General features: G+C 42.5%; 2 protein-coding genes and 1 pseudogene across 8 annotated transcripts; all 3 read left to right on the top strand.

Annotated features, from left to right (window-relative positions):
• The first annotated feature begins 11387 nt into the window (after positions 1-11387).
• Positions 11388-18479, top strand: LOC311015263 (peptide-N(4)-(N-acetyl-beta-glucosaminyl)asparagine amidase-like; annotated as a pseudogene). The gene is made up of 10 exons (XR_014599459.1): positions 11388-11498; positions 12251-12382; positions 12575-12600; positions 13503-13624; positions 14456-14596; positions 14920-15030; positions 15122-15307; positions 16812-16997; positions 18116-18146; positions 18237-18479. The product of XR_014599459.1 is annotated as a peptide-N(4)-(N-acetyl-beta-glucosaminyl)asparagine amidase-like (transcript).
• Positions 18480-33960: 15481 nt separating this feature from the next.
• evi5b (ecotropic viral integration site 5b) lies at positions 33961-66143 on the top strand. Of its 6 annotated transcripts, XM_084011622.1 has the most exons (21): positions 35014-35246; positions 39263-39331; positions 39915-40147; positions 47865-48054; positions 51055-51279; positions 51451-51525; positions 51643-51768; positions 52128-52271; positions 52866-52955; positions 53198-53295; positions 53810-53870; positions 53963-54016; positions 55025-55057; positions 55447-55590; positions 56393-56524; positions 56627-56767; positions 56926-57084; positions 57461-57607; positions 58245-58340; positions 62461-62556; positions 64315-66143. In XM_084011622.1, the coding sequence occupies exons 3-21, from the start codon at positions 39996-39998 to the stop codon at positions 64594-64596; spliced, it is 2445 nt and encodes an 814-aa protein (XP_083867748.1). In that variant the 5' UTR covers positions 35014-35246; positions 39263-39331; positions 39915-39995; the 3' UTR covers positions 64597-66143. The 6 variants fall into 6 exon arrangements, with proteins under 6 accessions (XP_083867747.1, XP_083867748.1, XP_083867746.1 ...); XM_084011621.1 differs by lacking the exons at positions 35014-35246; positions 39263-39331 and adding an exon at positions 33961-34140; XM_084011620.1 differs by lacking the exon at positions 39263-39331 and having other exon boundaries at positions 35015-35246.
• Positions 66144-67642: 1499 nt separating this feature from the next.
• Positions 67643-71699, top strand: gfi1ab (growth factor independent 1A transcription repressor b). Its single transcript, XM_084011626.1, has 6 exons — positions 67643-68640; positions 69184-69399; positions 69784-70157; positions 70295-70432; positions 70577-70742; positions 70894-71699. The coding sequence occupies exons 1-6, from the start codon at positions 68529-68531 to the stop codon at positions 71070-71072; spliced, it is 1185 nt and encodes a 394-aa protein (XP_083867752.1). The 5' UTR covers positions 67643-68528; the 3' UTR covers positions 71073-71699.
• Positions 71700-71914: the final 215 nt, after the last annotated feature.

The raw sequence follows: 71914 nt of genomic DNA, 5'->3' as shown, positions 1-71914 counted from the left end.
ACACAAAGTTTGTTTTGTGTTGCCATGAGCCAATCATATAATTTACCTCATGGTTCTTGGAAGCACAGCAAAGGTCTACTGGTTCCAATGGACTCTGCCCTTTTTATATATGGAAAACAGACAAACAAGACACACCTTTTTCCCTGGAGCAAGACACCCTTTACTGTATTTCTGTGTTCATTCTTATCTTATTGTATTATCTTTATTATGTAATTAATCGTCATGTATAGCACTTTGGTTGACTGTTTGGTTTTTAACATGCTTTATAAATAAGGTTTGAGTTGAGTTGAGTTAATCCCTTATAGTTTTCTATAATCCTTTGTCTTCAGTGATTGAAAAGAAGTTAGAATTTAAATGTTACTAGATTTAGCTAATCAACAGACAAAGATCATCTGGAAATCCACCACATTCGATCAAACACTATAACTGCTTAACACCGCACTGGTAATACTAATAGTAATATTTACACTAGTGGGGATTGTACTACTGATTCTATGGTCCACTGGAAAAAAATCACAGACACACACACACACACACACACACACACACACATTAGTTCAAAGAAAACTGAATGCAAAACACCCGCTACCTCCACTACCCTTCTGAACACGCCAGTCTTTGCCCCAAGTCTCTACGACTCACCGTTCCGGAGATAAAGCCAACCCCAACAGTAACAATTTTCACATTTTTGCTTCTATCTCGGGAACGGAGGGTCGTAGAGACTAGGGAGTGGGTGGAGTCTAACCTAATTCAACCCTTCTGAACACGCAAGTCTCTACGACTTCCCGTTCCTGAGATACGTCCAACCCCGACCATAACCCCAATTTTCACATTTTTGCTTATGTAGCCCTGTACAAAAATCATATGTAACGGAACATAAAAATGTATTAACAGTATATTAACATTCTTTGTTAAAGAAAAAAGTAAAATTGGTTAAAATATGTGCTGGTTAGAAGCATGAATATCATATTTACAGTGTAATAAATAAGACTATTTACAGTTGAAATATCGTTTCATATAAAGGTCTTTAAGTTCATTTAGTCTATAAACTATCTATGATCTGAGAGGAAAGGAGAGAGGAGGAAGCCGTGTTTAACCTAACTTGTTACCAGTTCAAATAGTCAGGTGCATGACTTGACCCCGAAAAAATTCTAACAAAAGGTTTGTCAGTGGATTTATTTATTTATTTATTTGTTTATTTCGGGCATGTCCGTTAAGTCATCATCACACATCTTGCTCACACAGTAAAAATGAATACACATGGCCGAAAGGGAAAGCGGGAGAAGCCGAGGCTTATCTAGTCCCGCCCCCATTATTTTTTTTTAATTTATTAATCATCACTGTCCTTAACTTCGCCATTTCCTCCCGGTTATTGGCCACTTCAGCTCGCTTCCGTAACGGGAACTCGCGAGCTGCGGAGAGGTCAGAGCGCATCCCGACCATGGCTGACCGATAGGTCACTATTTCTTCCCGGTTAGTGGCCACTTCAACTCGCACCAGTGCTGTGGACTCGCAAACTGCAGAGATGTCAGAGCGCATCCCGACCACAGCAGACCGAGTGGTGGCGTTGTCCGCCCTCACACTGGTCAGCTCAGTGGCGATCTTTCTCATTTTCCGATATAGCATGAAGATTCCACATCCCAAGGCGATCGTTCCAGTTGTCATGAACGCGAACACGTACATGTACACGTCCTCGACGTCTTCCACATCCAGAGTGGCAAGGCAGATGACTCTCCACTTTCCCCAACCATCCATGATGTAGCCGGACATGAAGGTCCAGAACCAGCACGCCGTGTTGAGAACACTCTGTCGACAGCATTCAGTGACCAGTTCAGCAACTCCATCGTGAATTGTAGGAGTAACAGTTGCGCTTGGTATTCATACCTAATTTATCTCCACATTGTTGATACTCCCTACCACGTACAACTGACATCATACCATACAAGTTTCTCAGGTCCAACTTATTGTTTGGGTACAGAATGTTCATTTGTTATGCTCCCATCCCGTCACAACACCATGCCTGCTGATTCGTGCCCCAGACCCTTATCAACTCACATGCAATAATCTGTACCGGTCAAGTGTTGAATATACATACTTCTTCTTAAAGCCACTCAGTGTTGGTGTTTTTTTTACTTCTTCTTCTAACACATTCCATTGTCTAACACCTGTGACCGATAAGGAAAAGGATTTTAACGTAGTTCGTACCTTCCTTTGCCTGAAAATGTCCCCTCTGAGTAGTATCAGATATACTTATTTCATACTACAAGTTTACCAAAGTGTGATACTCAGAAAGCCCCCACTGTCAAAATGGCCACCGCCAGGTCCTTAAAATGACCATTACTCCTTTGTATTCCTCCTAGACCAGGAATACTGGTATCTGATGCATGTTTTAGCCATTTAATATTCTAATTAGCATATGTGCATGATAAATAAGTGATTACAAGTACAATTATATATTAAAGTGAATGTTTACAAGCATATTTATGTGAAAAATAAGTACAATTTCCCTGAACTAACTGCATATTTCGTCTTTCTCGTATAGTTTTGCCTTGTATTGGTGGTTTCTGTGGTTCATAACCATTCTTTTGATTCCAACAAAGAATAAATTAATTAGAACTGTGGTACTGTAAAATTAGTCAAAACAGGGCTGCCACGTGAAAGCTCAGTACCGCTAACCACTTTCATTTGTTTGTTTTCCATCCATCCATCCATTTTCTACCGCTTATCCTGTATTCAAGGTCGCGGCGGGGCTGGAGCCGATCCCAGCTGTCATTGGGCGAAAGCAGGGTACACCCTGGACAGGTCACCAGTCTATCACAGGGCCGACATGTAGAGACAAACAACCATTCACACTCACATTCACACCTACGGCCAATTAGGAGTCATCAATGAACCTATCCCTATCCTGCATGTCTTTGGACTGTGGGAGGAAGCCGGAGAACCCGGAGAAAAGCCACGCTGATAATAATGTAACGTTACGAGACGGAGCTGTTTTAGAGGTAAATTCATGCAAAACCGCTTATACATGTTCTCTTCAGGGCCAGTTTTTCAGCAAGCAGTCTCTGTATTTGCCTCTAAAACAACCCTGTCTCGTTTGTAATCTCTGAAGATCTCATCACAATGCACACACTCCGGCAGTAGCTTCCATGGCCCTTTAAAAATTTCCCCAGAGGGAATTTTGTAGTTATTATTAATGTGCATATTTGTTTTTAGATTTAGTGGGGTGCCTGACCCCCAGGAAAAAAACCCCATGCAGACACAGTGAGAATATACAAACTCCACACAGAGGGACAGGTGGAGGCGTCTCTGGGAGGCTGCAGCGCTAATCACTGAGGCACTGTGCTGCCCTGAATGAGGGGGAGGGTGGGGCAGGAGTGTAAGGAAGGAGTGGTGAGGTAGATGGATGAAGGGTGTTTTTTTAAATATAAACATAATATATATGTATATAAACATAATATATATGTATATATTGTGGGCGAAACCTGAGCACTAGGAGAAAACCCTTTTATGTTGGAGGTGAGGAAGGACAGAGTGGAGGGAGATGGAGGTGAGGTAGATGGATGAAGGGTGTTTTTTAAAATATAAACATAATATATATGTATATATTGTGGGCGAAACCTGAGCACTAGGAGAAAACCCTTTTATGTTGGAGGTGAGGAAGGACAGAGTGGAGGGAGATGGAGGTGAGGTAGATGGATGAAGGGTGTTTTTTTTATATATACATAATAGATATGTATATATTGTGGGCGAAACGTGAGCACCAGGAGAAAACCCTTCTATGTTGGAGTTGAGGAAGGACAGAGGTGAGGTAGATGGATGAAGGTTTTTTTTTTATATATACATATCATATATGCATATATTTTGGGAGAAACCTGAGCACCAGGAGAAAACCTCTTTCAAAGGGGGAGCTAGTGTCCAACCTAAGCTGAACAATTAGCCTCCTCAACACTTTTGTGGCTGTCACGCCTGTTTGTTCGGTGCATGAAGAAACTCAAGAAACCGTTTTTCTTTGGCTTCTCCTCACGTTCTTTCTCCTCTTCTCCCGCTTGGCTTCCTTCTTCTTCTCCTTCTCATACATCTTGTCCTTCATCTTCTGCAACTCTGCCTGCTCGTCCTGGATCTTTGTTCCAGAGAAGAAGCTTCATGTTCAGACGGAGCTTCTCCAGGACCCTGTTGTCCTCTTGGACCTCTCGGATTCTTGTCTCACAGGTCTGTTTTTCATTGGCCAGGGCCTTTGTGAGCTTGTCATCCAGGTCCTTTTTTTCATCCTCTATCTGTTGGACTTTTGTCTCCAGCAGGTGGATGCTTGTCTCCGAACTCTGCTGGGACACAACCAGGTCCTTTTGGAACTTGTCCTCCAGTTCCTTTTTCTTGTCCTCCAGCTGTTGGAGTTTTGTCTCTAGCAGGCGGATGCTGGTCTGCGAGCTCTGCTGGGACACGGACAGGTCATTTTGGAACTTGTCCTGGGTCTGAAAATGTTTAATCAGTTTGTCGACATTCGCCCCCTGCTCCTGCATGGTTTGGGTGCTCTTGTCTGTCTTCTCCTCCTGGGTCTGAAAATGTTTCCTCAGTTTGTCGACATTCGCCCCCTGCTCCTGCATGGTTTGGGTGCTCTTGTCCTTATTCTCCTCCTGGGTCTGAAAATGTTTACTCAGTTTGTCGACATTCGCCCCCTGCTCCTGCATGGTTTGGGTGCTCTTGTCTGTCTTCTCCTCCTGGGTCTGAAAATGTTTACTCAGTTTGTCGACATTCGCCCCCTGCTCCTGCATGGTTTGGGTGCTCTTGTCTGTCTTCTCCTCCTGGGTCTGAAAATGTTTCCTCAGCTGGTCGACATTCGTCCCCTGCTTCTGCATGGTTTCGTAGTTCTTGTCTGTCTTCTCCTCCTGGATTTGAAGATGTTCCTCTGGCTGGTCGAGCTTCGACTCCTGCTTCTGCATGGTTTGGGCGCTCTCCTCCTGGGTCTGAAAATGTTTCCTCAGCTGGTCGACATTCACCCCCTGCTTCTGCATGGTTTCGTAGTTCTTGTCTGTCTTCTCCTCCTGGGTTTGAAGATGTTTCTCTGGCTGGTCGAGATTCGACTCCTGCTTCTGCATGGTTTGGGCGCTCTCCTCCTGGGTCTGAAAATGTTTGCTCAGCTGGTCGACATTCACCCCCTGCTTCTGCATGGTTTTGTAGTTCTTGTCTGTCTTCTCATCCTGGGTCTGAAAATGTTTCCTCAGCTGGTCGACATTCGTCCCCTGCTTCTGCATGGTTTTGTAGTTCTTGTCTGTCTTCTCCTCCTGGGTTTGAAGATGTTTCTCTGGCTGGTCGAGCTTCGACTCCTGCTTCTGCATGGTTTGGGCGCTCTCCTCCTGGGTCTGAAAATGTTGTCTCAGCTGGTCGACATTCCCCCCCTGCTTCTGCATGGTTTCGTAGTTCTTGTCTGTCTTCTCATCCTGGGTTTGAAGATGTTTCTCTGGCTGGTCGAGCTTCGACTCCTGCTTCTGCATGGTTTGGGCGCTCTCCTCCTGGGTCTGAAAATGTTGTCTCAGCTGGTCGACATTCCCCCCCTGCTTCTGCATGGTTTCGTAGTTCTTGTCTGTCTTCTCCTCCTGGGTTTGAAGATGTTTCTCTGGCTGGTTGAGCTTCAACTCCTGCTTCTGCATGGTTTGGGCGCTCTCCTCCTGGGTCTGAAAATGTTTCCTCAGCTGGTCGACATTCACCCCCTGCTTCTGCATGGTTTCGTAGTTCTTGTCTGTCTTCTCCTCCTGGGTTTGAAGGTGTTTCTCTGGCTGGTCGAGCTTCGACTCCTGCTTCTGCATGGTTTGGGCGCTCTCCTCCTGGGTCTGAAAATGTTTCCTCAGCTGGTCGACATTTGTCCCCTGCTTCTGCATGGTTTCGTAGTTCTTGTCTGTCATCTCATCCTGGGTCTGAAAAAGTTTCCTCAGTTTGTCGACATTCGCCCCCTGCTCCTGCATGGTTTGGGTGCTCTTGTCTGTCTTCTCCTCCTGGGTCTGAAAATGTTTCCTCAGCTGGTTGACCTTGGAGTCCTCCTTCTGTATGGTTTTGTAGTTGATCGTTTCTGTATTAGATCCTATCTCTAGATTAGACTTTCCTGCAACACCTCGTATAAAGGTTGTTTGTCCAGTACCTGCACTATATTTATAGACTCTGCAGTGCTTTGAACATATGACATCAAAGCAGTGGCTTTGATGTCTCTGTGATGTCATCAGAATGGAATGGAATCTCAGAAGGAAAAAAAACAGTGATGTCATCAGAATGAAATGGAATCAATGCAATAGAATGCTCTCCCTAAACATCAAAGACACCACAGACTGTGGATTATTTTGTGTGCACTGTAGCACTTTGAGGTCATTGAGTTGATTGCATTATAAATAAATAAATAATAATAATTATTATTATTATTATTATTATTATTATTATTATTATTATTATTGTGATTATTATTATTATTGTTACTATCAATGAATGTTTGTTTGTTTGTGTGACTCCAGCCTCATTGATATAAATGTGTTGGACAAAATATATAACAAATATTTAAATATTAGGGACCACAATGGAAATAAGCCTCAGGGCTTTACTGTGTCATCCCTGACTATTGTTATTTATATAATGTATGGCACAGGTTGCTGTTTCATATATTTATATCAAGAATGGAATAAAATCAATCACTCAATTAAAAAACATAAAGCAAGTCCAGTTTCCTATGATATAGCTTTCAAGATAATAGTATCATCATCTTCAATTTTTAAACCATGTGGTGTGCAGGTGGAGGAGTGGTTAGAGTGCATGCCATGTACCCATGTGAGCATACGCAGCCGACGCAGGTTCGAGTCCCAGCCGGAGGTCCTTTGCTGCATGTCACATCCCCTCTATCTCCTGTCCTCCTATCTGTCCACTGCTAATAAAAAAGGTGTCTATGCCTGAAAATATCTTTAAAAAAACATTAAATCATATTGGATACATATTGAAGGAGACATTGGGGGCATTCGACTGTAAGAACTTTCTGTGGTGTGCAATGTAGTGAGCGGCTTCGGCTGCAGGGCAACAATCAATCCACTCTCTCCTCTCACACTTTCTTTTCACTTTATTTATATCCCACTCTCCACCCAACCTCCACCTGCTGCTACCTTTTATTAATGTATCCATCCTAGTTCTCTCTCCCCCATTTGTTGTTATGCTTGAGACATTTATCTTACTGTAAAAGATGATGAATGGTGGATTTGAGTGTTTCTGTTTGCTGTTTTAATTACAGTGGAAGCACGATTCATACTACAAATCAACTGAAATTTAGTCACAATTATCTGCTGAGGTGATCATTTGAGTAGTGTGTTCATAAATCTGGATACAAGATAAAGGTTGTCGTTATACTGTAACAATACTGCAAACCTCTATTGTGTTTCACACTTTCCTTTCATCATCTTCAGTTTTGCTATTTATTTCTTATTCTACTCCGATGTCATTTACCTTGTCTTCCACATGCTTTCTCTTTGGCTTCTTCTTCCTTTCTTTTACCAGTATCTGTAATGAGGAGGAATGCATGTTTAGACACGGAATTAGAGTATCACATATTTCACATAAACTCAAAAGCATCCTCCTGTCTTAAAACTACTGGCTGGACTGAGGCTCGGTTGGTGGTAACAGTATTGAATCCCTCAACTCTCACTCGTCTCCAAAATCAATCGTCTTGTCAAAATCTGGATAAAAATGGATCTTCAATTCATGTTGACTTCAGCTGGGACCTTAATAAATCTTTGACAAACCCCAATTCACCAGAGCCTGTCAGAATAATTTAATAGTAAAACTATCCGCCTCAGATTTCCAGCCCCCTTCTTTCAGCATCTCTACATGTAAGCAGTGTAAAACAAGACTGTAAGCAACATCAGCAATGTTTCAACTACTGAAACCTGACTGGAATCAAATAAAGTATATAAAATGTGTGAATGTGTGTGCGTATACGTGTGTGTGTGTCTTTGTATTGTGTTGCATTGTTGGAACTCAAGGTTTCCATCTGGTGGCACACATTTTGTGTTATTTAAATGAATGCCCTTTGGCATCACCTAGTGGTGGTTTGTCATAAGAAGCTGATCATAAGTGTTTTCTTAGTGGTCGGTTCAGATCGAATAGAAGCCAATCAGGAGGAGACTGCACCGTGGAAGTTTCTTCTTCTTGCGATCAGGGGCCTGTACTACGAAGCAGGATTTGTGCTTAGCGAGGTAATAAGCGTTAACTCTGGGTTTTCCGTCCTACGACGCTGGTTCACTTCTTATCGGGGTAGATCGCCATGGTAACTTACGCTGTGGAGCTAACCTGCTCCGGAGCAGGTTATGTTCCTGATAAGAGATCAACGTGGAGAAACATACCACCGACTGACCAATCAGCTGTCTTGGTGCGCGGATAAAAAAAAAGAAAAGAAGCTCGGTGGATCGTGAGAGGGTCTCATAGGAGAATGTGTACAGAGACAAAACCCTTTTTCTGTCCCTGACGATGTTTTATATGAGAGATACAGATTCTCATCGGGGGAAAGACTTTTCTTTGTCAGCGTACAGCCTACTTACCACTATGAATTATGTTTTTATATTTATTTGATTTGCTCCCAAGTCCGTTTTACACCGCCGGGATTGCAGCTGAAAGAATGAGGCTGATATTGTCATAAACCACGTTATAAGAATACATCCAAGCAACACATTCATTATTTTAAAGTTATGTATTCGGCCTTTTATTTCTGAAGGACATCATAAGAGTTAAAGGGACTAAAGAAAGAGTGACGACATGATTTAAAAGAGGACCACAGGGCGGATTGGAACCCACGGCCGCTGCAGGAAGCCTCGGTACATGGGGCGTCAACACTACCACTAAGCTACCAGCGAAGTTACTGTTGTCATCAAATCAACATAACGACATCTACTAGTGTCCTTATGATGGGGCAGTCATATTATAATACTACTAATACTATTAATACGACTTCCGCATTCACACAGTCGGCGAGTTTTTGCCAGATGAAACTGTTGCCTTTTTCGTATTTCTGTATGATTATGGTTCGCTCCTCGTACGTGAAATACGCCGCTCCGCTGCCGTAGACTGATCCATGTATGTGATTGGTCAAATGCTGCAAACGCCGCCTCTTTCATGTGCACGCGCTCATAGCTGGACAGGTAAACCCTGGGTTGAGTTGACGAGTTGATAACCAGCTTCGTGTGACCGCTTATCTCCGATTGCCTTTGTTAGGGTAACTTAAGCTGGATCTCTGAAAGATACCCTGGGTATGTTGAACTCGCTTCGTAGTACAGGCCCCAGATCTCAGAAGCTCTGCTCCTTTTTTCCTTTGCGTTTGTGCCTTGGAGAGTCTTTGCTTTAAGTTTATGACTTTTTGTGTGTTGATTGCACATATGAATAATAGAAATTCATACATTTGTCACATTTGTGATAATCTCATTTTCTAGGGGTAAAAAAATAGGCAATTTTAAAATGTAACTTTTTGTCATAGCATTTATATGAATCTAATAGTGTGACTTTGTTTATATTTCAGTTTCACATAAAGAAAAAGAATAGAACAATTACAATAATAATTAAACATCATCTTAGCCCTTCTTCTGAATCCTGTTAACTATCTTTCAGTTGATGGTACACGATTCAGGGACAGAATAGGCCTTGTAAAAAAGCTAAAAAGTTGATTATCCAGCCATAATTTACATACATTGAATCATTAGTTAGCTCTATAAATATGAATTTGTTGCCAAGTCGTTTACTGTGTATATTTCTTATGAGCAAAAAAAGATCAATGCATTGAGGGTTTACGATTCAGATTATAAGATTTGTATTGGCCGATTGATTTAATTCTATTATTTGAGGTGCTGATGGGCGGGGATAAAGGGGACTGTGGGCGCAGCCAGGTGAAGCGCAGGTGAAAAGTGTGATTACTGATTTCAGTCTTTGTTCAGATCAGCGGGAGCGTCACGCTACATCTTTCGATCTTGAGTAATATTTTTTTAAGCTGTAAAGAACTATAAGAAATAAAATAAAATTGGAATCCATCGGGTCAAACATGCCATAAGAGTGAAAGCCGTGATTTATGCCTCCAAAACGAATGAAATAAATGATTTGGCTGTGAAACATGACGAGTGGAAACACCGGTGATAGCCTACTGAGCTTGCGGAAAGAGGCGAGGATGATGAGTTGTATCATGACATCCGTGCAAGGAGAACAAAGTTAAGGCAGCTCACCTTAAAGTCAAACCAGATCGCGGATCTTTTGGGCAAGGAAGCGGACTATCGAGACATAAAGATGAAGATGAAAGATTTCAACGCTGTGTTCGAGACGTTCAAAGAGCTTAACCAATCCGTTCAACGGCGTTTAAATGCGGAGGAGCTGCGCACTGACCAGGAGCAATGGTTTCAGCCAAAGTTGAGGAGATTTGAGATATTCATTCAAAAGGTATTTTTGTGGGGCAAAGAGGCCAAGGCAAAACCCCACAGCGACGGGGCTGCTGATGAGGAGGATGCATTATCTCCGCTGGACAGTGTGTCAAAACAAAGATCATTAACTTCACACAGTGCGCGCTCTAAAGAGGAAACGAGGAGGGCAGCCTTGGCAGCAAAGGCAGCCGCATTGGGACAAAAAGCAAGCACTGGCATTAAAGGAGGCACAGCTTGCTGCTGAAAAGGAGGAGCTAAGGATTCAAACTGCCCTGGCGGTGTCTAATGCAAAGATTAAAGTGTATGAAGAATATGATTCTGGACCAATTGATGGGATGAATGAATATATTGATGAAGCAGTTGTTTCACATGTTCAAAAGGGTGTTGATGTGCAAAGGGTGACAATTCCCCCCACATATCCCACGCAGCCTCCAGTCTCATCGATGGGAGCAAAACCCAAGAATAAAGGGCCACGTGAGACGGTCACAATGCATAAGCCCAACACTGGTCGTCAACAAATAATAAAGCATGACAATGAATTATGATGTTATAAAAAGGCAGACGGATATAACAGAATTGCTTGTCAAATGACAACGGTCAACTCGTTTACCTCATGGTGATGTGCCTGTGTTTTGTGGCAACCCACTTGATTTCAGGTCTTTTTTGAAGGCATTTGAACATGTTATAGACTCAAAAACTGACAACAATGCAGATAAACTCTTCTTCTTGGAGCAGTTTACAAAGGGTGAGCCACATGACCTGGTGAAAAGCTGCCATATGCCCTCTGGCCGGGGCTATAGAGAAGCAGTGCGCCTACTGGAGGACCGCTATGGAAACCCCCTTAAGATTGCAACAGTACTCATTGATAAATTGTTAAATTGGCCGCAGATTAAATATGAAGATGCCAAATCCCTCCACAGTTTTTCCCTTTTTCTTGTGACCTGCATAAATGCTTTGGGAGATGTTGAATATATGGAGGAACTGGATAACCCGGCCAACATGAGAGTGGTGGTTGCAAAACTCCCCTATAAAATGAGAGAAAAATGGAGAGCTGTGGCCTTTGACATCACAGAGCAAAGCCGGGTAAGATTTGTGGATCTGGCAACCTTTGTGGACAAAGAGGCAAGACTAGCAAATTACCCCCTCTTTGGCGACCTGCATGGAATGGCAGGTGAAGGAAAAGAGAGAAAAATACCTGTTGCTGTAAAAATGTCAAAGAAAGAAAATCCAAGAGGAAGTAGTTTTGCCACCAGCAGTGCAGTGAAGCTGTCAATACAAGCAACAGGCCCACCGCATCATGTAACAATGCTGCCCTCACCAGGCCATGTCTGTATTGCAGGAAAAATCCTGCAATGGCTGAGTGTCACCAAATCCTAGAAAAATCACACAAAGAGAAGGTGGACTTTTTATGAAAGAATGGCATATGTTTCGGCTGTCTATTGAGGGGGCATCTTAGCAAAAATTGCAGCAGAAGAATGATATGTCAGGTGTGCTCACAAAAACACCCAAGCTTGTCGTACATTCATAAAGATGGAAATGTTACAAAGCTAACTAACACAGGCTGTCAAACTGAATACACTGAAAATCAGCAAACAATTTCAAGTGCTCTCGTTGGTCTGGATGAGGAAGCGTCTCTCGCTACTGGGGCCGGAGACAGCTGCACCCTGGCAATTCTTGCGTGCATTTATTACATTTTTTTTTAATCCAGTGGGTTATAGTAACCTACTAATTACAAAAAAATGCCATGTGATGTGTATTCAATAACAGACATTTCTAAGTTATCTCCAACCCAATCCTGTCTAACATATCTCAACAAATGTGTTCTCTACCTGTAGGATAATGCATGGGAGAAACAGTCTGGGAGAACGTCTGGAAAAGATCCAGAGACCCAGAAGGCAGGGACCCCAGAGAACTGCCATCCTGACATTCCTGAAGGTTTTCATGGTTTTCAGTCTCAGATGCACAATGTACCAAGTCAATTCTGTGTATCATGTTGAGGCGTTGATGCTCATAGAACAGGGGTTTTCAAATTGTAGGCCTCCCCTTGGACAAACCCTGACTATTTTGTGAATATTTGACTTTGTTTCAAAATTAACTAATTCATTAAATGTGTTTATAAATATGGAGCCTGTCTGATTTTTCCTGTTCTGCTGTTGCAGATGGTTCATCTTTTGGAGAGGCATAAGTTAGAGCAGTTAGCATCTGTTAGCATTACATTAGATATCGCAAGCAGTCCAGATAGTTTTAGCCGATGGCCTGCTAAGTTGGCATCACTGATGTCAGATAGATTGAATGAATGACATCTTTATTATGGTGTCCTGCATATTAATATGCCCAGTCCCCATGGGCTTACAAAACACCATAAGTCAGGATTTATAAACCAAAAAGGAAACTGATATCTCATCAAATCTGATTTTCACCAGTAATGGTAGTGAAAACAACACCCATGATCATGATCTGTACTTCACAGAAAAATCTAGTACTTTCTGTAAAATATATATATATTTTTTTTTACAGTAGTTTTCAGTGAATTACTTTGATGTATGATGCATGTATGTTTTATTTATACCATTATTTACCCTTTTAAAAAACACTTTGAACACATGATTAATTACCTGCAATTTTAAGGAAAACATGTTGAATGACTGGTGATTTCTGTAATTTTGTATGTCTTTGTTATCATGGACAGCAATCTGTAAATTAATACCTCACATTTAATGTAAAATGACATTCAAATCTTTACAAATATAATAAATTGCTATTGAAAACATAATTTTAACATTATCTTAAATCATGGTAAATTACCTGGAATTTTAATGGCAAAAATTTAAATTACTCCCAATATGATGGCAATAATGCCTCAAAACTGCTCCTTCAACTTTACTAGGATTAAGTTGCTGAAAGAGGTAGGCAAGTTTTTACTGTTTGTACATTTCAATGTTAAAAACTGAGTTTTATTTCGCTGTTTAAAGTAGTATGGAGTAAAAAAAATCCGGAAAACAGTCAGAGTATGAATGAACTTGACCACAAAGTACATGGAGAATAATGAATGATTTACATGCTTGTTTTCTGTGATGTTAATACCAGGTACAACAATCCTGAGAAGCTTCTTGAAACCAGGAGGGGGCGCTGCGGGGGGTGGGCTAACCGTTTCACACTGTGCTGCAGAGCCGTCGGCCTTGAGGCCAGATATATCTGGGACAGCACGGGTATGTACATGACTGACAAATTTGGCTCTTGGATAGATAGTTAGATGCCTTATTTATCCTGAGGGAAATGTATGCATTACTGATTACATTTTCTGCTCTGCTTCGCAAGAAAGCCTGAGACATATTAGTAGGGAAAGTTGTTGACAAGGCGTCCTGAATAATAGTCAGTTATTTAGAAGGAGAAAAAACATCAACTCAAGGTCCCGTTAAAAGTTTTTTTCTGGAGCAGTCACCCACATCTTATGCTCTTCATCATCTTAGAGCTTAGAGCTGCAATGTGTAGTTGATTAATTTAATCATTGAACAGTTATCTGGAACTAAATTGATAATTGATCAATCATTTTGAGTCATTTTTTTAAGAAAATCAATCTCTGCTTCTGGCATCTCAAAGGTGAATATTTTTCCTTTAGTTTCCTTTGTCTTTGACAATAGCAAACTGGATATCTTTGAGTTTTGGATATTTGTCACACAAATCAAGATGAAGATGTCACCTTGGGCTCTGAGAAAATGCAATGAGCATGTTTTATTTCCTGATATCTGACAGACAAAACAATACTTGCAAACTCTCTTCACAAGGTCAAGAATGAACTTACACCGTCTCCAAGAATAGAATTCTGTGAAACACCGAACCAGTTACTTTGAATATTCTACAATGAGAATTAGTACCAATCTAAGATATTGATATTGGCAAGCTTTATATATTTGGAATCATTTTTACGACATCACAAAATGCTGTACTGTCATAGTTGCTCTGATGTCAGAGCGATTCATGCAGTGTGTAAAGTGTGTGAAAGGCTCAGTGACGATCAGTTGGGCTCTCTGATGTTTCAGACCACGTGTGGACAGAGATTTACTCGGCCTCTCAGCGTTGCTGGCTGCACTGTGACTCATGTGAGAATGGCTGTGATAAGCCTCTCCTGTATGAGGTTGGCTGGGGGAAGAAACTACGTTCTGGCTTTCTCTAAAGACCAGGTCAGACAAATGGATACAACATACTACTACTGTGGCTTATAATAAGTTTGTAGATAGACACTGATATAGATCCAGTTTTATTTTTACTTTGGATTTTTGCCGATTCCCACATGTCCTTTGTACTTTGCCTCAAATGCATTCGATTATTTATCATCATGCAAGTGCACACAAAATGTTAATCAATGCGATAGTTATGATTTTCAGTACACTTTCATCTGTACTCTTAGTACCCTCCTTTGGGCCCACCAGCAAAGAACTGTGTATGGTTTTGCTGTGGTTTAGAAATTAATTCTCAAGTGACGTCCAATGTTTTTGTGATGCAGGTAGTTGATGTGACGTGGAGGTATTCCTGCAAACATCTGGAGGTTTTGTCGAGAAGGACCAAGGTTCAGGAGGCCTGGCTGCTGCACACCATTAATGGACTCAATGCCTCGGTAAATCTTAACCCTTTAAACCCTTGCATTTAAGACTGATTTCCATGGCGAGTCCGACGTAAAGCACTTTCCTTCTGCTCTGATATTGAAGAGGCAGCAGTCGCTGAGTCCAGACAGGAAGAAGGAGCTGACAGAGAGGTTGCTCGTCGAGCTGGTGGAGTTTATTTCCCCAAAGACACCCAAACCAGGAGAGCTGGGCGGACGTGACTCTGGCTCTCTGGCCTGGAGGATAGCACGGGGGGAGACCAGAAATGCTAAATCAGGGACCTCCTTACAAGAACAGTTTGTCATATACAATAAATGAACCCGTTATAATTGATTACTGCCCTCAGCATTGTGTATCTACTGATATTGGCAGTTGTAGTTGCCTGATGTGACCACAGGAGGGTGCTTTGTGTATGCTGGGAAACAGACAGATTAGAATTTCTCCGACACGGATGCTGCCGTGAAAAATTGCAGAGCAAGATTGTGGATGTGTTGTGAAAGAGTACGGTTTTATTTTCACAGTACGACTGTACGTTTTTTATGTTTTCCCGAGGGAGTGCCCGCACGACTGTAGCCGGACCAGATGCTTTGTTTTGTATTCTAACAGAGGACTCCGGTGAGTTGTTGTACTATGTTATGGCGATACGCTACTATGCTAAGTTGCTAACGGCTAATGAGACGTGAATTTTCCGTTGTTATTAATGCGGGAAGTTAAACACTTATGTCATAAAACCAATCGAAGTTGATTGTAAATGTTCTTAAGATGTTGTAATGAGTCAATATGCTAAGTTTTGAGTTGGGAAAAGTGCATTTATTTTACGAGTGCCAGGGTAATTTTCGCTGCGTCATTCCGACGCCATGTTCAATGTTAGTAAGTGAAAAGGGGCTCAGTGTGTGCTAAAGCGACATATGTGCTCACACACAGGTTTTCGCTGATTTTTGCAATATGGTGTGTTCAAATTCATTTTTGAATTGATGTGAGATGTATTTTGTGAATGTAAATAAGAAACATGAAGATTAGAATTGATTTGTATAACATGATTCTTCATACAGTACTGTTACATAGACACATTAATGGTGACTCGAGGTTTTAATATCTCATCCTACCTATTATTTTGTGGGCAGTATTGTTGGTTACATTCAGATAGATATAATTCGGTACAGAAATGCATGACTGCTGGTGACTTTGTGTCTATGCAGATTGTTTTTTTTGTTGGTTGCCAGTGCTGGATCTGCGTCGTTATCAACGGTGATTTCAACCAGGTTTTTCAACCGAGGCCTGCCGGGGTCGAAGGGGAAACCACATCCTTCACCTTCATCGCTGCATGAAGAGTCGCATGTACTTGGAGCCTGAGCAGCGCAGCAACCATCCATTACACACATACTACCCGGGTAGAACACATACACTGAAAAGACTTGGAGTGACACGAATACGGATTCGCCTTAACTTTTGACTGGACACATTGAACTTTACCATCAGAACAGCTACAAGCTGAGAGGACAATTTATTTTATTTTTGTTTATTATTTTTTATTTATGATTCCATTGGGGATTTTGAATCTCAACTGTTCTCAACTTGATTTTGATGTTTTGAGAATAAATATACATGTGTTTACTACATACTTACCTTCCCTCGCTCCTTGAGACGAATTAGAACACAGTGTTCATCTTAAGTGATCTTAGTAAATCACAGAGGGTTACAGAAGCTTTATGTATCATAGCTTGATAACCTAATAGCTGGATGCCTAATACTCATCTGTATTTGACTAAAAGAGTTTGTGTTTCGTTTCTGTCAGGCTGTGGGTTATGTGTTCACTCCCACTGAGAAAGAGAAGAGTGACGGGTTGCTGCATGTGCGCTACAGTGCCTCCAAAGACCAGTACTGTCGGCTGTCCAACAACTCTGAGGTCATTCAGAGATGGGATCAGTGTGTGTGGCAGAAGTAGTCGGTCTTCAGAAAGGTGGAGGATGACTGGCAGATGGTACGTTTTTTTATTGTTTGATTAATTTGAACTATATTTTTTTCAGTGTGGCTCATGATAGGAAATATATTCTTAATGCTATTGGGGAGGTGAGAACTTAAAATGTAATAACTCAAAATAAGTGAGAATACTCTATAAAAATAACTCGTCATCCATCTTGAATTATAAATGTCATCATACTCCCATTTAGTTCTAAACAGCACAGAAAACTTCACTCATCAAGGAGAAGCTATTAAATGCTAATTCAGCATTGTTTATTATTATGCACACATAAAGTTTTGGTACTTGTGTTGAATAGATGCTAAGCCTAGCAGCCTTTAAATCTCAGCCTAGAGATTCTGTCCTGTACCTCCTGCCAGATGGCATACATGTGGGAAACCCTGTGTTGGGAGTGGGTGGAGTCTTTGATAATACTGTAGGCTCTGCTATGGTATCTGTGGTGGTAGATGCCCTGCAGAGATGATAGAGGCACCCTGATGATCTTCTCAGCAGTCTTTACCACTCTCTGCAGGCTTTGCGGTCCATAATGGTGCACTAAACACAAAAATCAGCTGAGGCTGATGGGAATGCTAATAGTCTTGCATGTACTGTATTTAGTCATATGCCAAAGTATTGGGGGGGGGGGGGGGGGGGGAATACAATCTTGACCAGAAGATGGTGGTAGATTAAAGTTCACCCAGGTCAATTAGGATTCATCCTTTGGAGACCATGAATATCTGGACGTTTTTGTGGAAGAGGCAAAGAAACATCAAGCATAATATACCTTATTTTTACAAGCTAACTAGTATTCACCTTAATGAGTGACTGATTTGTTAAACTGGTGGAGTGCGCTTTAAAAAACACACAAGAACACTTTAGAACCATTAGAATATGTTAAATAGGCCTCATTTGCATTTTTAAATAAGTTGTAGTCATTGTTTGATTAAATCAGACTGTGTAGAACCACGCCGAGACACAAGAGTGGGTGTTAATGGTCTGAGAAGGCACCTTCTGTTTTTTCACAGAAGAGTCAACGCACCGAAACAAGCACTTAGATGCTGCAGTTCGTTTGATGTTATTGTGAACATGACTGAGATGAGGAAATAAGACCTACACTGGTTTAAAATAATAAGGGGCAGGCAGGCCAGATTACTACAGAGTTCTCTGGAGGTATGGCTATGTAATAGATATTCTGATTAAAATACAACGTGTGACATGATCCCTTCCTTATAATTTCCTGTCCTGCGTTTGAACCATCAGATGGGAAGATGCAGTCGTTTCAGAGTCTGTCCGGATCCTTGGAGTTCAGGGTGGTAGCGTCACTCAGTGGTGGAGAAGAAGAGACGTCCTGGCAGCACTCCCAGCTCTTCAGGCAAAGCTTTAAGGAGACGGAGGAGCCCTCATTTGAACTCCTCATCCATTTAGAAGATGCTTAACAATTGTGAAAATGATGTCGCCCAATTATTTTTCAGTGTTGTCCACTTTGACAAGTTCAGAGCTTAATTATGTGGATGATAGTTTTGTATGATAACAAATCGGTGCAAAATATAAAATTTTTGCAGGCTGGTAGCTTAGCAGGGTATCGTTTGAATAAAGCACCTTGTTTACATAATCCATAGTTCAGGGAGCAATAGGAGTTCCCTCGCACGTATTTCTTCCCTGCATTATTGCTCAGAATCCCTCTGCGTGTCACCAGGTACGATGAGGAGAGCGTGACCTGCGGAGCCGCTCAGGTCAGTCCCTAGGGTCAAAGGGCACCAAGGGGAGTGCCGGCGTTCGCCCGGCTGCCGCCAGCTGGAAGTGAGGTGTAGTGCTGACTCTTAATGACTTCCAGTTCATTATAACAGGGTCTAACAGTGGGGCACAAGGGGATGAAAAAGAACCAGATTTTTTTTTTTTTTTTTATCCCAGCTATTCGACGGAGGACTGCTCCCTGTCTCCACATTTCACTGAGAGTTCACAGGGGGCGACAAGGGGGAGGAAGGAGGGGAGGGGAATCAACAATGTGGTCGTGTGTGGAGAGTTTAAAGACTGGCGTTTGGCGTCGCTTGTATGAATGACTAACTAAAAATGTAGATGTTATGTTGATGGTGGGGTCAATGTCTCAGCAGCAGTGACGACAGTTCCCACCCAAGCTCAAGCTCCCGATTACGTTAAGGAGAACCTTCCCAAAATACTAAATGATAGAATGGGAGAAACATGGACGATAACTTGATAGAGAATATTCAAAAAGAAGATCCCTCTCCTTGGATGACTGTGGATGGTAAAATGGTCTGGGCGTGCGGCCTGTGGTATTTGCATATCATGAATATTCAGTGTCTCAGAATTCCTCCATGAGGAGAGAGCAGTGGATGTCCTTAGAGCCCAATTTCAGAGTTTTTTTTTTGCTTTTTATTTGGGGAAACAATGTTAAACAAAATATTAGGCATTGCAGATTATTTTTATATACTTAAAAACATGCCTGGAGGGGGTCTTTAAACTAGACCCACCACACAGGTGCTAAAAAAGAAGGAGCTCTGTGAGATTAATAAGTGACCTGGAAAAGGCAAGATAGAGGGATCTAACTAATAAAAAGAGTATAAAGATACAATACTGATAATAAGCAGTACTAAATGTGTATAGACAGCAAAAATAATTTCATGTTTTTTTATGTTTATTATTGGTATGCAAGGGGAGTTCATTAAGATTGATTGTATTCAGTGCTGAACCCCATTGCACTTTTTACTTACTTTTTGCTTGAATATTAAATAGATAAGTTGCATTTTGAGTTATTGTCAGATCTGCTGCATCTTAATCTTAAATATTAATGTGTTGGGAATGTATGCATTCTTAGCTGCCAGCTGTTTATTTCCTGTAACTACTGACATAGTTACAAAGCTTTGTCATTTGTAAAGAATGTATCGTTTAAATAATGATTAAGGTGAATTTAAAGTTAAAAGGGCTCAGTATGCTCACCCATCAATCAAGGCTAAAGTCCATGATCAAGAGTTTATTTACTCTAAAACAAGGGGTGTCTGTCAATGGATGAAGAAAAGGTAGTGAAAGCAGAAGCATTCATGTAACCCCCCCCCCCCCCCCCCCCATCCCTAGTCCTCCTCAGTGTGGATTTCTGGAGCCAGGCATGAGCTTTTTGAACCAAGACTACTACTTCTTCTTGGGGCTTTGGTTCTGAAGGTGGTCCAGCTGGGACCTCAAGGAGCTCTCGGTGGTCTCCCACTGCTCCTCCTTCTCCCGGAGAGTCTGCTTGACGCTCTCCGTGGCCTGAAGGAGGGAGGATCTCTCTTGCTGAAAGATCATGTGCTTGTTGGTGAGCTGATCATTAAAACCGTCCTTGAGGTAGTCCAGCTGGGACCTCAATGAGCTCTCGGTGGTCTCCCACTGCTCCTCCTTCTCCTGGAGAGTCTGCTTGACGCTCTCCATGGCCTGAAGGAGGGAGGATTTCTCCTGCTGGAAGATGCCGCTGTTCGCTCTCGAGCTGATCTTGGAATCCCTTTTTGAGATCAGCCACGAAGTTCTTCCAGTCTTTGAGCTCATCTCCCACCTGGGCTACACGGTGTCTCTGCATCATTTTGCATCGTTGGTCAAGCGCTGACTTCTCCTGAAAGCGGAGGCGCTCAGTCTGCAGCAGCTCTTCTGATGCTTTCAGAGCTGCTGCCATCGTGCTGGTCTCCGCTTTCTGCTGCTCTATCTTGGCCGCATACGATCTGTTCCGGGTGCGCCTCTGCTCGGCCTCCTTCTTTTGGTTGGTCCCCATGACCCTCAGCTGGGAATGGTAATACATGCAGGCTTGTGTCAGCTCCGCTTTGAGCTCCTGCTGCTGCTGCTCAGCTTTCTGCAGAGCAGCCGTGAGCTCCCTGATGCTCTCCTGTTCCTTCCTGGTACAGGAGAACATCTCCAGGTCAGATGCAGGGGGAGCATGCACCCTGATGTCTTGACATGCGGGGGGGGGGCACACACCCTGACAGATGCAGGGGGGGGGCACTCGCCTTGATGTCCTGAGATGCAGGGGGGCCACACACCCTGAAAGATGCAAGGGGGACACTCACCCTGATGTCCCGAGATGCAGGGCGGCCACACACCCTGAAAGATGCAGGGGGGGCACGCACCCAGATAGATGCAGGGGGGGCTGGTCTAGCCAGAGCTGTACTGTAGCTGGGCTTTCAGGCTATTTATCTCCCTCTGCATCTGCTCCTTCTCGGAGCTCCACTGGTCATTGTCGTGGAGCTCATCGAGGAAATCCTGGAGCCGGTCTTTGCGGACTTCGAGGAGGACTCTCCCTTCGTTCTTGCTGGAGATGAGTCTCGCCTCGTCGTCCTTGAACTCGCATCTCGCTTGTGCCTCCAGTGAACTAAGGTAGAAGTTCACTGGGGTTTCTAGCTGCAGACGGTCCATGTTTTGCTGGTCTACGCTTTGGTTCTTCTGCACTCTAAAAAAGGATTCAGGAGATTAGTTAGTATTACTTAAAAACATGAGCTTTTTCAGCATAAAAAATACAATTTGTTACATGTCCATTGTTTTATTGAGTTGATAACTTACTTAATGAAGTTCATCAAAGGATTTCTTAACATTTTACTTAACAGAAAAACTGTAACTGCCATGTCTAATTTATTGTGTCTGTTTTATTTAAGTGAAATAAGTAGGGCTGCAACAACGAATTGATAAAATTGATTACTAAAAGCGTTGGCAATGGATTTAGTCATCGATTCGTTGAGTCGCGCGATTATTAATACGTCACTCGTAGACGCGGAAGTGTTTACAGAAGCCGGTGCCAACAGGTCGATGCTTCATGCGCGCCCACACTGAGCCTTCCGCGCGCTATAGTGTGCCACAACTTTTATTATTGGACATGAAACATGGCGGAGGCGGAGAAAACGGTTAGACCGAAATCCTCCAAAGTGTGGACTATAAGGGTAAAAACGTGCCCTCCACCTCCTCTGTTCTCCTCTCGTCTCCTTTCCTCCCCTCCTCCTCCTGCTCTCCTCTCTCTGAAAGACAAATATGAGTAAAAGGGAGTTAAAGTCTAGAAAATCTCATAATCAGGAATAAAATGATACTCACCTTTTTATATAAGGGTACAAACGTGCCCTCCACCTCCTCTGTTCTCCTCTCCTTTCCTCCCCTCCTCTCCTCTCTCTGAAAGACAAATATAAGAAAAAGGGATTTAAAGTCTAGAAGATCTCATATCCAGAAATAAAATTATACTCACCTTTTAAACGAGGGTAAAAACGTGCCCTGTGTGATGGGAATTTCTTATTTAGTAGTTCATTATAGTATAATTAGTAGTTTGAGTAGTTTTAACTCATACTTTTCCAAGTGTCATGAGGTAACCTGTATTCTGCACTTATGTCATGTCATGTGTTACATGAGTTGTAAAATGCATCTTGTGACACCAGCACAGCTGGCAAGTCAATATGGATCTATGGACACTGATGAGTGGTTCAAACACCACATTCTGGACAAAGTTCTCCGTCTACACAAACAACGGAACAATGCTTCTCTGATGACACATCACAAACATCTGTATAAAAAGCCCTTCTCAAGACTGAAGACTTGGTCAGACTCTTAAGGAGTCTGCCCCTATCTGGCCAGATAGTTTGCTCTGAAGCTGTATGTCGGTGATGCGGTCCGCTTGGACACCCTGTTTGCGAGGGCTTTGACTTATTAGACTTTGTCTGTTTACAGTCTGTCTGTAGCGACTGCTAGCCTGTTTTTGGACTCTTTATAGAATAAATTACTAAAAGCGCTGTTAGGAGTTGTATTCTTATTTCTCATCAGGTGATCATAAACTGATTTCCACCACACCCTGCACCTCCTGTTTTTCTCCTCCTCCTCCTCTCATTTCCTCCCCTCCTTTCCTCCTCCTCCTACTCTTCTCTCTCTGAAAGACAAATATGAGAAAAAGGGAGTTAAAGTCTAGAAAATCTCATAATCAGAAATAAAATGATACTCACCTTTTTTATGAGGGTAAAAACGTGCCCTCCACCTCCTGTTTTTCTCCTCCTCTCCTTTCCTCCCCTCCTCTCCTCCTCCTCTGTAAAAAGGGATTTAAAGTCCAGAAAATCTCATAACCAGAAATTAAATGATACTCACCTTTATAATATGAGGGTAAAAACGTGCCCTCCACCTCCTCTGTTCTCTTCTCTCCTTTCCTCTCCTCCTGCTCTCCTCTCTCTGAAAGACAAATACAAGAAAAAGGGAGTTAAAGTCGAGAAAATCTCATAATCAGAAATAAAATGATACTCACCTTTTTATATAAGGGTACAAACGTGCCCTCCACCTCCTCTGTTCTCCTCTCCTTTCCTCCCCTCCTCTCCTCCTCCTCCTCTCCTCTCTCTCTGAAAGACAAATATAAGAAAAAGGGATTTAAAGTCTAGAAGATCTCATAACCAGAAATAAAATGATACTCACCTTTTTTATGAGGGTAAAAACGTGCCCTCCACCTCCTGTTTTTCTCCTCCTCTCCTTTCCTCCCCTCCTCTCCTCCTCCTCTGTAAAAAGGGATTTAAAGTCCAGAAAATCTCATAACCAGAAATTAAATGATACTCACCTTTTTATATAAGGGTACAAACGTGCCCTCCACCTCCTCTGTTCTCCTCTCCTTTCCTCCCCTCCTCTCCTCCTCCTCCTCTCCTCTCTCTGAAAGACAGATATAAGAACAAGGGATTTAAAGTCTAGAAGATCTCATAACCAGAAATAAAATGATACTCACCTTTTTATATAAGGGTACAAACGTGCCCTCAACCTCCTCTGTTCTCCTCTCCTTTCCTCCCCTCCTCTCCTCCTCCTCTCCCCCTCCTCCTCTCCTCTCTCTGAAAGACATATATAAGAAAAAGGGATTTAAAGTCTAGAAGATCTCATAACCAGAAATAAAATGATACTCACCTTTTTATATAAGGGTACAAACGTGCCCTCAACCTCCTCTGTTCTCCTCTCCTTTCCTCCTCTCCTCCTCCTCCTCTCCTCCTGCTCTCCTCTCTCTGAAAGACAGATACAAAGAAAAAGGGAGTTAAAGTCGAGAAAATCTCATAACCAGAAATAAAATGATACTCACCTTTTTATATAAGGGTACAAACGTGCCCTCCACCTCCTCTGTTCACCTTTCCTCCCCACCTCCTCTCCTCTCCTCTCCTCCTCCTCTCCTCTCTCTGAAAGACAAATATAAGAAAAAGGGAGTTAAAGTCTAGAAAATCTCATAATCAGAAATAAAATGATACTCGCCTTTTATATAAGGGTAAAAACGTGCCCTGCACCTCCTGTTTTTCTCCTCTCCTTTCCTCCCCTCCTCCTCCTCCCCTCTCCTCCTACTCTTCTCTCTCTGAAAGACAAATATGAGTAAAAGGGAGTTAAAGTCTAGAAAATCTCATAATCAGAAATAAAATGATACTCACCTTTTTATATAAGGGTACAAACGTGCCCTCCACCTCCTCTGTTCTCCTCTCCTTTCCTCCCCTCCTCTCCTCCTCCTCCTCTCCTCTCTCTGAAAGACAAATATAAGAACAAGGGATTTAAAGTCTAGAAGATCTCATAACCAGAAATAAAATGATACTCACCTTTTTATATAAGGGTACAAACGTGCCCTCAACCTCCTCTGTTCTCCTCTCCTTTCCTCATCTCCTCCTCCTCCTCTCCTCCTGCTCCTCTCCTCCTGCTCTCCTCTCTCTGAAAGACAAATACAAAGAAAAAGGGAGTTAAAGTCTAGAAAATCTCATAATCAGAAATAAAATGATACTCGCCTTTTTATATAAGGGTAAAAACGTGCCCTCCACCTCCTCCTCTCTTTCTCTCCTCCTGCTCTCCCCTCCTCTCCTCCCCTCTTTAATGCACCTCCCTCTAAGACTAACTAAACACTATAACTCCTCCCGTTTTGGACCCCTGTGATGGGTGTAGTGCTGCAATGCCAGCTTGACCACTAATTAGTCCCTTTTCTAGTCAGTGTGGAGGTCCTGAGGTCACTCCAGACTCTTCTTGGTCTCGGGTGGGCGTTGACAGACATGTGGACCTCATCAACATGGTGTCGCCATCCTTTTCCTTCTCTGCAAAGAGGAGCTTCACTTGGAGGACGTAACACGTTGGAGGTTCACGATTTCCCCCAAGATCCCACTCCCTCTGTGCAGACACCCGGACTGAGTCTGAGCAGAGACAAGGACACAGTTCTCCACACAGCAGGCCTTTCATCCAATCCACCTGAAGTCCACAACAGTTTCTCATTCAAGAGATATTGGATTCAAAGCAATCAATTCAACGTGATTCAAATAAAGGGAATCAAATATCAGTCACTTACCTTGGCAAACCGGTGGGCCAAGGCCAAGTGCGCCCTGTCCAGGCCAAAGTCCAGGCCATCCTGGATTATCCCGTCCCAAAAACCAGACGTGAGCTCCGCCGAATAAAAAAACATTTGTTTGGACCAATGCTTGTGATGTCGCTTCTCGTTCCTGTAAAGCTCTCCTCTGCAGCACACCTGTCCTGGCAGCCCCAAACTTCACCCGCCTGTTTAAGTTGGAGGTGGATGCCAGCGCCAGTGGGGCTGGAGCTGTGTTGCTGCAGGAGGATGAGAGAGGTATCGTTCATCCCCTTTGTTATTTCTCAAAAAAGTTCAGTGTTCCCAAACTTAACTATAGCACTGTAGAGAAGGAGGCTCTCTCCCTACTGTTGGCGTTACAGTATTTTGAGGTGTATCTTGGTTCCAGTGCTTTACCTATTTCAGTGTTCACCGACCACAACCCCTGCTGTTTTGAGCTTGTTAACTTGTGTCCCAACTTAGAATCCCAATTGTTGTTATCTTGTGTACTTAATATATCTTGTGATACGGAAGCAGTAAGGGTGCAACTGCCGTTTATTTTGATTCCCCTTTTTCTCCTGTTTTTTGTTAGTTTAGTGAGTTAGGTTTGGTATTGTACATTTTGTTTGTTTCTTTTCCTCCCTGTTTCTTTTCCTCCCAGGGCAAAGTCAGTCTGGTCGAGTAGATAGTTTATTTTGTTTGTACAGTGCTATAGTTAAGTTGGGGAACACTGAACTTTTTTGAGAAATAACAAAGGGGATGAACGATACCTCTCTCATCCTCCTGCAGCAACACAGCTCCAGCCCCACTGGCGCTGGCATCCACCTCCAACTTAAACGGGCGGGTGAAGTTTGGGGCTGCCAGGACAGGTGTGCTGCAGAGGAGAGCTTTACAGGAACGAAAAGCGACATCGCAAGCATTGGTCCAAACAAATGTTTTTTTAACACTGGTCAGACTTGTGAGAGGGGCGGCTACATCAGCAAAGTTTCGGCAGAAACTCCGGTAATACCCTGCCATACCCAGAAAGCGGCGGAGCTCACGTCTGGTTTTTGGGACGGGATAATCCAGGATGGCCTGGACTTTGGCCTGGACAGGGCGCACTTGGCCTTGGCCCACCGATTTGCCAAGGTAAGTGACTGTGGCTTTACCAAACTGACATTTTGCCAGGTTAAGGGTAAGGTTGGCGTCTCTCAACCTTTCAAAAATCACTTCAAGAGTGTTTATGTGCTCTGACCACGACTCAGAATATGCCACAACATCATCTAAATACACTTCACAATTTTTCACATCCGATAAGACAAGGTGCATCAAACGCTGGAATGTGGCAGGTGCGTTTCGGAGACCAAACGGCATGACAGTGTACTGTAAGAAACTGTCAGGCGTGACAAAAGCTGAGATCTCGGAAGCACGTGGTAACAGTTTACATCAATCAATACAGATTCATTCAAATAAAGCGACTCAAACATATTCAAATTAATACATTAAAATAAAGTCATTAAAATCAATCAGTTAACATTCAAATCAATCAATGAAGCAATTCAAATAAAGTAATTCAAATATGTTTACATCAATCAATACACATTAATTCAAATAAAGCGATTCAAACATATTCAAATTAATCAATTAAAATATGAATTACAAATATATACAAAAATCCATTCAAATAAATTCAACTCAATTCCATCAGGGAAAAAACTGAATTGTTGACAAAGAGCACTTACCTGGGGGCTTACTTGCAGGCTCAGCAGCTCTCTTGCGCCACCTGCTGCCAACCCGGTTCCTCCCCTTAATCAAACTCCTCATGCTCTTAAACCACTTCGGCTCAGGGCCGCTGCATAAAGGCCGACGCGCGCGGAACGCCTTGGGAATTTTAGCGGTGCTGCGTTCTAAAACGTTATCAGACACCTTGCGTGTTTTAGGGGCACTACGTTTTAAAACCCCACTGGATCCCTCAGGTGGTTTAGGGGAGCTATGTTCTAAAACCCCACTGGATCCCTCAGGTGATTTAGGGGAACTATGTTCTAAAACCCCACTGGATCCCTCAGGTGGTTTAGGGGAGCTATGTTCTAAAATCCCACTGGAGGACTGAGGTTGGTTTTGAGGTACTCACCCTCCACAGCTTGATCTTGGTGGGATGAGCTTTCGGCACACGGGTCCACTGCTTCTCCTTCATCTGGCCCATGGGGGAGCAACTAGAGGAGGAGTTAGAAGAGCTAGAGTTAGAACTTGAGGGAGAGGAGGAGCTGGAAGAAGAGCCAGGGGTGACGGGGTGCGAGCCAAAACTGATCCTCCGGTTGACGAGCCGAGGGCGGCCGGGACAGCTGGGGTCGGCAACGAAGACGCTGGTCCACAGGAAGCGCTGGTCCATCTGAGGGTAAAAACAAACAGGACACTCAGACCACTGATCCTCAACATATTCACACACCACACACTGTTAACGACATCCATCACGTCACAGGATGCATTCAGGGGGTCAGGAGACTGGACTTCTAGTGGAACAGACTAGAGAGCACTCTACTGCAGCTCCAGCTAAGGGAGCGGAGGCTGGAAGAAGCATCCCGGCTGCAAGGCGTCTCTTTTCATGTTTGACCGAGTACTAATCTGAAAATGAATTCCATCCATCCATCCATGGTCCTATCCTGTATTCAGGGTCGCAGGGGGGCTGGAGTCGATCCCAGCTGTCATTGGGTGAAGGCAGGGTACACCTGGACAGGTCGCCAGTAGAGAACAGATCAGATTCAGAACATTATACATGTATTAACAGGAGGGACCTATCCATCCCACGTTATTAGTGATTTAGCTGATGAGCTGCTAAGTGATTTCTTTTCTCAAAAGTGTCAGAGATGAAAGGATTATAGAGATGCTGTATGTTTCAGACAGACTTCCAGTTGGACTTGGTTATTGTGCGTCCAGGTGATTAAGTGCATTGAGTCTCATCTTATTGTCAAACTCTGGAAATTCAGTCAGAATCCATGTGAAAACTAATAAAACAGCTGACCCTGACTGAGTATGATTTCTAATCATAAAAAGTGAGCATATCAAGGATGAGGCTGTACATAGTTCATGATCTGTCATCATATCAAACAGATGGAGTGAAATTATTCGAGGAAACATGTAATATCAAATGTGTTTAAAAGCTGTGAATTATGAGCATATTTAAATAATAAAGATTACATCCTACTGTGACTGCTTGCATAACGTATGTTCTACGTCACTAAGAAGTTAAATATTGTGTGGAAATATTTGTAGATGTAGGCTTATTCGTCAGGATGCTGATTTATTTAAACAGCGGTAAAAACGACAAACAAACCAAGAGAGCAGCGTTTGGTTCACGTGTTCAAACGTGACCACAAAGTCAAACGTCAGTCATATTGATCATCTCCACTGAGACTGATAGAAAGTCAATATGGGCCGCTGCTGGAAACGTCTCAACGGGGGATACATATAAACAACATGGTCTTAAACAGTCTAGTCAGCTCACGGTTTTCCTGGAGAAAGTCCTCTAATAAGTCGGGCAAGGTGTTTATTGGTCGTCCGGACGAAACAAGTCGTGAGTTGGTGGTTTACTCGCAGAGAAGTCGTCGACTGAAGGGTAACTGTTGATCTTCTGGTGAGTGTCGGACTTGACAACAGTTGTTATGGTTTAAATAAAGTTCATGTCGGGATGACGCACCTGGAGACCAGACCCTAGCAACCATGGAATCCTCAGGTCCGACACCGGGTCCACCAGTCCTGCACTGCAGTAGCAAAGCCATTTGTTGGTTTGTGGCTTTTTAAATCATTAAGACGTCATCAGGAAGAACCAGCATGGCAGCAGACAAAACAATAAAGCTTAACCCTCTGAGACCCATTGTAGCGTATACGCTACAAAGATCATGTTGTCTTTAGAGCGTCATAACTCCGTAATGGTTTGCGCTAGAAACGGGGCTAAACAACGGTACCCTGCTTGTTCATGTGAGCGATTTATTTCTGACAACAAATGCGTAAAGTAGTAACATATGTGACTAGATGTCTCCTCGTCTCCGTGGCGCATTTCTCCTTTATGTATATCGATCCACTTCTCATCCGCCATCTTGCTAGTGACGTATGGAGTCACGTTGACGCATCGGACATTCGTATTGGCTCCCGTAGCGGCTTTTACAGCCAATCGGAAAGCCTGATTTACGCTTGGCCGTGAGTTGTTGTGTTTGCTCAAACGGGAGGAGTTCAAATCAGAGAAAAGGACGGTCAAAGAGTTATTGCAGTGATAGAGAAAGTTAAAAACATAAACGGCACAGAAGAAGTACACTATATACACCGTATTTAGGGCAGGGAGAGGAAAGGATCATTCCTGGCAAAAAAAAAAAAAAACGCCCATAGACACTACCCAAAAGAATATCCATATTTTATAGACAAAAGCAGCTAGAAGCTTCAAATAACTTCTTGCATAATCCAAACAAGTGTGTGCAACTTTCTATGTTGAGCTTTTCTTTCGTTATAATGGTTTGCAGTGCTTTTTTAATAAAATATGTAAAAATGGTAAAGGTGCGTTTTTTATTAATTTTTAATTTATGGGCTAAAATCCACTATTATAGTGTATATAAGAATTTATTGAGTGATACACACAGTAAGCAGAGGTTGTGCTGATTCTGGGGATGTGTACAACTTGGTGATACTGTAAAAAATGACAATTTTATAGGGCAATACACAAAAGTATGACAAGACGGAAAGTTCTATGTGGGTCTCAGAAACGTGGTTTTGGCTCACAGTCTCAATGATGTTATGTTATTAGCAAGTTATTTTAAAGACGTGCACGTGATGTGCAAGTTGATCAAGTCCAAGCGTGGCCAGCAGTGACGGATTATCAACTACTGTCCCCCTGGGCACAGATGCATGAAGACCCCACCCAACCCTATTTATGCAAAAGTTGGTGCAAATGGGGGTTCTCCCCCAGAAAAGTCTGAATTTGATAGATGTGATTTCCTGTGTTCTGGTGCATTTGGGGATGGCCTAGAGAATGACAATACCTAAATGTGTTCAGATTCATAGCCTACGTCCTGACTTGCAGGACCTGCACTATCAAAGATACAGATATAGCACTGGGTTTAGCTGCCCCCAAACTATCAATCCACTTTAAGGGCCTATGTTTTGGATTCAAAGTTAAGTCCATAATTGATTACATACATCCAGGGCTCCACACAGACATTGTAACATAAGCCGAGTTTCATGAAGGAAGGGTACACCAGTCTATCAAAGGGCCAACATGTAGAGACAGACAACCATTAACACTCACATTCACACCGACGGGACATTTAGAATGATGTAGAATATAAAAATAATAATAATAAACCAGAAGTGTAATAGAATATAATAATAATAATAATAAACAAGGTGTATAATATAATATTAATAATAAACCAAGTGTGTAATACAATAATAATAAACCAGGTGTATATAATAATAATAAACCAAGTGTGTAATATAATAATAATTAACCTGGTGTATAATATAATAATAATAAACCAGATGTGTAACATAATAATAATAAACCAGGCATGTAATATAATAATAATTAAGAAAGCGAAATAAAACCTGAGTAACCTGGACAAGGAATGTAAAAGTGTTTCTAAATAAATGGACCACCAGAGCAAGCTATGGTGGTCGTGGTTAGAGTGACAATGATAAGTGACAAACAATGAAGTTCTCTATGGACATTTTTCTTTTCTTTTCTTTGTTTTTTTTCTTTACTGAATATTTGTTTTCCTTTATGGATTGGTTGAATTGACACGACATTATTTATTTATTATTTCTGATAAATGATTGATTTACTAATCAAGTCTTTTTTCAAGATCTGAATTCACAGAACATAGAAGTTATGATTTTGAAGGTGATGTGGATCCGCAGAATCACGTTTTTAATCATATCAATGATTCTTGTCGATACTATACTGATGAACAACTTAATGATAGTGTTGAACTAGATAAGACATTTTCGTTAATAGATTTCAACTGTAGAAGCTTACCTAAAACAAAAGTCAAAAACATAAATGAATTAAAAGTAAATTTAAGTTGATAGCTTTAACTGAGACATGGATTAATAAAGAAAAAGATATTGCTTTGCATATTAAGGGCTATGTTTTATATGTTACCAGTGGAGCTAACAGGAGTGGAGGAGGCGTGGTCATCTGTGTGGATAGTAACTTAAAATGCAGACCAGTGGAATGCATGACATCTGTAATTGATGATTTAATGGAGTGTATTGCTGTGGAAATTGAATTTGAAAGAATAAGGAACATTATTGTTGTATGTGTTTACAGGAATCCAGGATCAAATGTAGAGACTTTTAAGGACAGTTTAGAAGAATTAATGAATGGTTTAAATGATAATAAAACACTTATAATCTGTGGCAATTTCAATATCGACCTCTTAATGATATCTACACAGAAACAAACTTCTGATTTTTTAGATGCATTATATAGTAGAGGGTTGTACCCACTGATCACAAAGCCCAGTAGAGTAACCACATCTAGTGCTACATTAATTGATAATATTTTTACAAATGTCTCGGAGAATAATATTAACTGTGGGTTAGTAATGAATGATATAAGTGACCATTTACCAGTATTTGCAACATTCAATTATCAATTACAGAAAAAGAGAGCAGAAAATTGCCACAGATACATATAGAGCTTTGAGGTAAAATACTACTACTACTAATAATAATAATAATAATAATAATAATAATAATAATAGTAATAATAATAATAATAGTGCAGATAGATATGTACCCTATAGAGCTTTGAGCTAAAATAATAATAATTATTATTATAATATTAATAATAGTAATAATAATAATAATAATAGTGCAGATAGATATGTACCCTATAGAGCTTTGAGCTAAAATAATAATAATAATAATTATAATATTAATAATAGTAATAATAATAACAATAGTGCAGATAGATATGACTCATGAGTGTGAGTGGTCAGTACAGTGGTCCGAAACTTTCAGCCAAATTTCAGCACTTTTTATCAAGGCGTTCTATGGGCTGCCATAGACTTTAATGGCAGAGGAATAATAATAAGAAAACATAGAATCACTAGGGTGTCTCGCAGCTTCGCTGCTTGACCCCCAAAAATGACATTTTAAGCCACTAAACCATAGTACATACTATAAACCATGACATTTTCCCAACATCCTACACCATGACTTTATGACATATTTACTTTTCAATGGTTCTGGATCTTATACAATTACTTATTTCTATTATACTATGACCTTTTATATGACATACTACCCTATGAGTTTTTACGTCATTCTATAGTGTTACTTTTTATGTAAAACTATAATATGACTTTTTATGACATAGCCTTCTACACTATATAAAAAGCAGAAATAATATATTGTTTTTTTTACACTATACTATGACTTTAATGTCCCGTATTATGGAAAACAGGTTTTGTCTGGTCTCAACACCTCTAAACTGGTCCTCCCTGAGCCTGCCAACTCCCAGGGTGAGGAAAACAAGTGACTCCTGCATGGTCTCTGAAGCCCACCAACTGTTCAGATTCATCTCCTGTCATTACGTAACGGAGGGAGTCATTTGTATAGGCCGAACTCCTCTGCGCGATGATAGGAGATATCCGAGAGAGGGCATTAATCACTGAGGTGAAGTTCGGTGTTTGTTTTGTGGTGAGATTTGCATGTCTAGGTCTGAGCGACGACATTGGGAAACACCGCTGTTACATTCTGACCCAGTACTGCCATATTATGCAAAATGATTTTGGAGACGGTTTATGGTAGACAAATAAACCTCCAATTCACAGGTAGTGGCCCTGGTGGCCATACCTGCAGTCAGCGTGCCAATTGCACGCTCCATCAAAACTGCACATTTTAGAGAGTATAAAGTACACCTGTGCAGTAATCATGCTGTGTACTCAGCATCTTATATGCCACACCTGTCCCCTGTGGATGGACTATCTCAGCAAAGGAGAAGTGCTCACTAATGCAAATTTAAACAAATTTGTGAACACAATTTGAGAGAAATAGGCCTTTTGTGTATGTCATAAAAGCCTGAGATTTCAGCTCATGAAAAATTGGAGCAAAAGTCTTTTATATTTTTGTTTGGTGTATGTAAGTCTTCAGCGGCCATGCTCAGTCAGGTGTTATGGATTAAAAGATGCATACGGTAGAGGGTATGGGGACATGGGAGTGACTGCAGACATACCAGCTTAGTGACAGTTAACTGAGTAATAAGTCAATTTAATGTGTAATGCTACATAATGATTTTGACCTTTGCTGGCTCACCCAACACACAAGCTAACTTGTCTTTTGAGTGTTTACATTTTTGCTGCATTTATTTTCATCCCATTTGGGATACTTTTAAGACTTTGTGCCTCAACAATTTAGTGTCCCTTGATGTAATTAGTTATGGCTGACAGGCGGAGCTGTAATTGTTGTGACAGTGAATCAGATTCAGTGGCCAACAGTCACCAACAGGGTTGCCAAGTCCTATACAACGTCAGCTGCTTTTTAGTTACTTCAATGAGCAGAGGAGTGTCCAACAACCGACAATAGATATGCGTCACTGCTTCCATGTAAAACCTGAAAAGTAGGCTGGAGGACTGTTTGGTATGTGAATCAAGGCAGTTGGCCAACTCTCATTTTCACGAGAGCACTTTTGTGGTCACTTTGGTTTGAGTTTCTATAGACAGCTCAGTCAGTGACAGCAAGCTGTTTGGACCTAAACGAAGAGAAGGAGCTCCTCTGATTATTGTTCCAATAAGCTGATTAATGGTACCTTCTGATTCTACGACGAAGACAACGTGTCTTAACTGAAAGGTGACAACAGTGTTCAAACCTCCAGTCGGCTCGAACACAGCTATTTTTCTCAGCAATGAACTTCAGGTAAGTTAATTAAGATCAGATACTGATTAGATACTCACTACACATACAGAGTCATAGAGACTATTTTCTGTGTTTTAATGCGTAATGTGCTAGACTGAAACACAAAAAGAATGATAAGAACTTCAGTTTTACTTGACTAAATCTCAAAGTGCGGTGATATAATAATATACATGGTGAAATAATGTGTATCAGTCATTTGACTGACTTGCTCCTTTTTCTTGCCTCCTGTTTCCTGAACACATCATGTTATACGATCTGCCCCCTTTTCTGTGCTGACAAATTTAAAATCTCATATCCAAATTTTGATTATTGATGACAATTTCAAGCTTCTACCAGTCTGCTAGCGTACACCACGAGAGTGAGAGTAAGAGATCAGATAGGACACTGTTGGTAATAAAAAAAATAGTGCTGATCTATGTTATACAGCCATATCTGTAAAGACTATACATACACACACACGCACACACACACGCGCGCACACACACACCTTAAATACATAGAATGGTACTCAGATTTTGAAAGTATTAGAGAGCCTATAATGATGCTGTTATTATCCAACCAGGATGACACACGTGAGCCCACAATGTTTACTATCCACCAGAAGTTATGTAATCAAAGGTTGGTTTGACAAAAACAAATATAATTTGATGAATAATTCCTCACCTGACCCTATCACAAATACATATTTGGGAATTCATTGATTCCTCCTTCAGTGAATGAATAAAATAAACGTAAAAAGTGCAGTTTGTCGTCCTGAACACGTGGTGGTAGTAGTGTGCAGGCTTTGGTTTTGAGCGCAGGGCGCATGCGCTGTGCGATGTAAACATTTGGTAGGCCGCCGCCGTCCCCCTGAGCTCTGCAGACGTTTGTGTACACGTATTACGGCTGCATGGGTTGGACCGAGGAGTCAATGGGAACTAGCTAGCTAACTCAACACAGGCTAGCTTTCAAGTGGAAACCAAGCTATGCTAACTTGGAAAATATAGCTAATGTATTCGGGTGTAACCCGTACCCGAAAACCAGTCTGTTTCTTCTACTAGTAGGATTATACTTCCGTGCATGGGAAGCAGACTACGTTTCCAGCGGCTGGATAAAAACGCTTCAAGGTAAAGGATGTTCTTGGGTGTTTTTTTTTTGTTCGGGCTCTGACTAAACACTGGAAAGAACATTAACTCGTAAAATGACTTGGAAGTTCGCAGCAGTCCGAGTAAATGGTATGACATTAAAAAGTAGATTGTGTCAATACTTGTTCTTGTACTTGTAGTTGTTGCATTTGGTTAGTGGCGATATTAGCTTTTATCTCTGGTTGTCAGTCATGTCATGGAAAGCTTAGTTTAGTCTTGGAAAACTTAACTAATTGGCTAACCAGGGGCTCCAACTATCGCCTGGAAACAAAAAAACAATGTAATGTAGGATTATATATTTTTTCCCTGCTTGGCAATGTCGAGTTAGCATGTCGATGTAACTGTTTAACTCCAGTTTTAACCTCGTCGTTAGAGCTTTGTGGAAGAAAGACACTGCCGGGTACAGTTGCAGTTGATGCTAGATCTCCATTTCAGCTCACAACACCAGCGAGCCGTAAAAGGAGTAGAGACTCCTCTGTGAGTCCAACGCATCGTACACGTTGTTGATAGCTGGGAGCAGGATATGTCGCCCAGGCAGAGGATTTTAACTGCTCGGCAGCGACCGTGCCAAGGATATATTTAACTCAAACTGAGGACAAGTGACTTTTAAGTTACAACAACAACGCGGCCAGAGATGTGACCCAAACGTAAACACCGTTACTACTACTCGGCTGTCAGACCTTATTACACTAAGTGTAACTAATACAGAGTACTGTATATCTCACAACACTTGATCCACTAAACAGGGCGATGTGCGCCATTAATATGCACACTAACATCAACCACAAGAAAGTATACTCCTGTAAATGTATTATACTGCTAGATTGCTCACCTAAATCAAAACGTATTTCATGAGCTCAGAAGTGTAAAGCCTTGTTGTGCTCGACCAAAGTAATGAAGTAGAAAATGACCCTGTTTTATTATTAAACCTCGTCAAACTCAAGTAAAGTACCCGTGCTTCTAAATGTATTCATCACATTTCTGCTGCAACGTTTGATTAAACCTGGATGGTTTACATTAAATTCACTCACACAGTGCTTCAATAAGCGGGTGTGTTGACACTTCTATGGGTGTAAAGTGAGTCTCCTGGGAGGTCCTGGCCAGATGCTTCTGTAACTAACACTGAACTGCCCGTCACTTCTTTCGTTAAGTGTTTAAGTTGTGTCTGTGAGACTAGAGGTGACCCTGTAAGTTTTACTTTGACCCCCAACAGATACCGAGGAACATACAGTTCATTAAGTAGTTATATGTGCATGTAGGTTTATGTTATATGCATTGTATCTGCTTTTGAATCATCACACACATAAAAGGTTTCAGTGAGAGAACAGAAACAGTTGAGTGACTTTAAGAAGCTGTCGTGACATTTTCCAGAGGTAGTCCGTGGAAGACCATATGCCAGTCGCCGATGTAGACAATAGAGATCGCACACCCTTCGACGGCCAAATGCTTTGTAGCTGCTGTGTTAGATTTACCATAGCTGCCCCTCCCACAGAATGAACTAGCCAAGGCGTAGATTTGTATGTCGGTGTTCTTGATTGAAACATTTAATTTCCTACTACTTTTTACAGTGCAGATTTAGTAGGCTAAGTGTAAAATATTAGCCAGTGTAGCTCTCATCATGTGGCTGCATAATGAAGAATAGCCTTCAGTTAAACTATTGAAATGCTGATTGTACACTGGGAAAATGTCAGCCCCCCCCTCCCCCCTGTGTGTGAAGTGAAAGGCCTTTCTACCTCAGTGTTTGTGTCTTATTGTAAGTCAGGCCTGGGTTTTAATACCCTCACACAACACATGGACGGTGTGCTCTCTCCTGCTGGGCTCCACTATTTGTTCTCATTCACTGCCTAGAAATGGCAAGCAGCGAAGAGAAATAAGAGAGAAAAGGGCAAAATAAATTAAGCCTTATTTTCTCTTTACATTAAAAACACTGTAAAGACTTTAACATTTGTCCTGGCTTAAGATCTAGTGATGGTCTTTTTTGCTTGGTCTGTTTTACAGCACTGTGAGATCTGTTGGGTGCTGTGCGTTTTGAGTTAGCAGAAAGGAAATGCTTCTCTGTTCTGCCGTTGGTCTTTCTCAGTTCTCCAATCATCTTGAAGTTGTTTCGCTGAGGCTTTCTTCTTCTTTGCTGTGGGTTTCATTAGCTATGCACACTGCATCTCAGGGCCCCTTTTGAGTTCTTTGGCAAACAAAAGCAGAAACAATCTCTGAATCCAGGATTTACAGGGAAGCCTTGCTTCAGTTGGCGGGGCTTGCTTGAAGGAATGTTTTCTAAAGCCACCTGGACATTGGCATCTCTCATAGCATGGCCTTCCTCTGCCCTGACACAATTCATATTTGGGCTGTTCAGGTGACTTTTTCTTCACTTTGTGTCTATTGATTCTTGGTCATGTAAATTAACAGAATGTAATAATTTGTTTGGCCACAGTAAATGCTTTTACTTTCCTGCTGTTAATGTGGAAAAATGTGCTGATATACATCTGTAGTTTGCACTGCACACATCCATTGAGTATTCTGGCTCTGTGAGCAGAATATGTTAGTTACTGGTGTGTGGATCCTAATTTTGTTAAGTCGATATGGGTAAACGCAACCTGCATTTTCAGAATCAATGTATCTCAAAAATATACAATAAATTCCCACAATGAAATTACAGTGACATAATGGTCAACATTAGTATGATGCTGCTCAGCCAAACACTCACTACCATGTCTTCATTCGATTACTTGATATTTTAGAAGATAATCATCAGGAGAATAAATACAATTTGGTAGAATGTTTTTATTTTAAACCTACATGTACATAACATATTCTGCAGACTTTTGTTGCTCTTATTATGTTTTTTCTAAGTGAGTGTTGCCTTCTCTAGCGTAATTGTCATCATGGTATAATCCATCTGGGCTGATTTAATGGAGCCACCCTTTATGATCTACAGGATGTGGATCTGTTAGTTTAGCTGTAATGTCATATTGTTGATGAAGGTCAGTAAATATGCCCCCCACAGTGAAAGCTCAGGAACAGGGTGTAGTTATGAAAATAGTAAACATTTGGTGTAACAGCTTCCTGTTTGTCTCCAATTCAGAGTAGACTTGGCACAAGGAACAATGTAATGTATGCTAGCCTTTACAAGACATTGTTTAAAATCGATTCAACTTTAGATCTGCACTACAGTGTATTCATAATTAGCCGAGATATGTTTGGAATCAAACCTGGGATTCTGCTTTTATCTAAAATGTGCCATAACCACTGGGTCATCAGCACACCCTGTAGACTGTAACTTGCTTTAATTTTGAAAGGAATATGTAATAATATATCCTGTTGCCTATTCATACAACTTCAATTGAAACATTTCCTAATTATTTTTATCATCACCCAAAACTGTTCTGTTGTTTTCCCTCGAGATCCGCAGTAGCTATTGGTTTTATCCAGCAGCATTTGCTTTCAATCATTAGTATAAAAAATATTGTATTTCAATACAATCAACACTTGTATGAGCATCCATGACTGTGCTGTGTTGTCATTGTAAAGTCACTCAGTGTGTACAGGAAGCTAAAAACAAAAATATTTTCAGTCTGTACTATAGAACATTCCTATCACCACTGCTTTCGTCTTTCTCTCATTTTCAGCTGTGTCTTTGGCCCTCTGTAGACCTGGTACTCACAGAGAAATGACTCATCATTTTAGACAGAGTAAAATGCATGACATGATTGGTTTCCTGCCTGGTGGCAGTGTCCAGACTTCCTCACGGTATCACGCGTCAAATTCAGTTTTTTTCTAAGGTGCGAGGTCCGTTTTACATTGCTTCCAGCAAGAGACTCGAAGAAGTGTTATAATCTTGAGAGGAGCACTTTGACCCTTCCTGACTGTGTGATCAGCATATGACTACAGGGCAATATGTTGTTGAATCGGTTGAAGGTTCAGAAGATTGGATTGCCATCTGGATAGACCGTGTTACTGACGTTTAAATGTATTTATTTTTTCTTTTTGTGGTGTTTTCTTAGTGAGCATGTACTGGATTTCCTCATGGAGTATGTAAGCAGCTGAAAGCCAATGCTATTGGATTATAGCAGGTAGGAATACATAGATAGAAGATTCCCTGCATTCAGTTTTCATTATCATGCATCAGGTGCTCGCTTCCTCTCTGTAGTCTTTTTTTTTAAGGGCAGTAGATTGGCCGTTGCTGAGCATTAATCCAAGTAGATAGCCGTTGTTCATGCTGTTGTCAGTAGTATAGCACAAAATGTAAAACTTGTGTGTGTCAAATATCAGCAGCAGGTCACAGAATGCATTCAGGTGTCAGCGGTTAATGTGTGACCTTCCTCAATAACACTGAGAGATTATTTGTGACACACCGACTATACTTCTGGTCAACATTATATGGTAAATGTGTTCATCATGTAGGATAAAATTCAGCATAGAACATACTTTTCAAATTTAATGAATTGACATAAAGTTGATGATTTTCATTCAATCCATACTCAAAACAATGGAAACATGAGCAAGTAATTTAAGCAGTGTGTAGGATTTAGTGGCATCTAGCAGTGTGGTTGCAAATTGTATTTAACCCGCTCACCCCTCCCTTTCCAATCGTGTTCAAAGTTTAATAACTGAGATGATATTACTCAATTGAGAGGTATTCTCCGCCCTCTGCAGGTGGCGACAGACAAGGTTGCTGGTAAGCTGAGTTCTACTCTCTCATGGGTGAAGAACTCGGTGTCCCACACGGTCAGTCAGATGGCGAGCCAGGTGGCCACGCCCACGTCCCTGCAGACCACTGCCACCTCCTCTTCTACGTCTCTGTCCTCGCCTGCCCTCTCACCGTCCTCGCCGCCACAGCTCAGTCCAGACGATGTGGAGCTGCTTGCCAAGCTTGAGGAGCAGAACAGGTGAGCAGCCTGGCTCTTGAGCCTCTCCTGCACATCAAGTTAACAGTTCCTGATTTGGAGTTCGGTAGAGCGTAGACTTTTGACCAGTAAAATAACATGTGAGCAGTGGTTAGTTACACAGGGACATTAAAACATTACACACACACACACACACACACACACACACACACATATATCGCTCCTCTTTTCTGCCACGTCGTCAGTGTAAACACTACCCGAGACGGAAAGGCGTGATAGAATGTTACGCCTCTGAGACGGGTACGAGGCCGCCATCATACACATCAACACGTATATGATGCACAGCAACTGTGCTTGCGGTTGAAGAGTCGTGTAAATATGTGAGACGAGCAAACGTTCACCTTTCATAGTTGTTTTGATGCAATCGAGCTAATTGGAGTTCCGACGCTCATTTCCGAGTGTGGCGTCTCTGGTTCCTCAAAGCCGGGATGCTTTGTAAATGGAGATACCAATGCGGCGTTACACCTCAAAGCAAAGTGCAGCATAGTTTTGACTCTCCTTTCTGTGATTACGGCAGAATCGTCTGTGTAAACAGGCCTAGTGTCATTCTGCCTTTCACTAAGTTCTCTTCTAACACATATTTAGATAAAGCAGAAAACAGCACTTTTCAAAATTTTACGTAATTGCTGGTGAAGGAAAACTCTTCAGATGATAAATGTAATAATGTACTTTACAAAAATGCAGGGAGCATAAAGGCTACCATTTTTAATACAAAATCTAAAAATATCGATCCAACTACTCAAGCCTATAATCAAAGTCAACACATCATCACTACTCAGCATGACCATCTACTTGTGCAGAAGACTGTACTTAAAGAGGATAGTGTTTGGGTTGTGTCCCTTTCCACACACACAAAACAAGTTGAACCTTGGGAAGTAATTGCTGCAGGCTTGTTGTGCAGGCTACCGTTAAATCTTCATTAACTATAAATTCACTTGGTTATTAAATCTAATATTTACATACTACTAAAAAGAATTACTAAATCAATTCACACATCTTTTATAACTTTCATGTTAAGTTATATAATCATTGGCCTCAAATATTTAAATACTATTTTTATATTTACATTTTTATTCAACTTTTCAAGTCAATATTCAGACCTTTGTTCATAGTATTATTATCATTATTTTGTCTTTGCCTTGTTATCTTTACACCTCTGCACCGCTCTGGCTCCCCACCATCCCCCTCCTAATCAGATCTGCACCTACGGGAGAGTCTCACCCGACAGGTTGGGACACGCCAACTAGCTCACTAGACTTTAAGAGTAAAATATCTTTAGAAGAAAATTTAAGTTTCCAGTTTGTCAGGTTCTGGAGGATGTTTAGATAGTTGGTTTTGAATTTGTTCTTTGAGGGTTTGTCAGCTTTTTCATCAAAATGTACTCCCAACATAACATAACATAACATAGTCTGTTTTGAAATAAGTTTGTCCGTCAGTTATTTGCTGGTTTGTGGTTTCAGGGTGTTTGAACCCATTTGACCTAGCCCAGAGTGAAGCCCTGACTCGTTTGAAGATGTCTCTGGGTTTATGTGTGTAACGGATGGCTCATTTGGCTGAAGCCTCGTTTGAGTCTCATCCACTGGCTTAATAGTACAAGATACGTACTTTATTATTATATTATGAAGAAAAGAGAAAATAGCATCTTGAGCCTCAACTTTTCTGTTGATTCTAAGTTGGTCATGCAGTGTTATTTTGAGTAATTTTAATTGTGCATTTGATTTCTGGTAGATTGATATTTGGAGGGATATGCTATCCTATAGAATTATAAAATGTGCAAGAATTTGAGAGGCTTTGGCTGCTTCTTTTGTTCTTCCTCAGCATTTCACTATGTATGACGTAGAGCCAGAGTGTCTGCTTGTTGGTTGTATTCACACAATATGTGTCTCCTTTGCCACCCATGACACCCCGTTTCAAGTAGGGTGTAGAGCATTGAAGTGTGCTAATGAAAACCAAGAACAGGTCCAGGTTTGAGATGTCTCCTGGTTGTCCTCCTGGAAATTGACCAGATAATTCCATAAACCTGCCAGAACTTGTCACATGAAAATGATGATATCTCTATAAACATTCAATGTTTAGTTTTAGAGCTCTTCATTTTTGCAGCTGTCTTGCAACACTGCATTTGAAAGTGTGAAAGTGACAACAGATGCAATGAAAAGGCAAACACAACACAACCCACCAAAAGGGAATGGTTTTTGCATGTGGTTCTTACGTTTACATTTACATTGTGTCATGTTTCTTCTCTAGTTTTGTGTTCTGCTAGTGTCCTTGATTACTACTGAGTACTACTTGTAGCATGAGGTGGTACCTGCAGACCATTCAGGTTGTCCAGCTCCTTCAGGATGGCTGTATCTCCCAGCACAGTCTCAACAGCAATGTTTTGCTGCCTGAAACATCATCCAGCATGACCGGCTTGGTTGTGGGTCTGTGATGGTCTGGGAAGGTTTATCCTTGGAGGGTAGCACAGACCTCCATGTCATAGCCAACGTTACTCTAACAGCTGTTAGGTACCGGGATGAAATCCTCTGTGATTGTCAGACCCTACACCGTGCTTCCTCCTGGTGCAGTGGGTGCTGGGTTCCTCCCGGTGCAGTGGGTGCTGGGTTCCTCCCGGTGCAGTGGGTGCTGGGTTCCTCCCGGTGCAGTGGGTGCTGGGTTCCTCCTGGTGCAGTGGGTGCTGGGTTCCTCCCGGTGCAGTGGGTGCTGGGTTCCTCCTGGTGCAGTGGGTGCTGGGTTCCTCTTGGTGCAGTGGGTGCTGGGTTCCTCCTGGTGCAGTGGATGCTGGGTTCTTCCTGGTGCAGTAGGTGCTGGGTTCCTCTTGGTGGAGTGGGTGCTGGGTTCCTCTTGGTGCAGTGGGTGCTGGGTTCCTCTTGGTGCAGTGGGTGCTGGGTTCCTCTTGGTGCAGTGGGTGCTGGGTTCCTCCTGGTGCCATTGACCGTTGCTATGTAATTTTGTTCTCAACAAGCAGTCAGCAGTTTTGAAGCGGACATCTAATGGTAGCCTCACATCACACCAACAGTACAAGACCTTTTGTAAGTGTAAGATGTATTCTGTGTGCTGTCCCTGAGGTGCTTATTGTTCACATCAGAGTAAAGCACTTTTAGAGGGTGATGCAACATCCCTCTACTGCCAGCTTTGTGAATTCTTTCTCCGTTGTGACTCTCACCCATGGCTAGTGCACTCGGTGTCAGCATGGAAACCAAGCATGCCGTTCAGAGTTTGGGATTGTGTCACAGTTAACTCCAGTGAAATAGACAGCAAGGCTCTGTTGAATGCAGGGGTCGGTGACTCATCGGTACGCCCACAACAGCTACTGCTCCAGAAAGCCAAGTGATGCTTTCTGTCATTACGGGACATCACAACCAGGGAAATGTTTCATTTTCTCACTAATTTCTTTCATGAAGCTCCTAGCAGACTCGCATCTGGTGAACAGAAGTCAGTTTTCAGGCTTCCCTTTGACCTCTGCCTCCACCCGACACATCGCTGGACCCTTTAAAAGACACATTCTCTGCCGCCACGCCTCTCTATGCTGATGTCTACCAAACATGCAAATCTTATGATTTTGTCACCAAAGTGTTGACAAGACAGGTTCAACAGCAGAAGGGAGGGCTTTATGTATTCATACATGTTGCATTAATCTAATATATTTCATCATCACCTTTTTTTAACAACGATGGAAACATCTGAAGGCTGTTGTCATTTTGATGGACTGGAGACCTGTTGAACATTTCTGTGACCAACATGGGGCACCATGGCTGCAGAAGGAGCACATGCTGTGGGATTTCCTGTAGCAAGTGTTTTGCAGGGTCAGGAAATCCCACATTTGGAGAATCTGGGACCAGTCTTCAGTGCTGAGTGCAGAGTGCTGGTTCAGCCTTCTGAAATAATACGAAAAATCAATTAATCTGCTTCGGGTATGTTGACATGAAAAGTGACCTCATGGTCTGTGTTGTGTCTCTGTTCATCTTCTCTCCCCATGCCCATATAAATGCATACTCTTTAGCTTGTTCCATAGGCTTTATTAAATGATTAAAAACACATGCTTACAGTGTTACAGAGATGCTGCCGTGTGTGCCGTTGCCTCAGTCCTCAAACCTCAAAATGTATCAAAGATGGATGTAATCATTTACAAAATTCACAACATTAATTAATATAGAGAGTGTCCAGCTTCATTTTACCTTTTCAAAACAACATTTTCACTGCCCTCATCCGCTTGTTGCCACACACACGAAGGGAGGCTTGCAGCTGGATTAACAGACAATTCAAGCTTCATTCAAAAATCTCAAAAAAGCTTTGAAGAAGAAGTGACATCGGGTTCAGCCCTAATGGCTCGGTCCAATCCACATTGAGGCAACCATTGATCCGTATGTATGTTACAGATACTGGGATGCGTCTGCAGGTTTTTGTGTGTTTAGTGAGGCCTTTGTACCCGACAGAGCAGATAAAAGACACAAGCATTTATTCAATAGTGTCACACAGATGAGGAAGTCCTCCACCGACTGCTCCAATCTGTAAATCAGACATGCCATTGCTCCAGAATTCCTACAAACCAGAGACCTGAGGAGTACATCATGAGTTTGTCTTGGTAAGATTAAAAGTATTTTAGGCGTGTTCTCCTGCTGTAATCAACTGCAAATTGAATGTAACAGTCAGCTGCTTGAAAAATATACCTTTAGCAGTTTGGCTTTTTGACCTGGATCAAAATTTTATTTTAATTTTATCATTTTAATCCTTGCAAATATTGCTTTGAACACAACTTATTCTCTGTAGTGTTTTCGTATTTTGTATTTGTAAAGCTGCAGACTTGTGTTTGACTACTGGTGAATTATTAGCAGAGGTACCAGTAAGTTCAGGTTCATGTGTAACGCAGCCTGTTAATGCAGCGTATATGATTGTTTGTGACGGACTGAACTGAAATGCTCAAACAAGTGGAATTTGTGGCAAGATTTTGGCAACTTGGTAACGAGATTTTGCTTTTTATTCACTTTTTCTTTCTCAGTCACACATGTGAACAAATTATGTTGCTAGCCTGTCTTTCAGGCCATCCATTTTACTCCCTCCCCACACGACCCAAATTAGGCTGTAACCCTAGCCATTCTGGGAGCAGCCTCCCTGACGTCACTCTCCGGTGGAGAGGCCCAGGCCTTTTTCCGAGATCAGGTGTCTGAGCCTTTGTGTGTCTGTCTTGAGCTCCTCTGTGCTGCACAGGTTGGCAGTCACAGCTTCTTTTCTGTGCACACTGATCCTTGACTGGGTCACTCTGTCAGTAACTCTAGTGACAAACTGATAAGAGTGATACAGTACAAGACGCTTGAAATTTCCATCCCCCACAATGCACTTCAAATGCTGACCCTGAATGGAATAAATATTTGACTGACCTCCAACATTCATTGTTGCTTTTATACCAGACATGTTGTTAGTGGAATTTAAATACTGTAAATGTCAACACCTTTTATATCACTTTTTTACTGTTTTTCAAAGTGAGTTTGTTGATTTTAATATACGTTTTAACCTGCTAATTATTGTTTGTGGGCTTACATTATTTAGAATATACTTCCTATAAGTCTTCCTGTTTATAATCCGATTGTGACTGCTGATGGCTGTTGATGTACAAACGCTAGATAATGTTGCCAGCTGTTTCCTAATTTCATCAATGGGCTGCTGGTTATCAGTCACTGTGATGCATGTGGTTATTTTACACTCATATGTCATAAAACTGTGATACAGTTTATGTCACTACTCTACAAATATGAGCGGCTTTAATTTCTACGCTTAATGTTGTTTGGTTGCTGCAAATCACAGTATGCAAATTATCTGGCACTGACTTCTAGACTTTGCTGAATCTGAGGACGTATTGAAACCCCTGCAGATCCATTTATGTCTGATGGTGTACTACATGTTTTTGCAGTTTCTCTTTTCTCTTCAGTGGGGGTAGGGTCCAGTGATTGGTAAAAAAGCAATGCAATCAGCACATAATATGCTTGTTTGATAAAAATGTTGACCTACTGGTCTTCAGATTGTAGAGCTGAATCCAGCTATCATTGGGCGAAGGCAGGGTTCACCCTGGAGAGGATGCCAGTCTATAACAGGGCTGACATGTAGAGAACAGACAGGTAACCAGTCTATCACAGGGCTGACATGTAGAGACAGACAGGTAGCCAGTATATAACAGGGCCGACATGTAGAGAACAGACAGGTAACCAGTCTATCACAGGGCTGACATGTAGAGACAGACAGGTAACCAGTCTATCACAGGGCTGACATGTAGAGACAGACAGGTAACCAGTCTATCACAGGGCTGACATGTAGAGACAGACAGGTAACCAGTCTATCACAGGGCTGACATGTAGAGACAGACAGGTAACCAGTCTATCACAGGGCCGACATGTAGAGACAGACAGGTAACCAGTCTATCACAGGGCCGACATGTAGAGACAGACAGGTAACCAGTCTATCACAGGGCTGACATGTAGAGACAGACAGGTAACCAGTCTATCACAGGGCCGACATGTAGAGACAGACAGGTAACCAGTCTATCACAGGGAGACATGTAGAGACAGACAGGTAACCAGTCTATCACAGGGCCGACATGTAGAGACAGACAGGTAACCAGTCTATCACAGGGCCGACATGTAGAGACAGACAGGTAACCAGTCTATCACAGGGCTGTAATGTAGAGACAGACAGGTAACCAGTCTATCACAGGGAGACATGTAGAGACAGACAGGTAACCAGTCTATCACAGGGCTGACATGCAGAGACAGACAGGTAACCAGTCTATCACAGGGCGACATGTAGGGACAGACAGGTAACCAGTCTATCACAGGGAGACATGTAGAGACAGACAGGTAACCAGTCTATCACAGGGAGACATGTAGAGACAGACAGGTAACCAGTCTATCACAGGGAGACATGTAGAGACAGACAGGTAACCAGTCTATCACAGGGAGACATGTAGAGACAGACAGGTAACCAGTCTATCACAGGGAGACATGTAGAGACAGACAGGTAACCAGTCTATCACAGGGAGACATGTAGAGACAGACAGGTAACCAGTCTATCACAGGGAGACATGTAGAGACAGACAGGTAACCAGTCTATCACAGGGAGACATGTAGAGACAGACAGGTAACCAGTCTATCACAGGGAGACACGTAGAGACAGACAGGTAACCAGTCTATCACAGGGAGACATGTAGAGACAGACAGGTAACCAGTCTATCACAGGGAGACATGTAGAGACAGACAGGTAACCAGTCTATCACAGGGAGACATGTAGAGACAGACAACCACTGTGTGAACCCACGCTTACACGGGGAGAACATGCAAACTCCACACAGAAGGAACCCGGGCCCGACCCGGGAATTGAACCCGCGACCCTCTCGCTGTGAGGCGACAGTGCTACCCATACACCACCGCAGCCCTCTAAAACAATTTATGTAACAAATTATGTAATTGTATCAGGATTGTATTTCTGTTAGCTATGCATTATTGATTTAAGCCCATTAAGACAATTAGGTTTAGACAGTTAGTTTGATAAAAGATTGAAACAAATGTTTTTGATGGAAGTGGACTTTATGCAGTTTGCCTTTAGGCAGTTTTTTCTCGCCACTGTCGCTGTAACGCTTAAGTTTTTTCTGTTGATGTTCGACAATGATTAAAGTGGTAGCCCAGTGTTCATCCTATCTCTTTATTCACTACAGGCTGCTAGAGACAGACACCAAGTCGCTGCGCTCCATGAACGGCTCCAGGCGAAACAGTGGCTCCTCCCTGGTGTCTAGCTCGTCTGCCTCCTCCAACCTCTCCCACCTGGAGGAGGACTCTTGGATCCTGTGGGGACGAATCGTCAATGAGTGGGAGGAGGTACGCAAGAAGAAGGAGAAGCAGCTAAAGGTGAGACTAGTGCACAGGACTTCCTTTGAAGTGACGGCCAAGTCTTGTGCCGACCTGCTTAAGAGCTTACTGAAACACAGCTGCATAAAGAGCTTACTGAGACACATCTGACCCGCCTGCTGAAACAAGGTTAAGACAATTATGGAGCTGTAGTTTACAAATCTGCTTTCAAGAGTTTTATCAGCTCTTTTGATAATGGTCAATGTCAATGTGATTAGTGGGCAAAATCAATTACTTTTGTCAAAAAAGATTAAAGATTTAAAGGAGATTTAAAAAAAATATTGTCCTTTATAGCTGCTAAATACACCGTCAAAGTCCCCTGTTACTACCATAAAAATAATTGAATATGTTTTGTGAAGGGAAAGTTGGTGTCACCCAGTCGCCCTACGTGCCACAGCGCCCGACTTCCTCCCCCTCAGGACACACCAGCTAAGTCTGAGCTTATATGGAGGCCGACACACCAGCATCGCCTGGTCTGACAGGCTGCCGTGCAATATCAACAAGAATCAACAGCAGGGACTTTTTCAAATTTGATTATGAACAGTGGAGGGTCTACTGTAAGAATATGGGGAGCGTATACAGTTTTGCACTTTAATAACCTCAATAATTGTTAGTGGCAACCTTAATGGAGATGGCTTTAAACTTGGTTGACATCTAGGCTACACTGCCACTCTGTTGATACACATGTTTCACAGGCATTTGTATCAGGCTCTGGCCTGAATGCTACAATAGCCTTATCTGATAAAATGTTTACTCGGCCCCTAAATATTTTCTAAGGCTATCTTTGTTCGAGGTGACACTGAGTGTAGTCCTTGAACTTGTTATTTTTGTTCTTGACATTTGAATCTAATATTAGGTTGCTTGTTTCGGCGGTTTCTCTTTGTGGTCTTGTGATAACCATATGCCCGGTCACTGTCAATGGCAGTTTGGTTTAAAATGCACATGGAGACCCGTGAGGAAAAATGGAAAACTCTGTCAAGCACTTTGTTCATAACATTCTGATAACAGGCAGAAGTCATGGCAGGTTTTTAGCAAGAGATTACCTTATGTACGTGACCAGGTGATAAAGGTAATGTCAAACCATTCCTGGGTTGATCTTGCACTCTTGCATGCGTTTGGTCCGTTCATTGCTCCGCTTTGAAAATTACAAGCGACACTTAAAAACTGCGTCATCATCATCATCACCCATGATTATGCCTTTCTCGTAGTTAGTCACATTTAGAGCCCATTTTCTGTAAGCCGTTCACATGAAACAACAGTCTGACATGTTTGACAAAGAAAATGGGATGGGACATCTTCTGTGTGGGCAGGGTTTCCGTTTTTGTTGCCACGCACTGTTGTGTGTAAATGGGGAAGTGTTGCAAAGGACCTGTGACCATGCGTGGGTGTTATGTAATTTAACAGAAGTAGTAATGACCAGACGGTTGCAACCAGCCTGGGATGGTAATCATAACTGCTGAGGCTTCCACAAAATGTTTTCTTCCCCTCAGCTAACAGACAAACCCAGTTTCTGTTGCGCAAATGACTTTTCTGCACTTGTCAGCAAAACCCCTGATGTGTTCATGTTTTCAATACATAATATTTAATCAAGATCCACTGCTGAAGAGATATATGAATTGTTCAGTGGATAAAAGGGTCAAATGTAAATGGGATGCTGGAATATTCCCTGCGCATCTATACCAAATAAGTTCTTAAAAGCATTAACCATTGAAATCTTTGCTGATTTTCTATAAGATGTTTTTACACAGAGATTCAGCCGTAATCAAGGAAAGAAGAGTCCTCGATATGCCGTGATCGCCGCAACAGTGTCTCCTTTTAAAAGCATCCCGTGATGCCGTTACATGTAACACAACAGTGCCGACTGCCTCGAGACAGGTCAATGGAGCGTAGGAAATACAATTAGCTAGAGTGCACAAAAACAAAAATGTAAGGTGAACTTTTGCTCGTCTTGCACATTTAGACAACTTTTAAACCGCAAGCGAAGTTGCTGTGCATCATAAACATTTTCCTCCCGCGAGCAACTACACGCTTTTTTTGCTCTTCGGGTAAACGTTCTGAGCTCGTTAAATCTCACGACGTCGCACATGTAAAACGTCTTCAAAATGTCACATTCTGTTGCGGCTCACGGCCTCACTCCATTCACAAACGCCTCGTTTCTGGTCTGTGACGACCTCTGTTACCGGCCCCGAGGCGTAACATTCTGTCACCCCTTTCCGTCTCTGTACCTTTTACAATAACGACAGTGCAGAAAAAAGGAGTGATACTCCCGCAACAAAAAAGCATGGTAAAATGGGCCTTTGGAGCCTGTCACAGAGCATTAATTAGAATACAAAAGGGTGTTTGACGTAGTGGTGTGTGACTCAGAAAGCAGCCTTCGTTCAGACACAGAGAAGATGTGAGACGGAGCATTGTTCCAGCACAAAGCTTGGTTTGTCTTGTCTGACCTCTGAGAGGAGTGAGGGATCCCCTGCTGAAAGCCTGTGTGGGTGGACCTCTGCTCCAGATGCACCCTGCACTGACCAGATGCACACACACACACACACACACACACACACACACACACACACACACACACACACACACACACACACACACACACACACACACCTTCCTATCATAGCAGGAAAGACCAGTGTTCCCTGTCAGCACAGGAAATTGCTTAATCGAATTGTATCAGCAGTAATTTATGGAAACAAATCACACAGCAAAGTGCCTCCTTGACAAGATTATATTTGTCAGTGGAAATGGTATTATTATGAGAGGCTCACTGTGCAGAAGTGGGAATATAAATGCTACAGCACAAAGCATGCCTGTGGCAGTATCCTGCTGTAAGAAATGCAATAGTCTGCTCTTTTTCTCCACAGGAAGCCGACGTGTTTTCTTACTTACACTGTATTCAAAAATACTAAAACGGTCACCATTTACATTCCTCATTCATGCCTTTAAAATATACATACGTTATTGTCAATTTCACAAAGTATCTCTTTTTTTTATACGCAGGATCTTGTCAGAAGAGGGGTTCCTCACCACTTTAGGGCAATAGTCTGGCAGTTGCTGTGCAACGCTCAAAACATGCCCATCAAAGATCAATACTCCGAACTCCTGAAGATGACGTCACCCTGCGAGAAGCTGATTCGCAGAGACATCGCCCGCACTTACCCTGAACATGAATTCTTCAAGGAGAAAGACAGCTTGGGCCAAGAAGTCCTCTTCAATGTCATGAAGGCAGGTCTCGTTGAACTTGATTGTATGCAGATAAACTGATAAGCATGTGTACAGATAGCAAAAACAGGTATTTAAGTAAGATGTGTTAACAGTAACCAGGGTGAGAAATGTCAGTACAGTGAATGCAAGTGTGTACAACCATCACTCACTCAAAATAATCTGCTATCTCAGGCATATTCTCTGGTTGACCGAGAGGTTGGCTATTGTCAAGGGAGTGCGTTCATTGTAGGACTGCTACTCATGCAGGTAATAGTCCCATCATCACCACACACTCACACACACAAACACTGATTCACCAGTATATAATAGTTATTTAAGTGAACCGATTTGGGCTTTGATTTCACCCTGTTATTGTTTTCCTAGATGCCAGAAGAGGAGGCTTTCTGTGTGTTTGTGAAGCTGATGCAAGACTACAGATTACGAGAGCTTTTCAAACCCAGCATGGCTGAGCTGGGACTCTGCATGTACCAGTTTGAGTGTATGATCCAGGTAGACACCTCATACTTGTTGTAAAACTGTTTTGATGACAGTTTGTAAAAACTGAGTATGAAAATGTTTTCTTCCCTCACCTGCCGCTGTGGCAGGTCCCTAAACATTTCTGTCTTCTGAAATCTATGTAGAATGCCTTAAACTATGGAAATATATTATGCAGTCTTGATCCCTGACTATTATATATTTAAGTTTTTATTTTTTTAACCAATACCATATACTTGTATATTGTGGCAGGTGGCCTAACATTTCCACTTGCAATAGCCAACATGTACCCTGAATTTGAAAGGCGGCAGGTGCTAATTTCATTCCCCGATATAGCGATGATGGTGTGAATCCTTATTATTTTTGCCTTGCAGGAGCAACTCCCGGAGCTGCACATACATTTCCAGGCTCAGAGCTTTCACACATCCATGTACGCCTCCTCCTGGTTCCTCACCATCTTCCTCACCTCCTTCCCTCTACCCGTTGCCACGAGGATCTTTGACATCTTCATGTGTGAGGTCAGTTGAAAAGAAGTCTAGCTGTTTAAAGAGCTGCCACCTGCTTTGAATGATATCAATCTGCTTACATAGATCCGTCTGTAAAGAATATGTGTCTTTACATATTTGTCATTCTGTTTATTTAGCTTGCATTTTTCAGTTTCAATCTCTTTTACTGAATTTACTTGTTTATGTGGTCTGTAATTTTTGTGAATGATCAAGATGTTGCTTTTCCTGTTTGTAGCATAATGGCCTCCAATGATCCAAAATGTACATGTGTCTATAAAAGGAACGGTTAACTCCTGTTAAAGGCAAGGGTTTCCACTCTTCTTCTTTTTTGGGGGGGATTTCTTCTGTTGCTTTGAGACAAACTACATTTGTAGATTACATGAAGTTGACAGTCATGGAAAGGTTATCCATTAGCACCACCTGCTGGATGAAACCAAAACAGCACAGTCCATTTTTATTGTTAGTGTTAGTTGTTTCACAGCTCTCTAGAGACCCATTGAAAGACATTTTAAATCCTCAAAACACTTAAAAAGAGATTTCACACTGATGATTGTTGTTTCATTGAAAGATAACTCCTCGGTGATTACTGGTGATCTCTCTCCTCAGGGTCTGGAGATAGTTTTCCGTGTGGGACTGGCCATCCTTCAGATGAATCAGACTGAACTGATCCAGCTTGACATGGAGGGAATGTTACAGGTATATCAGCCATGACCTCCATATGACTTGTCATCCAAGCAGCTTAGATGTGTGGTCTAAAGTGTGCGGCACCCTCGGGGGAGGAACCTCCACCACACCCAGATAATTGACACATATGTGTCTCTCAACCTCACCTGCTGTGTTCATGCTGACGTCTGATGTAGAGTTTTGGTCTCTGACTAAGACGTCAGGGTGTTTAAATGTGTGTGTGGCACTCACCCTGTTTCCTTCCTGTGCTTCAGCACTTCCAGAGGGTCATCCCACACCAGCTTGACAGCGGACCAGATAAGGTCATCCTGGCTGCATATCAAGTTAAATACAATGCCAAGAAGATGAAAAAGTAAGCACAACTAATGGTTCATCAACACATACCAACCTCTTCTTTTGGCCTATTTATTTCTACAGAAGAGCCTGTAAAAATCACATCCTCTTAGGCCCATCTCACCACAGTTCATGGATCTTTATCATTCTGGGTTCCGGTGTTCACTTTACAATTCAACTTTGTAACTATTTCATAGTGTCTAAATCATCCTAAGCTTTCAGCCATGACTGTAATGATTTGTAGAGCAGCCTCTCTTGATTTTGGGTTGTTGAAAATGTATATTTAAGATATCTAACATTTAAGCCTGCTCCAGACATTCTTAATCAAGGCTACCAAACCTATAAACGTTGTATGTTATGTTGTGGTTATAAAACTAATTTGTAGATGTTATTTCTTGCAGAATGTATTTAAATTGTATTTTGATTACTGCTATGGTTTTCAGTACCCCTGTCCATGCTAGACTGATTTTATCATGTAAGAAATGTTAATATTGTTGTGTTCATTGATTGTCTGTGATTTTTCTGTTTTTCAGGTTAGAGAAAGATTACACTACATTCAAAACTAAAGAGATGGAGGAGCAGGTGGAGATAAAGGTGTGCGGAGGTTGTTGAATGTTAAAATATGTTTTAAAGGCTCCTCAATGCGTATTTTGTTTTGTTTGATTCTGTAATTTCTGTGTTTGCAGAGGTTGCGGACAGAGAACCGGCTCCTGAAGCAGAGGATAGACACACTAGAGAAAGTGAGTGCAGCAGCGTTTGGCTCAGGTGCTCCATCACCAGACTAACCAGTCAGACAACGCTCCCCGCTCATCAGCATTACATTAACCGCATCCAGCTGTGTCTGCTCACACATCATGCATCTCTTCTTAATGAAGGAGTCTCGTCTTTCACTAACTGGGCTCTGTTAGTTGAAAGTCAATTTACTTGATAAGTGGTTGGCTGGTACAGTATGGTACATTTTCTGATGGCAGATAAAGTTGCCATCAGAAACAAGTTGACGTTGTCTTGGTGTCACGGTGACTGTCTGTGTGTTTGGAATAACGGATGCGACCTGAAGCAGAGACTTCTACAAGCTTGGAATGTGAAAGTGGCTTAATGCTGTCCAAGTCCATACAAAGCACTGCATGCCACGTTGCACTGCTTGTGTCATCCTGCAACATTTCATGTGTCTTTGAATGAGCGCTGCTGCTGCCAGGTAAAGGCACCATGCATGAGGTCTGCCGTGGACGGCGAGGGCTACGCCGCGTTTGCCTGCAGGGAGGGAACACTGGTCTTAATGAGTCCGTTACTTACAACCAGCTGGAGGCTGCTGCTCTCTGACCCCCCGGACCCTTTTAACTCTCCACTAACTGAACCGAGTAAAAGTTAAGATGAACCACATCCGAGTCCACCGCTTCTGTTCAGTTCAATAACACATGGCTCTTTAACACAGCCATTGTGCTGTTGTTCTACCATACTTCACTCTCTTGCTATTAGCTGTCCTGTATCTCTTCCTGTCTGAAACCTGTCGCTGTTATCAGCACCGCCTACTTTTTCACTTTATCAGCACCATCACATCTGCATGCAATGTTCCTTTTCTACCCCTGAATGTAAACACCATTCCACAGTCTGTAAACAAACCTTTCTGGATGGGAAATGAACATTGCATCTCTACTCTTAAACAATCAATTGTTCTTTATTTGTGTGCTTTAAACTGTCCTCTGGATTGTCTCTCTCTGCTGTCTCTTGTTGATATTTCTGTTTTGTAGGAAAGTGCTTCCTTGGCAGATAGATTGATCCAGGTATATTCCTCATTTTCTCTTTTCTGTATTACTCATGTTGCACCTTCCTTCTTCCTTCTCTCTCTTTAGCATTGCATGCTCATGATAAGTACAATGAAGATTATGCAGAATCTATGAACACTAATGATTCTCTGAATTAAGAACTAAACCAGCGTTTGATTACTGATTACATTGTTGAACAAGTGCATGAAACAGCACATTTTCGCATGTCAGAGGAAGTGAGAGACTCGTGCTGAAGAAAACAAGAACTAGAATATAAATCACACGTTGCTGGAGTTCAGCATGTCCTTAGAAAACCCTCATCTTCTCTTCTGATTCACCCACTCATTCCGCCCTCTCGTTTTCACTTCTTGTCATGCTCACACCTTCACGGTTGGTTATGTCCCAAGGGACAAGTGACTCGGGCTCAGGAGGCAGAGGAGAACTACCTGGTCAAGCGGGAGCTGGCCACAGTCAAACAGCAGAGCGAGGAGGCCAGTGCTCAGCTGGAGCAGGCCAAGGCAACCATCAGGCAGCTCCAGCAGCCGCATGTGGTAAGGAGGGCCGCAGAGTCCCCAGATGCCACTGCACTGGCACAGATCCTGTCCAGTCTGTGACGGGAGCTGTGATGTTGTGACTGCGATGCTTCCCAGAGCAGTTTGTCTTCAGCTGCACTGAGAGCTCAGGCTGACTATTTCAGCATCATGTGTTGTGCTAGAACCGACACCTGGGCTGCTAAAAATGCGACTACAGTTCAGATGTGTCACGGTTACTTGTTGACACACATTGCCTAGCAACAAAATTCAAGCAGTGGCAGAGCAGGGCTTTAATCACTTTGCACATCGGCTTTGGGTAATTATCTGTTTGGCATGCATGATTTAAAATTGGGACACGGAGTACTACACAGCTCAATCACCTTACAGTCTTCTGCATTTTCAGAAATGCATTCATGAATTTGTAAGCAGTTGTCTGACAGGCTGGTAGATTTCACACATGGCACCTTGTTCAGGGAATCTATTGACTGAACATTCTTAATTATTGATGGTTGCATTCCAGATAAGATGCAAGCATTACAATGTTTTACATAATTTGCTATCTTGCTTCTCAATGAGCAGTCATGAATTATTTATGTGAAGGAAGTGAAAGGCAAAATGGTTTGTGTCAGCTGCAATTAAGGTTGAATTCTTTGTAGCGGAAAGCAGAGAGGCATTAAGGTGTGTTTTCTTCCAGAATCATTTTATATATATATATATATATACACACACACACACGAACACAAACAATATTATCATAGGGCACTCAGGCATCGGCATCTGTAGCTCTGCTGTCCGTGCTCATGCACATGTCCTGTTGTAGAAGGGAGCCCCTCGGTACTCGGAGGAGTCCGTCCTGCAGCTGGAGAGAGAGCTTGTGCAGGCTCGGCTGATGGAAGCAGAGTCTCAGTGCGCTCTCAAGGAGATGCAAGACAAGATCCTTGATATGGAACAGGTAAGTTCAGTGCATGATGTCCTGCCTAGGGATGGGACGACAAAGGATTTTAATCACGGATTAAGATAAAAAAAACATCTAACTGTTCCTCCCCTTTCTTAGAGGAACACATCGCTACCAGACGACACCAATGTAGCGCGTCTTCAAGAGGAGCTGATTGGAGTGAAGCTGAGAGAGGCCGAAGCCCTGACCGGCCTGAAAGAGCTGAGACAGCAAGTCAGAGACCTGGAAGAGCACTGGCAGGTGAGCACCAACATGTCGATCTCATGTCAAAACATTATCATTTTTAGATATTTTTTTCTTCAAAGTGCAATATGCCTGTGTCATACAGTGGAAAAGGACGACATGGATATCATTCAATAAGTAGTGGAAATGTGATGGACTGTAACACCTCTCCTCAGCGCCACTTGGCACGCACCGCTGGTCGCTGGAAGGACAGCCCCAGGAAGAACACCCTGAGTGAGCTGCAGGACGAGCTGATGAGTGTGCGGCTACGTGAGGCCGAGGCCCAGGCAGAGCTGCGGGAGACTCGCCAGAGGATGCTGGAGCTGGAGACACAGGTCAGATCATGATCAGCTTCAGAAACACACTAACCCGATGAAGCTAATATATCCTGTAGGTTAGTCTTTTGTCCTGCATTTTCAAATTCATAGCTTCTCTGTCCTTATAATGCCAATATTCATAGGACATTAAATTGTACACTGTAGTATTGAGAATTAAGTAAGTAAGGTGGACCTACAATTTATATAATTAACAGTAAAAGAAGTGAATTCTCCACCTGTATTGTCACACATTATCCTTCAGAGGGCAGCAGTCATCTTTTCCAAACAACTCACACTCTTGTGTGCAGGCAGTTCTGATCCTATTATTGTGTTACTCAGATGTTTTTCTTCTATCTCATTAAAACTTGTCTTTATGTGCAACATGCTCGCGCAGAATCAGATTCACAGCAACCACCTGCGACGAGCGGAGCAGGAGAGTCGCTGTCTTCAGGACTGCGTGCAAACGCTGACGGTGCAAAATAAAGACCTGCATGTGCAACTGCAAGAGATCAAGCGGAGACAAGCTGAGATTGAGTGCAAGGTACAACTCTGCTGCCTCTCAACCAAAGTGGCTAAATCCAAATCAATCTCAAGTTTGTGTTATCGTGTAAAATTGGAGGACAATATTGTTGTTTATTTGTTCTGTTTATGTGGTGCTTTTTCCTTGTGCTTTATTAGGATTTCAGTTTTAATACTACTTGAGATGTCTTGTCATAGGTGTAGTCTACACTGGGGACATGTCCAGACCCCTTTTTAAAAGTATAATTTGTTAAAAATCTTCTCTAAAAATAGCTAAATTAAATAGATGATATCACATAGAAAAGAAAATATCGCTCCTGCTTTGCAGCTGTGGGGCGGGGTGTGTTTCAGTCATGTTGTGTAAATCCTGTGTGATAGGAGATGGTGTTGATTGATATTGTCCTGAGTGATAATAGTCTATAGCCTGCCGGTGTAGATCCTGTATGAGTATCTATGCCTACAAGTGACGATATTGTCTTATGATGAGGTGTAGCCTGTCGGTGTAGATCCCCTGTTTACAGGCCTACATTACTAGTGTATTGCGTGTGAGCGGGTGTTGGCACCCATGTGTACAATACATATATTTATACTGGCATTCACATCATGCCTACGCGGGGCTTTGGCAGAACCGTCCTCAGCTTCTTTTTGTTTTTCTGCAGAGTAAGGAAGAGGTGATGGCAGTGAGGCTGCGGGAAGCTGACAACATCGCTGCTATGGCTGAACTCCAGCAACACATCTCAGAGCTGGAAATTCAGGTGAAGTCCCAGCACACTCGTTGCTATGTTTGGATGTAACATTACACTCTGCCTCCGCGTCAAGCTCTCCTTCACAAATCACATTTAAACTCCCCACAGACACATCCAGGAATGTATGTGTATGAGTTATATTCTTATCTTCATTGATGAGAGCACGATGGTTAGTTTGGCCGACATGTTTAACGTTTAGTGTTGCAGTATGAGTGATGGCGTTCAAATCATAATCTAAGATGGAACTCCAGTGGTTATTTCACATGACAGATTTCTGTATTTGTGGTTTAGTCTGAGCTCTTCTCACTGGTTTGAAATAGACAGAGATAGCGCTGGATGTGTTGTTTTCTTATGTTTCTAAGGAAACGTTGTCAATCAAATCAGATCAAACCACACCCACGCAGTCCTGATGACGCAGATTGTCAGTTATTTCATGTTTTTTCTAACTTTGAATCTTTAAATCAGTCATGGATATGTAAAGTGTTCAGCTACTTTAAGGTCGACATACATGGTGAACGGCGACGATAGACTTGAGAACAGATTTAATTTGCCTTTTTAAATAAATCCAAACATTAGTAGAAGAAATCCACCTAAAAATCGGAATTTTCCCCAAACTTTAAGTTGAGATGAAATGAAAAATGCCTTTTAACCATTTTATATCACATCATCGAACAATAAATATGCAAACAAATACATTTGCACATTTTTAAATCAAACCCAGCCATCTGTTCTTCCTAAACCAAATATGTTGGAAGTTAAAGATGCTCTAACTTCGGTTTCATTGGGACATTTCCTTTTTGTGCAACTTGTAAATGTGGACTTATATCAGAACTGTCATTGAAGCACAAAACCCATGATGCTTTCATGACTTTTAATGATGTTTGACATAAACTCACTCCTTATATGAGCCACTCTCCACAGTCAAGAGTGAAGAAACTAGTACTATTTATCCCCAAACAAATGTAACGCTACACACAACAAGGGTGACTAAAACAAATACAGGCATCTTCTTACACTGCTGACACTCACCAGTTCTGATTGATCACAGATAAAATAAGATCTAAAAACAGTCCTACGTAGTTTCAGGCTTGTTTGTGGGCTCAACACTCTTTTCAAATGACTGAAGCTGTGCAGCAACAGAGAATGTTGTTGTTGTGTGTTTTGGTTAGCCGATCTGCCCATTTACCTCAGCTGTCCTCTATTTTGCACTTCTGTCGTTTTGCATGTGTGTGCTGGCCAGTGAAGTCTGCTGGGAATCAACCAAACCATGAAAGTGTAGAGTGATTCACGATATTATCCAATCAAAATATGATCAAAACTACTAACATAGTGGAATCACTCCTATATATTGTCTCATCCCTTCCACAGTCGAAATAGAAATATATAAAAATACTTATACATACAATATTAATGTAAACATTTTTACTAAAAAGTATTTAAAGAGCGACAATTTTATAATCTGATAATCTGACTATTATTTATTGCTAACATTGATTGATTCGGTTGAAACACTTGACTTTCTGTCCCCCTATTTAGCATGCATACGCAGTAGATAAGCATTTAGTGAATAGTTTATACCACACAACATAGAGATACAAGTGTTTAATAATGTGGCACCTATTTATAAGTATGACACCTACAACACACCTCCCCCTCTTCCATTTCTCAGGCACTCGCAATTACATGTGGTCTGAGGTTTCGTTACTAAGCGATAGAGCAAAAACATGCAACACCAAAGTTTACCACTACCGCCCTCGTACTTTTTAGAATCTGCGTAATGAGCTCTCAGTAATGCTCAGAAGCATTACACTATGTTTACAACCTTTTTATTTTCTGATCAGCTTTCAGAGATGTGTTGCAGGAGTCGATTTCACGTTGGAAGTTCTGTCTGAGCTGAAATCACTGTGTACCTGTTGGCTTCTTGGTCTGTGGTTTGGTTACTTGCTCTATAAGTTGTGGGTGAAAACAGCTTCATTTACGGAAAAAAGAGGAAGAAATCAGTTTCTTGCCTTTCTCTTGGTGTGACGCATCTCGGTGGTGGCGATAATGCGATCTGCAGCTTGCGTTATGATGCGAGCGGTCGGCGTATGAGCGTCTACACTTGGCTCCGTGAAGTGTAGGAGACGGAGCCGATACCAACGAAGAGCCATTCAAACATCATGGTGTTGTGTGCCTTTATAGCCCTTCAAGAACAACATGGGTAATCCTGCAGAGATTTAATGAAGAGATGCATTTAATGATAACAACCAGTGAGTAATGATGAACATTCAGGATGTCTAGAAAGGTTTGTATGGAGGACTCTTTCACTCTCATTGCCTCCGCTCAACGCCACAGCCGACCGTCTCTGGCCTGATAGGAAGTGGTTTCTTGGCTTGAAGCAGAGACTCCACCAAACGTGACATGCATGGTTTATTTTGAGGTTTCTATGGCATGCTCATAGTCATTCTCATGTTTACTGTATTTGTCAAGTGATGAGGCAAATGTAGAGTATCGTTAATCTCTCGTGTGCTCAGAAAAAAGCAAACTAATGATAATCTGTACTACAGTTAAACATTCTGTCATGTCACTTTGAAGGATCGTATCTGTGCTTTACTGAGGCAGCTAATCGTTCCATGGAAAATGTCATCGTAGCAGAAATGTAAATCAAATCATACCTTTTCAAACGTCCTTCGCAGACAAATAGAGTTTTTTCTGCAGAGATGTGCGGAAAGTGTAAAAATAACGCTGAATGTGCTGAATGAAACAACGCATTCTGTCAAATGGTTTTCGAATGTTTTTTGTGGGGAATTATTTTATGAGTCATGATCTAGCTTTAGCGGCAGGCTAGTCTTATTTACCTACCTACCATAGGTAATGCACAATAATAGGTAATGCACTAAAATGTGCACGACGTGGTTGATGGATGTGACAAACGCTTTCACCCTGTTCATGTCCTGCCTGACTTATTTTACCTTACTTTTATTATGTAACTTATGTAATTACCTAACAGCAAATACACTAGTTACATAAGACATCTTACCAATTAAACCCAAACCATTCTCTTTTCCTAAACTGTAAGTTATTTTGTTGCCTAAACAACAGGTTTTGCACTGCAGGATGTTGCACAGACTTACTCATCGATCGTGTTGCTAGACAACGCAAAACAATACCTAACCTTTCATCAGATATCACATTAAGCGTTGTATGGTTATACAGTACATCAGATAATGATCAAAGATCAAATTATTATTTGCCTGAATATCGGCTGAGCATTCATGTCACTGAAGGTACTGGACTTCTTCACAGAGAAAGCCCATTTCACCTTCATATATTCCTCCTTCTGTTACAACCAAACACAGTTAACAGACTTGGGGGTGCAGGAACGTTTGGCACCCCCGGCCACAGCCTGACACCTGTTGATTCACACAGCTGAACACAAGGAAGTCTTTTTAACTGCCGGCCACTTATCGGTGCTGTGTTCTGGAGCGCCGTAAGCTCAAAAACAATAGATTCCTGGAATAATTTCACTTGTTTCGACTTCTTGTGAGGAAAAAGCCTTCTGGGACCCGCCACCTTACCACAGGAATCAAAAACCCATCTGTATTTTGGGCTGTTGACGGCCTCCGCTCTCCTGCCTCTCCACCCCGCCCCTGCTGTTAGCTGTGTGCATGCATCTTCCCCTTTTAGTCTTGTGTTCCCGCGCTTCAGCCTGTGGTTTGAACTGGTCTCGCTATAAAAACTGGTAGGTTCAGGGGTGTGAGGTTTGAAACGGTGTGTGTGTGTTTGTCTCCGATGCCTGCAGATGTCTTCACTGAGGAAGATAAACATCACATGGGATGTTTAACTGTTTAACTGTGCTAACAACCAGCCTCATCCCTGGGGCCCAAGGAGGAAATCAAGCATAAAATCACACTGTTTCCCCCGACATCTGCCGCTTTAATGCTGCTTTTACAGTAGCGGGGCTCTAGTCCCGGCCAGTGTTTGTCCTGCTTCTACAGTTCACAACATTTAATCCCTGGGTGTTTTACATGCGTATATATATAGAGTTTTTTGCTTTGCAGATGCTAAAATATTTCTTCATCTTCCTTCGTTTTAGGGAAACCCCTAGTAGTGTGTCTTACTTACAAACGCATGTCTCTCCTGCTAACAGAAAGAAGAAGGAAAGGTCCAAGGCCAGCTGAACCACACAGACTCGAGCCAGTACATCCACGACCTCAAAGACCAGATAGCAGAGCTAAAGCACGAGGTGAGATTTGTAAAACAAGCATCGGGTCCTTTAGTAATCTCACTACCTGTTTGGTTTTTTTCCTCGAAGCGATTCAGATTTTGTTGTTGCCATGTTGTTTGATCTAGCATTTCAGAAGGTTTCACAGGATTCCCTCAGATATGTTTTTTCTTTGAGGCTAACCGATTAGTAGAAGTGTTAACTACACCCAGAAACTTCCTGTGCAGAGTTTACATTGCACACCTGCAAGTAATGTTACCTTCACAGACGTGACCTATGGATCTTTCTACAAGAGGGTTTTACCAAGCTGATCACAGAGCCACGATAGATAATAATGTGCATTTAGAGCCTAGAAATGTGTATTTTTATTTAATGAATAAACATTCACCTTTATTTTTTGTTTAGTTGTTTGTATTTGTGGTGCAAATGTTATGATTTAAGGTGAGAGCCTCATCTTCATGAAGATATTTTTTTTTTTTTACTGCAGATAGTGGTCCTTGTTGTCTCCCAGCAGACCAGTTATTGACTGGAAGAATATCGTATCTTGACATGGGATTAAATCAAAACAAGCAAGAACAAACAAGTTAACCAATGCAGTTGGTGAATGTGGTTAAACTGGAGTCTCATTAGTTTTTTTCTGACTCCAGTTCATATCAAGGCAGTGCAGTCGCAGTCATTTCCCCTCTCACTTGGTTTTACCTTGTGGTCCTCTTGGGTGAAGCGTGTCCTGCTATGAATCATGCTAAGTCAAGTGACCAAACCTGAAAGTGGATCAGGTCCCACCATCCTCCTCCTCCTCCTCCTCCTCCTCCTCCCCCTGCAATTTGACTTAATACCTGCCTCGTATTGCTGGAATCTTTGACTGCAGTCAGTCAGATGTTGATTAGATCACCATTTCCTTTTTGCAACAACAGGAAGGCAGACCACCAAATTTAGACCGATGCAGATTACGTAGGCTTGTTTCTGTCATTTTGTTGACTGTTTATTGTGCTCTGAACTGGCCTCTGAATGCATCTCTTCCTACATGTCTGGCTGCTGCATGGCAGGCCGACTCAGGTGAGTCAGTACAAATGTGCCATGTTAATTCCAGTGGTGAAAACCTGATCATGTGTCGCCCCCACCCTAGTCCCTTTTGGGTCCGTTTACCTCACGGCGTGGGAGACGGTCCTGGATGCTCCCATAGGAAAGTGATGCTGAGCCGCTCTAAATTAGAAGTAGGGAAGGTGACCTGATGTGTCAGCCAGTTAGTCCTCATCCTTTTAGTCTTTTCATGTGTAAAACCCAGATCATAGACTGTATTTAAGAAGTGGACGTGTCAGTGAGGCGTCACCCATTGGTTTGTGGACTAACATCCACCTCTGATCAACAGCAGAGAACAGCCTCTGACGTTCAGTATCAGTAGGACTCATTCAGGACCGTCTCCCTTTGTTGTCCATTGTTCATAATGGAGCCCTCACCCATCAAACGTTTACACAACGGCTTTATCCCAAATACATCCTACAGACTGATTCTGGGGACATTCACACTGGAAATATGACTCTTGTGTGAGTCTGTACTGTATGCAGCGCCTACTTCATACTATTGGTACACATCTTATTATTTACATTGTTCATTTTTGGTTGAATGCATGTTAGATTTGTGAAAGAACATGTTTATATTTGAAGATCACTGCTGCGTGGATCTGTTTTGTTCATGCCATATCCCTCAGTGTTTGTGTTCTCCCTCACAAGTTAACAGTTTTTGAGTTGCTCCTAATAGTCATTGTGCTCACTCTCCCAGATTTGCTGCTTAAAAGGACAGAGGGGCTTGGCCAATCAGCCCACTTTTGACGGGATCCACATCGTCAATCACTACATTGGGGATGATGGGTCGTACCAGTCTTCAGACGAAGATGGAGTCAAGGGCCCCGGCCTCCAGGACAGCCAGCAGAGGAGCAGGAGCCGTGTCAGACTGCGCCCCAACCTCGAGGACACCGACAGCGAGGAGGACGAGGAGGACGACGACGAGACCCTGCGACTCTCTGTACCTCAGAGCGGCAGCCAGAAGTCCACCATCGTGTGACGAGCACCCGCTGGCCGCCAGAGTTGGGGCCGAGGCCGTCAGCACTCGCTGAGGAAGAGGAGGCATTTCCAGCAGCCATTTCAGAGGAGAGGTCTCGACCGGGACTTCTGAATTTCAGAAAGGAAATGCATCATCATTTCATATCACGAGAATCACACTTTATTTAGTTTATTTTGTAGTTTTTGTCTTGTTTCTGAGGACGACAAACGCCTGCCAGTCTGAGCACGGTGGACACAGACGCAGACCATCAGCATGGACCTCAACGGATCATTAGATAACGTGGAGGGTATCAAACTCTACGGGGTCACAGTGGGGAGGTGGGAGGGCGAAGGGGGTGGACCCCCTCTCGTAGGTACAACACAGAGAAAGAGACTGTGCAATAAAACCTTTTATGCTATATTACACACTTCAGCCAATGTGTTTTTATATTTTTAAAGCATTTTATAAATGAACATCAAAACTGTATTGATGCCGTTACTACTAAGTGTCCATCATGCAGAGGCAGAACTGTATAAGTGTTGTGTGTGTGTATACTTATCTGTTGTCTTGATGATCAGCGGCCGGTTTCAAAGCGGTTTGCCAGCGCTGGCTTGAGAAAATGTTGACTTGTTGGCCTTAGCACATGTCCCATGCCTTCCACCGAGGCTGGTGTACCACAGGGTCAATGTGACATCTGCATACTTGTAGATATGTAAATGTGTATTATTTTTTTTTCAATTCCTTTTGAACTTGAAAATATGTATCTATTGCATATCTGATGTTTAGAATATATTGTAAAATTCTGAAAAAAAGGGACATATGAGTTAGTTTAACAGTTTTTAACACAAATGACAAATCCTGTTGGGAGAGAATAACAGCTGGTTTTCCCTCGGCAGAAGACTTCAGCTGGCGGTTCTCTGAGCAGCGGATCGTCGGTGCAGAAAAAGAGACTACTGTTGCTGTTGTACTGTCTTCTCTGAAAGCGTCCCGACTTTATTTTCATTATGAGCCCCTCAGTAAGTCGCTTCAGCACACAGAAGATTTGCAGATGAGTCAAAGATGAGTAATGTCTATCAGAAGTTTTGTGTATCACAAAATGTGCACGTAAAAAGGGCAAAGGTCCTGAGGGGGGGTAAACTGGGAGATGCAGCTGAGATATCGCAACCTAATACACTCTATAACACAATCCGGGGAGGAATCAAGGGTCGTCCGTGTTACCAAAGTAAGCACTATCTTCTGTATTGTGCTCATCCACAGGCCAGTCCCACTCCGTTTCATGCCGAGCACCTAATAGACTTTCCTCTGTATTGAACACTAACTCCTGTATTCGGTGGAAGTGAATGCAGCGGTCTCGTCATGTCCAGGAAACTGAAATGATTGTGACTTTGAGCCGGTAATGCTAATGTCCCTTTGATGAACAAGTGTTGTTTGATGGGAGAGGAACACGTTATGGCACTTTTTGAGTCTGCAGTGCAGTAAGGACACACATGGCAACACTATGGAGACTAAATGAGATGGTTGTGTGTGTGTGAGTGTGTGATGAGTACACAATAAAAACGTTTGATAAACCTTTGACTGATGTCTCTTTTTAAGTAGGCATGCGGCAGACACCTGTAACCCGGGCCTCCTCAGGCAGACCGACTCTGAGCACATGGGGGATGTTGTGTCTCAATGCTGCCTTCCTCTGTGAAGATTCTCGCTTAGATTGACTGCTTTCAGGAAGTGATTTCTCGCGGTTTTCAGAGCTGAGCCTCAACTACCAATCATTTCATGCAGAAAACCACATTTTAAAGAGCATTTCTCTCCGGGCGCTCTGAAACATTCACCAGGTTTGTTTTATTACCAAATGATCAGGAGGAGGGCTTTTTATTAGACATTAGTAAAGTCTGTAGCTGTGATGGTCATTGTTGTGAATAATTTAATGTTGCAGTGATTGATGATGCTTGATATTTTTGAACATGGGTTTCATGGCGCAGTGAGTTTACATAGGACGCGCGTCTGCTTCTGTCGCCACATAAATAAGATGAGTCGGATTATGGATTTAAAAATAACATCATCTTTTGAGTTATTTATGTGTGTATGTATATATATTTTAAAAAATTGTTTTTTTCATATATGTCTCGGTAGTCTGTATAAAAGGTGTTACAGCTTTATAAATGTATATTTACCCTCACATACAGCATATGTCTATAGATGAGGCTACAATATATCCTGAAACGTTAGTTGTAATACGAGATTATTTTTAAGGTTTGATTTCAAAAGAAAATAAATATTCGCTAATTAAAATTATGCATGTGCTAAAACAAGCTCACATTATTAAAGTCAGACAAAGTGGCTTCTGCAGAACAACCCGGTATTAACAACGTAAACACATTATTAATGTTGTTTTTTAATCAGCTGTATTGTTGTTGGTTGTGTTTCACTCACATTGGCCGTCCTGGCAGGATGCCACACTCCGGCTCTGACGCAGCGCAGAGCGTCCTCTCTGCCGGCCTATCGGCTCCTCCGGGCCGCGGGCCCGGCCTGCTTCTCTTTATCGGGTCGCTCTTCATATCTCCTCCAACACTGTGTCCGGATGCAACGGCCGTGTGCTGTCTAATCGAGTCCGGCATGTGGCGCTTTGATTTCCTGCCCGGCATTTACTGATAGGCTGGTTTCAGCCGAAACGCGCTGGTCTGATAGTGAAGGTGCGTCCAGTTCGATCTGCTGAAACCAGCCTCGGTCTCCGATATTGTGTTTTAGTGGCGAAAATTCTGACAGTTGTGGAAGATTTGATTTCAGCTGATTTACATGCGGGTGTGGGAAATGTTGAATTCATATGGAGCTCTGCGATTTAGTAAATAAACCCAGGCAGTGCTGATCAGTATAATTCCAATCAAATATATGTTCTTTGCCTTGTGGTGATCAATCCCCGCAGCACTTGGGATTCACTTATTGCACCTGCAGTGGATAAAAGGCACCGGGACGCACGACTCTATTGTTCGGTGCGTAATGACGCTTAAATACAATCCTGGCCGAACAGAAAACAAATGGTCTGTTTCTGAGCTTCTTCCCTTTGAGCATGAAGCCGAGGGTAATGTGAAACTGTCACCGCGGGCGTGCAGGTCGGCGAGTGTCTGTCACATAATGACAGCTTACGACCCAAACTGCCCACCAGACCGGGACAAAGCCCCACCAAACACGTCACGTGGGGACCCCCGGGGCACGAGATTTAATCGCAATTAATGTTCACGTTATGTGTGGATATGTATGAACTGAATTAATGGAAATTAATTAATTGTGTTTCAGGGAGAAAACAAACAAAACAAACTGCTGCATGCTTGTGATTGTGATCTCTATTAATCATCCAAGTCTGTCGGTTCAGAATTTCCCCGGCGTTTTTTTATTTTAGGCAGACACCCTGGGGTGCGCCTCCGCGTTTCCTCTCCCCTGCAGGTTGAGCAAGGCGCTGATAAGGCCTGTATCTCTTCTGATTGCCACGATCTTCTCTGGAGCCACGAGCTGGGGTCTGATGCGAAGGGGGGTCGGGGCCCTGGATTGAAAGGTCTCCTATCGATGAACATGATCTAGCCTGCTGCTGATCATTCCGTTGATCAAACCAGGAAACTTGTGAAATGAGTAAATGTGGAGGTGAAACGTCGTCGCCCCCGCCTCAGACTAGTTTCCTAATAGCTGCAGTAACCGCACCGCGCTGACTAGAACGCCGCAGGCGGATTTCTCTTAGACGCATTGAGTGGAGGACAGTGACACCTGTCCGTGCAACACCTGGCAGACGGGGCGGGCGTTGTGCGCATGCTCCGTCGTCAGGTTGCCATCCTTTAAAGCGCCGGGACCCGCACCTCCCACCAGTGGAGAGCCGCTGTTTTACAGGAGTGAGAGCGAGCAAGCAGCGTCCAGGACTCCTCTCACAGCTGGATTATTTCTCCCTGCGTGTGTCTGCTCTCAGATCAGAGATGCCTCGCTCCTTCATGGTGAAGAGCAAGAAGGCGCACAGTTACCACCAGCCCCGGACTCTGGAGGATGACTACAGCCGGCTGGACGCGATACTGGCGCACATTTGCTCAGGTGTGTGACATGTTATCCCATTCCATTTCTGTAAACTAAAACATATATGTTTTATCATGGCAATAATTGTGGTAGCCTATGTTGATATAGGTATAATTATATATGTTTAAAGACATGAGATTATGTCACACAAAGGGGAAACTGCATTCATACCATATCACTGCTTTTACAGTTTAAAGGTGTCGAGCAGTGAATTTGGCTGATATTCTAAAAATGGTGAAAGAAATAAACAAGCTAAATATCTGATTTTTATATAAATCACTAACGAAAAAGATTGACGTTTTTTCTTTATTTTATTCCTGTTTTTTTTTTTATTGTATTACATTATATATATAATAGTTGGTAATAAGGTAAGGCTGGCCTTACCATCGTTGTAATTTGGCGCACAGATCCTATTTGAACAATTGCCCTTTAGTGCCATGATTGTGATGTAAGTGCCATAAATGAGTGACTTTCTTTATAATAGCTTTTAAACTTGCCATGTAACATTGCGGGAGGTTAGAGGTTCTAACATTATAATGCGCTCTCTTTCGTTCCGTGAAGATGCGGAGTGTTCGCCGTGCGTCCTCTCAGAGGCAGATAAGCTCCAGGATGACACGGACATGTCGGTGGACAGGTACGGCCTCTCCCCGGACTCCCACCTGGCCGACGCGGCGGATTTCTCCCCGAAGTCCCCACTGAGCTGCGCCGACAGTCTGTGCGGTCGCTCCTCGGACTATGAAGACTTCTGGAGGCCGCCGTCCCCCTCTGCATCCCCGGGTACAAACACACAGCACCACGCAGATAGGATTACTTTCATTAAAACGATCACATGTTCATATATATGGAAAAATATGGAACCTTTGAGGCCGAACACTCTATTACATGTTTTTATATGATTTACGTCCGATGCTGTCAGATTGTATATTACTTTTCAGCTAATTTGCCTGTTTCTTCGTAGCGTATTTTGGCCTGAATGACTTTATTATGGGGCATGCTCCCCCTTTACACCTGATATTATTGCTTTTCCCAACGGAACCATCATCTGGGAATTCCCTGAAAGAACATTGCATGACTCTTTCTGCCCCCTCGGTCCCCGCGGGCTCCAGGAAACGCCCCGCTTCCACCATTAAATTTTAATCCGGCCTCTGCTCTCCTCTCCAGTTGATTCGGAGAAATCCATCTCTCCTCGGGTGGACGAGACGCAGCCTTTCGCCATCCCCTTCCGGCCGTATGCCTGGAGCAGCTACCCGGGGCCGGGTCTGAGGCCGCTGGTGCAGCAGAGCCTCCATCCCGTGGAGGTGGACCGAGGCCCGGCGGCGTTGGCCTTCTACGGGGACAGGAGCAGCCAGTCTGCTCTGTACGCAGACCGGACTCTGGGCGAGGAGACGTACGGGGAGTACCGGAGGCACGCTGCCGCGCTGCTGTTTCCGGAGGGAGGCCTGCACGGAGAAGCCCACACCGCGAAGGCCCAGTCAGACCTGCTGTGCTCCAGTCTGATCCTCAATGGTGCTTTCAAGTGCATCAAGTGCAGTAAGGTGAGTCACCCTCTGCTTTGCGATCTAAAATAAAATATAAAGAAAATGACCTCTGACCTCCCCGCCAGGGAGATTTTACACCTGTTTGTATCTGTATTGTTATTTCTAAAACGTCTTATTTCCTTTCTTTCCACCAGGTGTTTTCTACTCCACACGGTTTGGAAGTCCACGTCCGCAGGTCGCACAGCGGCACCAGGCCTTTCGCTTGTGAACTCTGCGGCAAAACCTTCGGACACGCAGTGAGCCTGGAGCAGCACAAAGCCGTGCACTCTCAGGTAACTTCACACTCTTTAAAAAAACCGCATCCTGCAGTTCGCACCTCCTCTGCGTCTGCACGTTGCTGTCGGCCTCCTCTTTCAGTCAGACTGGCCTCACTGACAAGAAATCATCATTAAACACGCTTCTGCGTCACGTTTCAGGAAAGAAGTTTCGACTGCAAAATATGCGGTAAAAGCTTCAAAAGGTCGTCTACTCTGTCGACGCACCTGCTCATCCACTCCGACACCCGGCCGTACCCCTGCCAGTACTGCGGGAAGAGGTTCCACCAGAAGTCCGACATGAAGAAACACACGTTCATCCACACAGGCAAGTGGAGTCAATCTGTGCGTAATGTGTGCGTAAAAGTCCCAAATCTGCCGGATGTCCAGGGTATAATAAGAAATAAAACTAACCCTTATTTGAAATTTGAAAAAATAACGTGTCTCCTAAATTTGTGGTGTTTTTTTCTTCTTTTCAGGTGAGAAGCCACACAAATGTCAGGTGTGTGGGAAAGCGTTCAGCCAGAGCTCCAACCTCATCACACACAGCAGGAAACACACCGGATACAAACCTTTCGGCTGCGACCTCTGCGGCAAAGGTTTCCAGAGGAAAGTAGATCTGAGGAGACACAAAGAGACGCAGCACGGACTCAAATGAAGCGCGTCATCATCGGACTTTGGTCTTTAAATCATTCATCTGAGGACATCTGAGAAATACTCTTTTTTTACCACTTTTTCTTGGATCAAGATGAATTTTGATCCACATGTAAAAACTTAATTATAGATGTATAATTAAGTTTTTACACTGTGGGTGCAATGTCTATATGTATATATAATTATCTCATCTGATACGCAGATTATTTATTTATTTTAATAAACAAAACTCCAACGAATAAGACTTAAACAAACGACTTCCTCCGGCGGACAGTTTGTGCAGACATCAACACTAAGTCTCCCTCCATCCCACCGCAGCCTCTTCAAACATGCATCGTGTTTGTATTACCGACTGTGTGAAGCAGCCGAAGCTGCATCGGACCCAAAACATTTCAATAACCGGATCGACGGTCTAAAACCAGCAGAGATGAAAATCTGCGCTCCTCCAAAGAACTGAGGCATTTTGTTGTCGGTGCGGAGCCATGCTGGCAAAACAGCCTCGATCTCAGACTGTGTGATTTAATAAACAACAGGGTTACTACCTTACTCGCCGAGCGGGTATATCTTCACATTTTCCATTTTGCACGTTATTGTCAAAATGAACTTGTCGTTTACAAATAAATCTATTTTTTCCCAGGCAATTTTATTTTCTGGTTGGTTTCTTTCCTTTTTCTTCTAAACTTTAAAAGCAATAAAATCGTAAATGTATTATTATTATTATTATTATTATTATTATTATTATTATTATTATTATTATTATTATTAGCCTATTATTAGCCTATTATTATTATCATAAGAGTAGAAGTAGCACATTTCGCTTTTACAGTAATGGGTTTTTAATTCTAT

The sequence above is a fragment of the Eutrigla gurnardus genome, assembly GCF_963514095.1.
Source record: "Eutrigla gurnardus genome assembly, chromosome: 6".
Taxonomy (NCBI): Eukaryota; Metazoa; Chordata; class Actinopteri; order Perciformes; family Triglidae; genus Eutrigla; species Eutrigla gurnardus.
Note: the sequence above shows the minus strand (reverse complement) of the source record. Positions and strands in the feature narration are given on the sequence as shown.

What these genes read in the sequence shown, in the direction of transcription:
- evi5b (XM_084011621.1), top strand. Translation starts at nt 39,996, where the DNA reads ATGGCGAGCCAGGTGGCCACGCCCACGTCCCTGCAGACCACTGCCACC. An exon ending in TTGACATCTTCATGTGTGAG is followed by an intron (nt 52,272 to 52,865) that starts GTCAGTTGAAAA and finishes CTCTCTCCTCAG; the next exon opens with GGTCTGGAGATAGTTTTCCG. An exon ending in TGCTGGAGCTGGAGACACAG is followed by an intron (nt 57,085 to 57,460) that starts GTCAGATCATGA and finishes ATGCTCGCGCAG; the next exon opens with AATCAGATTCACAGCAACCA.
- gfi1ab (XM_084011626.1), top strand. Translation starts at nt 68,529, where the DNA reads ATGCCTCGCTCCTTCATGGTGAAGAGCAAGAAGGCGCACAGTTACCAC. An exon ending in AGTGCATCAAGTGCAGTAAG is followed by an intron (nt 70,158 to 70,294) that starts GTGAGTCACCCT and finishes TCTTTCCACCAG; the next exon opens with GTGTTTTCTACTCCACACGG. An exon ending in ACACACGTTCATCCACACAG is followed by an intron (nt 70,743 to 70,893) that starts GCAAGTGGAGTC and finishes TCTTCTTTTCAG; the next exon opens with GTGAGAAGCCACACAAATGT.